General features: G+C 34.1%; 5 protein-coding genes across 7 annotated transcripts; all 5 read right to left on the minus strand.

Annotated features, from left to right (window-relative positions):
• Positions 1-4,319: 4,319 nt before the first annotated feature.
• Positions 4,320-23,798, minus strand: LOC123526426 (uncharacterized). The gene is made up of 15 exons (XM_053544628.1): positions 23,663-23,798; positions 22,618-22,833; positions 20,063-20,490; positions 19,607-19,805; positions 18,756-18,836; positions 18,204-18,293; positions 16,009-16,113; positions 14,925-15,524; positions 12,204-12,428; positions 11,367-11,890; positions 10,992-11,190; positions 10,302-10,382; positions 9,779-9,868; positions 9,372-9,476; positions 4,320-8,572 (listed from the first exon to the last, which is right to left on the minus strand). Exons 2-15 carry the CDS (start codon positions 22,780-22,782, stop codon positions 8,072-8,074), a joined length of 3,393 nt encoding a protein of 1,130 aa, XP_053400603.1. The 5' UTR covers positions 22,783-22,833; positions 23,663-23,798; the 3' UTR covers positions 4,320-8,071.
• Positions 23,799-29,927: 6,129 nt separating this feature from the next.
• On the minus strand, positions 29,928-38,831 carry LOC123558453 (golgin subfamily A member 6-like protein 22). 2 transcript variants are annotated; one of them, XM_053543711.1, is made up of 9 exons: positions 38,624-38,831; positions 37,885-37,976; positions 37,256-37,493; positions 35,495-36,387; positions 34,681-34,879; positions 34,054-34,134; positions 32,905-32,994; positions 31,443-31,547; positions 29,928-31,128 (listed from the first exon to the last, which is right to left on the minus strand). In XM_053543711.1, the coding sequence occupies exons 3-9, from the start codon at positions 37,418-37,420 to the stop codon at positions 30,394-30,396; spliced, it is 2,268 nt and encodes a 755-aa protein (XP_053399686.1). In that variant the 5' UTR covers positions 37,421-37,493; positions 37,885-37,976; positions 38,624-38,831; the 3' UTR covers positions 29,928-30,393. The 2 variants fall into 2 exon arrangements, with proteins under 2 accessions (XP_053399686.1, XP_053399687.1); XM_053543712.1 differs by lacking the exon at positions 37,885-37,976.
• A 5,289-nt stretch (positions 38,832-44,120) lies between these two features.
• Positions 44,121-49,305, minus strand: LOC128557088 (uncharacterized). The gene is made up of 2 exons (XM_053543728.1): positions 49,177-49,305; positions 44,121-46,770 (listed from the first exon to the last, which is right to left on the minus strand). The coding sequence occupies exons 1-2, from the start codon at positions 49,228-49,230 to the stop codon at positions 46,114-46,116; spliced, it is 711 nt and encodes a 236-aa protein (XP_053399703.1). The 5' UTR covers positions 49,231-49,305; the 3' UTR covers positions 44,121-46,113.
• Positions 49,306-51,551: 2,246 nt separating this feature from the next.
• LOC123557361 (mitotic spindle assembly checkpoint protein MAD1-like) lies at positions 51,552-56,768 on the minus strand. Its single transcript, XM_053543730.1, has 3 exons — positions 56,292-56,768; positions 52,949-53,129; positions 51,552-52,049 (listed from the first exon to the last, which is right to left on the minus strand). Exons 1-3 carry the CDS (start codon positions 56,300-56,302, stop codon positions 51,552-51,554), a joined length of 690 nt encoding a protein of 229 aa, XP_053399705.1. The 5' UTR covers positions 56,303-56,768.
• A 4,047-nt stretch (positions 56,769-60,815) lies between these two features.
• LOC123557362 (uncharacterized) lies at positions 60,816-69,326 on the minus strand. 2 transcript variants are annotated; one of them, XM_045348797.2, is made up of 7 exons: positions 68,657-69,314; positions 68,330-68,425; positions 67,444-67,539; positions 65,060-65,267; positions 64,425-64,502; positions 64,079-64,165; positions 60,816-63,741 (listed from the first exon to the last, which is right to left on the minus strand). In XM_045348797.2, the coding sequence occupies exons 1-7, from the start codon at positions 68,773-68,775 to the stop codon at positions 63,400-63,402; spliced, it is 1,026 nt and encodes a 341-aa protein (XP_045204732.2). In that variant the 5' UTR covers positions 68,776-69,314; the 3' UTR covers positions 60,816-63,399. The 2 variants fall into 2 exon arrangements, with proteins under 2 accessions (XP_045204732.2, XP_045204733.2); XM_045348798.2 differs by lacking the exon at positions 64,425-64,502 and having other exon boundaries at positions 68,657-69,326.
• Positions 69,327-72,089: the final 2,763 nt, after the last annotated feature.

Raw genomic sequence — 72,089 nt, forward strand, 5'->3', positions numbered from 1 at the left:
ACTTTCATTTCACCAAGCAACTTCTAGTGTATATCGTAGATTAAAGCGGCATGCCTCCAGATCGTTCGACAACAAAAAATAAATAATTTTTTTAGATATCTGGAAATAAATGCTATATAACTTAAGAAGGCTTAAAAACTTAATTACTGACAAACTTTGTGTTACGGAAACACATGAGAATTCGCTGTTTTTACTACTTTTTACGATGAAAATCGAAAAGCGTTTGTCACGCTTTTACTCTAGGTAAACTGTCTCGATTATAAATATCTATATTTGGAAGTCATTATTCACTACTTCAGCTATAGCGCTATTGGTTACGACGACAGGAAAATGTCTTTTTTTGCCGCGGCGGTCCGGGGTTCGATTCCCGGCGCGGTCATTTTTTTCTTGATTTGGAACTTTTAAAATACTTTAGAAACAAAAATTCATATTCTAATGTTCATAATATGACCAAACTTCAATTTGAAAGAAAGATTATTTTTAGCCAAATCTGGAGGCATCTGCTTTAAAATCAGCCGCAGACTTTCCTGTTTACAATCAAGCATAAATAATGTATTAATTCTAACTTAAACTACTATGAATAAACTTTTAAAAGCGACGACAATATATGTTTTTGATGTGAGTAGACAAATCTGTACATTAACCACTATGAACCCGTTTGAACCTGTTAGCCATTCAGCAAGCCGCGCACGAGAACAGAAGAACGTCTGGCAAATGCTTTAATGCCACAGTGTGAAGACAATAAACTTGCAAGTGCGTATCTGTTAATAAAAAAGAACAGAAATTAGGTTGGATTCCCTGTTTATGTAAAATGTAGCAGATACAAAAGCAATACTTATGTCTGTTTATAAATATTGTGTATAAATTACAAGAACTTTAAATATAAAAGTAAAAAATACCAGCAGCAACTACGCAATATCCCAATCGAACTCTGACAACTGTAAAGACACACACACAGATATTCTTTTGTCTCGTGTTTGATTGTGTAAGCGTTAATCATACATTTCATAATTCTGAAGATTCTACACGCCATGTTACTGCCTTACACCAGGGTCATATTCTTAATGGTAGAAGAAAAGCCCGGCCGAGTTATATATACCTAGTATATATATGTCAGCCACTTATTAGGATTTTTTTTCTAACATGTTTAGAAATAAAATATTTAAATTAAACTTGTTTTTGCCACGCATTAATACAGAGTAGGCCTATTAAATTTGTTACGAACTGTTTGAACGTATAAATACTTGATAACCTTTTATCTTTCGTAGGGTCCATGAATTAAGCAACAGAAATTAAATCCTCGTTCGTACCACCGTATCGAATAATAGATCGAGCTACATTACTAAATATATGTTTACTCAATTCTTACTCTGCACCTGAAATTTAATGTCAAATGCAATTCTTGAATATAAATATTGAAAATATCAAGGGTACTTACGACCTATCTCCAAGAAACGTCGTTTTCTATTCTATAGTTGTTTAAACTGGTTCGTCCCATGAATGTTTTCCTATAGATGTCAAGGATAAACCGTAACTACGTAAATAATAGTTCGCAAAATCAATTTACTTCATTTTCTTCACATTGGCGGATCCAGACTTTGCTTTAAAGGTTCGCGTTCATGTTAACCTTAATTGACGCGATCTAACATTGCTGAGCAATAACATTTGACACTATGACATCTTTTAAAAATAAAAAGTAACCTGACTTGAATGAAAACCTTTAATTTGACCCCTGTCAGAAACTGTAAGTATAAGTAATTCACGCTGCTTTAATGTTATATATAGTATATAATAATAAACGATTGATAGTTAATACCTCAACGATATCTACAGATTCTTAGGCCGAGAGTTCGATCCGTAGGTGAGCCGTTTGTTCTCTTTGAAGGTTTAATAGAAGATGCTGTGTCTGAAATCAATTGTTCCCCATCCCTTATTCATTTGGTGCAGTTTGCATTTACTTACGGAGAACAGCTAGATTACTACTGGAACAAAGTCCAGGAACACAAATAATGTTAAATGTCCGCCATAACATAATCTAAATACTGTTGAATAAACGAGCTTCACTATACATATCTGTACAGTTGATATGTTATGGTACATGTAAAACACATTACTTGTAGGTAATTTATCTCGAGCATTTGAGTTGTTATTCGAGCGCACGACATAATATCTCGATTTCTCAAAAATATAAGGCGAGCGCTCGAGATAACATGTCAAACGCTCGAGATATTAAACCGAGCGCTCGAAATAAGATGTCGATCCATGAGAGGGGATGTCGTGCGTTCATAGTAATAAATCTTTTGCTCATGATAAGATGACGTGTGCTTGAAATAAAAAGACGTGCTCTTGAAATAACAGGTCGAGATAATTAAATCTTAAAAATATAAATGTTTGTCTAAAGCTACCAACGTTCAAAAGCCGAGTGCATTGTCTTGTGACAGCCTGCTCGTTGTCTTTTCCGACACAAGTTTAACGTTTAACAATCCCTTAACACATTCTCAATGTATTTGTGCAGACATGATTCGTGTGGACAATAGAAGAATGTCATCTGTTCCTCTACCATGGCACCTATATTATCTCGGTGAATGGGTATGAAATTTACGGAAGGTACATATATATGATGCGTAAACTTCACAATAATATTTAATGTTTGAAAGTAATGGACAGTTGAAGGTTGTTAAATTCATCAAAGATGTTCATGCAGTCCAATCAATAATTATAATTCATGCCATTTTATGACATGTTGAAGTATAACTAACTTGTACCGTGAACTCTGACTCCAGAAATCCAGTGACACAGCTGGCGAAACTCACAATATAACATTAAAAGGATAAAATAAATATAATTACACCTCAAAAATTTAACTCAAAATAAAAAGATTCGCCGGAGTACTGAACCCCATTCGTCTGTATAACAAGCCGCAACGCTATGACTATGCCATCCTAAATACATGTAGTTATAAGTGATTCTTGTCTGAATAAGGCAAAACAAATTTTGCTGATTTCCCTAATTGGTAGATGAGTCTACGAAGTTAACTCTCAAACGTCAAAATCAAACTAGAGCCGAAACTTTATCCTAAAAGTTCTGAAATCTAATTATGCAACTATATTTTACTTGTGTGTGAAGTGGGGTAGGGGCGGTGGGTGCTGTGTATCCCTCTTCTTTGATCTGCTAGTGTTTGTCACTTGGATTTGACAGGATAGTCATAGTGTTACACGTTGATCGATATTTAAATCGCGCGTCTATAAACGTTTTGTTTACAAATATATGATCATAGACGGTACACAATAACTTGCATGCTTTTATCCCTTTTATGTCATATTCCGATAGCAGTAAAGGCATATTTGTGATAAAATAATTTTGCCATTTTTGTACATAATTTCAGTGCTATGACCCTTTAGGCATGGTTTGTTTATCAATAAAATCAAATTATCGCGTTCACCATTGTATCTAATGTGACCAGCTAAACTTTCATTGTTTTAATCGCATCAAGCAAATAGGAAACGCTGACTTGTATATGTCCTGTTAAAAGCGTATTTTTGACCCGGGCATTATTTGATCGCGGGCGGGCACCTCGGTAGAACCACCGATCTTCCATAAACCAGCTTGATGGCCTCCTCAAATGAATTCTTCGCCGAAAGTGAGGCTCGAACCCGCATCGGCGAGAAGCAAGTGACGGTACCTGCTTTAATCTGATGTAAGATGCACAATGAGGTAGGGGTTGGTAATTTCAAATATCTATATATTAAGTAGAAAAGTTCTGGTTCTGACATTTTCCTGACTGATATATATGATAATAAGCTTCAACTGAAATAAAAGTTTTTGACATAACACTTTAGTTTATCTAGAAAGAATCGTTCAAAATAGAAAGAACTGAAAACAACAAAAATCACAAGTTTCTAAAGCTTTTTTTCTACATACATCTCTTGCATGGTAACCCAAACGTTTTTTCTTTCCATTTTAAAGCATAATTATGTGTCATTAAACCAGCAAAATATATTCAAAATCTTAATCGCAGATTTCTTTTAGATTTAAATGAGTTTTTCCTTTGAAAAAAAAATCAGTTGAGTTATTTTAATGCCAACATGTAAAAATGAATGGCATTTATGCTTTTGTAATACTGATATTGTTGCGCTATGGCCGATGTAAGTTTTTAGGGAAACTCCAAGTGGTTTGAAGATTATGTCGAATCAGTAGAAAGCAAGTGGTTAATACTGGCATTACGATCTGGCTGATGTAAACCTTCGGGGAAACTTTTATACCCCAATAACTATGTTGAACATACAGGGAGTAACTAAGCTATTCAACTACAAAAATCATCAGTTAAACTATGGTTTATTTGAATAGGAATTTCCATATAATAGTTAATGATCAGCAACGAGCATCATTCAAAAATAGAACAATAAGTCTGTACACTTTTCACAGTATACAAGAATAATGTGGTTGATAAGGTACTTTTACCTAATCAGGACTTTTGTCAATTAAAAATAACTATTAAATCCAGCTTCCAGTGAATTTTGAAAACTTGTCAGTAAGCTTCGTATACACAAAAAGCAACAGTTAAATGTAGATCTAATAAAAAAATTGTTGATATATTCTGTTATAAGTTTAAAATGTTTATTAAAATATTAGAAAACAGCAGCTATAAAAATTCACTTAGACAATTTTTGTATAAAATTTGTTCAAGGTTAATTTAAACAATACTTCTGAATTATTAAGTATAGCAGCAGCTCAAGGTGAGAGATTTAAGATTGTGAACCCTGAAAATATTAATACCTTCCAGACTTCGCAAAATAATTGTGGAAGTGTACCCTCAAATATCTGAGGATATGTGAACATTGCTTATTACATATTTTGCTTGTAAAACGAACAAAATACTGAAACATAATGCAGTAATTTATATAATGACACGCATCTGCTAGAAATGTAAACAATAAAATTATTTGACAGCATTTCAATTTGACGAATCGCATACTGCAATGAACCTAAAGGTCAATTTGCCAGTAGATTATGGCAAGTATTTGATTAATTATTAAGCATGCCGCTTTTTTAGGATCACATAGGTTTTTACCATCGTCACGTGATTTGCTTTAATAGAGGCAGGGATGAAACGTGTGAAGTAGTTCAATGTACCCTGAATTGTTACAATATCAACGTGTATTCACACTAACATGTAAGACTTAAAATCCCTATATCAATAAGTGGGAAATTATGTTTTTATAAAGTACCCCACCCCTCACTTTTCCCAATTTGTTTTGACTTCAAAAATGCCTAAACAGTGGTGAAGAAAATGCCCTTAAAGCGAGTCCGCTGACCTGTGCTTTTGTTGCTCTTATATATCTTAGAAACTTACGTTCTACAAGCTTACAAAGCATAAAAACATCTTTATTGTAGAATCAAAGCCTTGAGATGTCTGGTGGTTGCGGGTTTTGCTAGATTTATTTTCATTTTAAATGCCAATCTATGAATATACATGTATAAGAAACAAATACTAATGTGCCTCATATCTAAGATAAACTCTGTCTGACCTTACATGAACAGCTGGCTGGAAGTCAACCATGGGCTGGAATACCTAATCACTGACAGATCTTATATAATCTAAATGGCCAATGTGAATGGATAGAGGATGAATAAGAACTGCTTGATCATTGATAATTCATCCGCATTGTTCATGAATGGGACTACTTTGTGTAGCACATGAACATCCTTTGGATGTGATTTGGAATCAAATAAAGATGCTACATGATTGTCAGAAATACACTTAACTTTGGTAGCGGGATAAAATCCGCAACCAAAAATTTCAATCATCCTTAAAAAATGTCATGTTTTATACAAGCAATGAACGAATCTGACAAGGAAATGGATATATGGATTTAAAAGGATCAGCAACATTATAATAACATATTTCAAATGAAGTTATTTTTTCACACATACAAGTTGCTAAGAATTCTAAAATGATGAATGTACGAAAACTAGGTCTTGTTGCTATTAGCTATTTCGCATGTCCAGCTAAAATTAAGACAAGAACGTCTCTCTTATTTCCAACGCAATCAATGAAGATCGACGTTAAACAGTAAGAGCTCTGTGTGAGGACTTGGACATGAGCTATAGGACTGTTTTAAGAGTATTAAAATTAAGTTAAACATGAGGCGTGTTCGTGCCTGGTGGGTATCACGTTTGCTGAAGGACGAGGAAATAGCCAGACTATAAATCTAATACAGAAACATAATTATAACTTTTAATATTTCCTTTCCTATACACGATTTTATAGCTACAGTGACATTGCTTTTAGATCAGCCCACGTAGATCATTACGTATTGGTTTTTATTTAGCATTTTAGAAGATTCTCACAACGCACATAGGTTGTATTAACTAAACAATATTATATGTTTATAATAACAAGGTATCAAGTGGTATATTTCGTTATGTCGCGTTGGCGTGTTCGCAGTTTATGTAGCACATTTCGTTGTGTCGTCCTGGCGCACGCCCCTACACGGCATAGCAAAATATTGAAAGATTTGTGTGTCGTTTTGGCGCGCGTGCCAGTGCCACAAAATGAAACTAACAAGGTGTCAACGCAACAAGGAATTCGTTTTACAGTGTTGGCGCGCGCGCCAAAACAAACTGAAATGTTTCGTTGTTTCGCGTTGGCATGCCATAAACAAAGGTTTCATTTAAGCGTGTTGACACGCGCCATTTCAAAGGTTTCAGTTTTTGCGTGTTTTCTTTCAACCGATACCGACAGTACAATGCCTGATCTCTACTAGTACCTAAACAAAGCGGAAAGACATTCACTAGAACTAGAAAATTGGATAAATTGTCATAAAATGTAAACTTTTAGAAATGTATATGTTGTGATCGATTCATTGTTGTCACACCATTTGACTATATATTTAAAGAGAATATAGTGGTTTCTCTAGCGGGAAGTTTTAAAAACATTATCAGAAAAATACCACGTTATACGCTCAATCCTAGAAAAATACCAAAATAACGCATTCGCGTAGGTTGAGATTAGTCATTTTAGAAAGAAAAACGAAGACATAGGAATAATTCTGCATAGTTCAGTCTTATATTAACAAACTATGATTTGTTATTACATAAGACCTTATATAAAAAAAGTCGGTCAATAGATTTCAAAGGGACAGTTCATGGTAAAATGTGGGTTGTCTATTTCCAGATGATTTCACTTGATATTTATACTTTATCAATACTCCTCATCCCATGATACACTACATAAGTCAATTTAATAACTCCCATGGAATGGATTCCACAATTTCTGTATGCAGCTACAATAGCCTATGGTTTATGGGAATCCATAAGGACGCTATAATGATTTGAAATAGAAAGGAAAGAACTCTACGAAACTGGACAAATAAACTAATTATAAATTATCCATCTTGGTCAATGAATGGGATGATCTATTAGTGTTACGGTTCTCAAATAATAAAACTTCGAACAATTTTGCAATGAAATACAGCTTATTGAACATTATTTGTTACACTGCTTGTTGGTGACAGGATACGGGATATACGCTGTCGAGGAAATCCATATCAGGCGAGAGCTTTACTTACACGCTATTATCTAATATTTTGTAAATTAACAAAGCGGCAGCCATTTTTTTTTTTAAATCAAAATTCATATCTGAAATGTACTAGCAGGATATGGAATATATCCTGTCTCCACGTGACGTCTATTGACCAATAGAAATGCAAGAATCTTGTAGGAGGCAAGATAAATACGTATATTTGTAAAGTGTTCAAATATAGGTTGAACACCTTTCGTATATCAGCGTTTTTCTTACGTTAAGGTATAGGTATATAAGAGATGTAGAGGAGTACATGCCATTTAGTGATACTGCAACAGTTAACAGCAATACATGTCAACAACTTTCAGGAAATAAGAGCAATTATTTAAAATTTACACAAATTTCTTATTTGCGGCTACAAATATATCACAAAATTTGCGATGAAATATTGTATACAGAGATGATGATATCAGCCTCGGTTTTCTGAACAGGAAATTAATGATATTCTACGCATTAACGTAATAAAGAAACAAAGAAACAGCAACTTTAATGGTATGATTTGTTTCCAATCACACGAGTCCTCTCATAGGTCTGCTGGCCTATACCGTTTCTAAAGCTTTCCCATCCGTGGACATTTACATAGTTGTAGTAAGGATTTACCTGATCAAAACCGAGTGGTATTTTGTTTGTTTGTCCGTCGCGTCTATATGTTCTCGTTGTTGCTATAGCATACTCACTCCAATCTGGTGATTCATTACTCGCTTCCGGAAATCTTTGCCGGCCACTTTTCGAATGGCTAGAGATTTTGTTATATTTGCCTCTGCCTTCGATACTGGAACCTCTATACCTATCACCACCAGCGGATTTCTTCCGATAGCCTTGAGCCACACCTTTCGCCAAAACAGGGCCATCCTTGTGTAAAAGCAAAGTTGGCCATACTACATAATCTACGTGTGTCCCGCTGCTAGTGTAGGGCTTATATAAATCAGTGTTAAATCCTGATCCTCTGGTAACTACTGGAGCGAAAACAATAGGTGGGTCTTGGATCTGTAAGTAATATATCACCATTAATTTAATTCCAAACAAAGTTAAGCTTCCGGTTAAATGACAATTTTAACATTTTAACATTGATTAATCATGAATGAAAAACATAAACGGTAATCAACGGTTGACGCGCGGACCAGTAAGAGAACATTATAATGATATAGTGATGACGCAATATGCCATATGACGTCCGTTTCATTACTACTCGAATAAATGGCGTTCAGCATAATTTATACTTATCATTATATTTTATTGAACATGATAGAATGAAAATATAATAGGCCTTCTTGGTTCAATTTTAGCGCTTCTGAAATCTGAACCATGGTATAACAAATGATTAACCACGCGAAGACATTGATTTTTTCCTAAGTGAATATATTATGACAAACGTAAATGTATAAATGAGTTGTCAGAATATGCTTTATGTCAAATTTAAGCACCATGAATAACGCTAGATGATTATTAATTACGATGAAATAACATATGTACATAAACATTCTAAATATATTCTTACTATAACTATATAATAGAATTCCGCTTAAGCGTGAGGGGTTTTGCATATTCTATTTACTTTCTTTAATAGACTGGATAAAATCGTGTTTGCAATTAATTTACTTGGTTGCATTCTATGCTTTCAAAGGATCTTCTTACAGATTTTATTAAATGTTTATCATATTGGCCGTTCAAAAATGTTGCCTGCTAAAGTGTTTCCAAATGAACATTGTACGTTCAAAAATAAAATGAATTGGTAACAATGTTTCAGTAAAATTTCTTTCCAACATTGAAAAGTTCAAGTACTAACCACCATAAGCCAGCATATTTCAATACATTCTTTTGTAAATGAACCGATATCCAAAGCTGTTCTTAATGTTGGATCTTCGGATTGTCTAAGATGTGATAAATATATCTGAAAATGGATACATTCAGACATGAAAAAAGTGCGAGTAAAGCACAGTTAGACATAACACATGTTACAGAAATTAATATTAACATGGTGTATGGATTTACACTTTTAATTGATTTAAATCATCAAATAAATCATGTTTAATTAACATAATGCGGTATATTTGAAAATGACCAGAAACAATTATCGAACGGTCATTATATTTCATACATAGATAAAGAATTAATGTTTTCATGCTACAATTTTTCTATAAACTATGTAAATATACGCTAATTAATTTAGATCATCGTCGTCTGATTCAATACCTTATACAAATTCCGAACAGCAAACGAAGACATCGATTTTCTGCAATCTTTTACAGGTTTAGGCACATCACTGGATACAACTTTATGTTCCTGAAAAAATAGATGCAACCTTTAAACAAATATAAAGTGACGGAAACGATGTTAAGAAAACAAGCAGTATCTATGGACAGCCAGTTATTTCAATTACAATATGTCATTTCATGTCAAGTACTTTCATTTGAACTTTGATATCTTGTTTAATGCATAGATGTCCAAAGAATTTTTCGTTAACAGGAAAAGTTTTGATTAACAATAACAAATGTATCACGAAAACTAATTTTAATTGTCAGATCAAAAGGTTTATTATCATGTCAAAATAAAAGTGTAAAAAAGAGTCAGTCTAATCAAAATTTGTTTAAAAGATTCGTCCTTCTAAAGTTCTTCAAAACTAGTTCTTCATAGAGTTGAAGACAAACAACTGATACAGACAAAGCCTAGGATAATATATGTTTATGAACGCTTAATGAGACAATAACAGTCGTACATGATTCTCTGAAAATTTTAGCACACGCTGTAAAACATCCATTTGCTCACGTTCCTTTCTGTTGCAGAATGTCATGGCATCCTATAAGTCAAAGAAAGAAAAATCATCAGCCTGAACATAATCAATGTATTAAACAATGTATAATTATATGAAAAATGTACGGTTTGTAATAAACCAAACAGAAGAGGATATAGAAAAGTGTATACATAAATGTTGTCTACATGCACTGTTACAATAATATAACAAAAATTGTATACATAAATGTTGTCTACAAGCACTGTTACAATAATATAACAAAAATTGTATACATAAATGTTGTCTACAAGCACTGTTACAATAATATAACAAAAATTGTATACATAAATGTTGTCTACAAGCACTGTTACAATAATATAACAAAAATTGTATACATAAATGTTGTCTACATGCACTGTTACAATAATATAACAAAATTTGTATACATAAATGTTGTCTACATGCACTGTTACAATAATATAACAAAAATTGTATACATAAATGTTGTCTACAAGCACTGTTACAATAATATAACAAAATTTGTATACATAAATGTTGTCTACATGCACTGTTACAATAATATAACAAAAATTGTATACATAAATGTTGTCTCAATCACTTACGCATACCCAAGGTTGTTTGCATATGAGGTATTTTGGTAATAACACAATTTACCTGCAAAATCTTTAAAAGAGTCCCGATTGTATCTTCCTCCGTATGAAAGTATCTGTCAATGAAGTCAAATGCATCAGTCCACTGATTGTCATACAATTCAGTATATCTCTCGGCAAGCTTTGTAGGACGATTTTTGTCGCTAAGGTCAGCAATGTTTGGATTGTTATCAGTCAGCCGGTCTCCCATTGCTTTACTGAGCCTTCAAAATGTAAAAGAGTTGAAAAGATATTTGCACTGTTTTAATATACATTTTCATGTAATATGATAATTAGCATCATTTAAAAATAAATCAGTGATATACATGTATTTTGAAAATAAATCGTAGAAAATAACCTAGTGTCTCTAAAAAGATAAATAATTCATTTAATTATTTACCTTGTTTTTGTTTCCTCTAGTTCACGCTCCGTTTCATCTAACTTTGTTAAAGTCTGTTGCAAATGATATCTCAAGCTAGATAATTCTTCCCCTATTTCTGCCATATTCATCTTCGTCTCAGTTCTTTCTCTTGGTTTAGTTGTTTTAGCGTATAACATTTCTTTCAATTCCTTAATTGTCAGGTCACGTCGGTCTAGCTCATTCTCAAAGTGCTGGATTTTCCTTTTTTGTGAAGCGATGATTTTATTACTCGCTATCTCACATTCTTTAACTTTCCTTGCATTTTCATTTCTCTGACGTTCGAAGTCTTGCCTAAGTTGGTTAAGCTCTTCTTCAGCTTGTTCTAGTTCTTGTACGTTGGGCGGTAGCCACTTTCGGTGATTGCGAAGCCTCTGCATTTCGTTTCTTATATCATCTCTTTCTCTACGATAGCGAATTCGATTTGAATCCGTTTGTTCAAGAAGTTTCCGAAGAGAGTCATTTTCATGCTCTAATTTTCTCAAGCGTTGTTTGATTTTCACGACCTTTTAATGTACAAGATATTTTAAAGCCTCTGATTCAAACACTCTGATCACATTTAATGCAACGGTCCAACAGCTCAACAGCTATTCAATAATATAAATCATAAATCTGTAATGAAGCTTCCTTGTCGTAATGTACAGTAAAATCTGATATACTTAAATGATTATTATACATGTGCTATCTGAAATGTTCTCTTCTGCAGAAGTGAAACGAATGCATATTGGATGTGTTTACGTTTACATGCATTGTATGTTACAATCATTTCTGCAATGATAAAGTAATGATTCTAAATGGAAGCAATTATTTAATACTTACATGGGACTTTTCTTTAATGCAATCTTCCCTTACTTTAGATGACAGTGAATCTAGGTCTTTGAAGTACCTTTTCAAAGGTTTTGTGTTAAGTATGTAGTCCAGAAGAGATACAACCGACATTGATAAATCATACATCTCAAATCTATCATCATCATTTTCAGTTCTGATATCTTCCATTGTCCATGAATAACTTTGCATGTGCAGGAGTTTATAACAGGTTAGATACTACATGATGAGCACTACTCATGGGAATCATATTACATGACATGTTGACCTTTTCGAAAGGAGACGTCTGGATATTAACACCATATTTGCAAGTTCTGTATGTTTGTGATATACTTTGAATTCATTGATATTGGCTGCCATATTCTCTTAAATACAAGCGATGTAATTTCATTCATATATTTACTAGTTCTAATAAAATGTTAAAGAATATTTCGACGTATATTACAAGTCATGTGTTTACAATAAAATATTGATAGTTATCGTTGTATTAAATCTAACTTTTATCAGGGAAAAATCAATGCGTTTATTTGCGCGTTGCACTATAATTCATTCATGATGGGATTTTTGAAAAAAAATCTAATATAATAATTTATCATGCATGATTAATGTCAAACGCATATTGTGTCCTTAAAAGCTTATAAATTATACAGAAATACACGAAACACTTATCTAAAAGAAGAGAAATGAATGATTTATATGCTTATATTTGAAGTAATATATCATATATTGCAGTGTATAGGAGTAAATGCAGTACTTACATGTTTCGCATATTGTCTCACATAAAATATGTCATTTATAACTCAATTGCATTTTTATGATTTGTCTTTTGTATTTGTTTACTTTGCAAGCATTCAGTATTTAACTAAATATCGATTAAGTGATTTACTTCCTTTCCTAAATTGTTATCTATTCAACGATTACCTTTGGAGCGTTTCGTTGCACCATTGATTTTGTTGAATATATGAAATTCAATTGTATAAACGTATATTGACAAGCACGCACGAGTAGTACCCCTTATTTTCTAATATTTGTAAACATATAATAAATACCTTAGGCGGATTGAATTGTAGTACACATCTTAAATGTAATTTCAATTGCAGGGAAATAGTTTATAATAATTCCACTGTTTATCTGTAAATCTTGCCAGCTGCAGTACCAATGATGCCTAAAGTTGTACAGAAAGGTTTAGTTATTCTAAAATACAGTTTTGTCTTGTATGGATCAACTTTCATCTACATAAAATTGAATTCTATATATTTGCATAATTTTTCAGCAGGGTAGGTTGAAAGCTCACCTAATACAATGCAGTGAACATGATACGATACTAAACTTATTTTAAACAAGTTGTTTTTAATGGAAGTATATAGGAAAATCTCATTTAATTCGCAAAAGAGAACTATATCACTGACTGTCTTCAAATAAATAAATTATCTATGTGCTAGCTTCAACACTGTTTAGTATAATGTTCTGACTGACGCTTTCAGGCGTTAGAATAAGTTGGAAATACGTTATTTTTACGGTGCCTGAATGTTATGACAGTCTAAACATATTTCAATTTATAATATATTCTTTGCTAATGTCGATTTTCCTAAATCCCAACAAACATTCCATAGCAACCAGTATAATAGTATTCAGTTTTTATTTAGAACATCAATTGTAGGCTTGTAACTCAAACAAGCAATATAATAGCTGACGATGTCCCTTATATATACTGAAATATGCCAGACATAAATGGCCCGCAAGTCCGCTTATCGCAATAGGGAGAGAGCTCGCTCATCTACATGTTTTGATTGTAGGGTTGTGAGTGCGATCCCCAGGCGAGGTGTTTGTTCTCCGTGATGATTTAATGAAAGACATTGTGTCTTAGTTTATTTTCTTCTCTACCTCTGATTCATATTAAGCAGAGAACAGTTACGTGGTGAGAATACGTTAGTACTGGTACAGAATCTACGAACACCGGTAGGAACACTGGTAAGGCTAATAACAATACTGTTGAAAAAAGGCACTAAACCAAAGCTAACAAAATATCAAAATGAAATAAAATTGTATGGGTTCCATGATTGCAAAGGACTAGAAATAACACAAACACGAAAGTCAGTTCTGCTTATGTATCATAATTTGATTGAATGGTTTATACACAAAAGTAGCGATTTACTCCCTAATAACTTTTTGTTTGTACATGCTACTTAACATATAACGGTCTGCTAACAACGAATGAGTAATAAAATATAACAAAAACACAAAAGGTGAAACAACGTCTTTATAGCACACCCAGTAGCATCGCAGAGCTGGTGAATAAGACACAAAGGTAGGACTTTCGGGTCTAATAATTTTATTCTTAAACAATGCATGGTATTTATGCAAATTATCGTCAGTCACGCACTTTAGAGTATTTCAAATCAAAATTGTTAGCTTTTTACTAAGTAAAAGGGAAAATGTATTATAAAACCGAGCTTAAGCTTAATGTTTTAATAACGAATGTCTATTATAATCTTAAAAAATATGAATATCAAATTAGAATTAAATATCGCTATTTTGACTTCATTCTAGACTTGGTACAGTTATATTTATTTTATATCAGGCATGTTTTATTAAATGATGCCAAAACTGATTTCATCATTACATATTTTAATTATTCATATTGTGAAAACGGATTGATTACAGCTGAACTGAAAGATCATCCTCATTTCACTTTAGGTGTAAATTGTTTCATATAATACCAAGTTCTTTCAGGTACTTTAGGCATATGTCATAATCTTGTCCTAAAAGTCGTCTGGCTTCTTCTGGACCAAACATTTCTCTCCATCTTAAAAACATATCAACGTCATTCTCTGATGGTTTGGGATTGGAAGGAGGGGTATAGCCATTATGGCTTAGATTTTTTGGTTTAAAGGTTGCACGTGATTGCCTGGCAACGGGAGTATTTCTGTGACTTTTATCTGCTTTTCTGGTACTTGATTCATTATTCTCTAGACCTTCATCGGACGTACGACCGTTGGCTCGACCATTCCTTATAACAGTATTAGTTTTCAGTTTCATATCCTTTTTTGTATCCGTATCATTTTCTGGAGTCGTTTCATAGCTCTGATTTTTCTTTCTGCTTTTAGCAGGCACTGATCTTGACCGTCTTGTTACTTCCGTGTATCCTTGCGCTACCCCTTTGCACAAAATTGGTCCGTCCATATGAAGATTAAGTGCTGGCCACACAACAAAATCCACTTTGTTTCCGGTTCTAGTGTAGGCTTTATACATATCAGTACTAAAGGTGTCTCCATGATCAACGTTTTGGCCAAAGACAATTGGTGGATCTTGCACCTATAATCATAACTATATGGTAGTATTTTGATGATAAAATATAACGAAATGTTAGAAATAGTGGGAAATAAGTTAATTAATTAGTTACATAAATTTTGTCGAAGAACTGCGCTAAATCCAAAACAAATAAACAATCAGAGGGCGATCATGTTATTACTTCAGTTCAAAGATTGCCAGGTTTACTGCTAGTTTACGATACACTAGTTAAAGGGAAATAACTTTTATTCGTTCATTTTTTAAATTGTAAGTAGACAGTGTTATTAAAATAGGATAAAAACACGAAAAGTTTAATCTTACATTCGGAAAATGAGAGATCAACACATATGAAATGTGAATGTCAAACTTTGAAAATAAGTTTTGATAGTCTATGTATTTTCAACTGGTTAAAACGATCTTTTCCATTATCACAAGGATAAAGGGTTTTATCTGTATCACTATAAATATTTTGCAGAGTTATGATAACTGAATATTTTCTTTTACTTACAGCCATTAACCAGCACATATTAAAACAAGCTGCCACAAATTCGGGCACCCGTCCTGCTCGTCTTGCTGTCGAGGATTTTGAACTCAGAAGTTCTTTATTGTATTTCTGAAAAACAACCGACAAATACATTTTCTATGTCTCGCACAGTATGATAAAGCATTTTTGCATTTATTTTAATGCAATGTACATGTCGCCAGCTGTATACGTTTATTGAAAGAAGCAAATAGTATAATAGACAACAGCCTTGTGTTTTGATTCGCATATAAATTTTAAAACTATACATATACTTCACATACACGAGATGGTCGCGTCAACGTTTGTAGTTATCGAAACGAGAAGTATCAAACAAAAACTGTCAGAGGACAAGGCTTGACTCTCTAAAATACTTGACAATAAAACATCTAAAATAACTGAAATATCACTACAAGTGATTTATGCCCAAACAGAACTGATATGTCAGAACAATACCATTATACCTGTTTTCGTATTATATTCGTACAAAATAGTTGCACAAAAAAATTCTGATCATGGATAAGTGGCTATTCAGGCTTTTCAAATGTTATTTTAAAATTTACCACTGCTTTATAGACCATATATTTTAAGTTCTCTTCAATAAAATTGATATCATAATCCTAAATTAAAAGCACGTGAACAATTCAGGAAAAGGGTAGAAGTTTATAATCAATTATGCTGCTCATGTTTTTCACTGACTTGTTTGAAATCTAGCATTGTATCAATTTACACTAACTTTCTATCAGAGGATTGCAATACTGTTGTTTGAACTTTTGACAATGTGAAACATTTAGAACAAAAAGGAATATGATTATGAAAATAGACAAAATAGAATTATGGTTCTTTTCAATTTTACTTTGCCTCCTTGTTATATCGAGTTATATTCAATTCCCTTCAGTGAGGCCAAACACTTTTTCTAAGATGTTCCAAATGAAGAAAAATACAAAAAGGGAGATACTACATGTACAATGTATCATCACGGTTTCAAGTTATATCAAAGTCCGTTCAACGGATTTAAGATAATTTTCCTAAATGTTAATAAAAAATAATGAAAAGATAGACAATCAGTTATAAATAGCAGACCGAATTTTTGAATTTGTTATATGAACTTGATGGTACTAGAGGTTAATGTAAAGTTCAAATGCAATACCTTCATTGGTTTCAGAGATATTCATGGCCAACAAAAAGAGACGCCAACATATTCTTAGTCCAAAAGCGGAATAATCATGTAACTCGATGTGTAAACTTGAATAGTAGTAACCCAAAGGATTCGTATGAAGTTTAAATCAATGCGTGCATAGATTACAAAATACAGAAAGGAATGTCGTTCCAGGTACAATCAAGGAAAACAGCATTGAATGAACAAGACAGGATTTTAGAGCAAACAGGGATGTAATTTTGTAAAAGGAAGTGTCATGAAGCCTGGTGTGTCTCATGATCCTTAAAGCCTGTTTTAAATTTCAACATGGTATCTCTGTCGGTCCCAGAGGTATTAAAATACAAAAATGGTGATGTAGGACATTTTTGAAGTGTGAAAAAGGGAATAATTTTTTTGAAACAAATTGTCAGAGTTATCAATCCTGTTACGTAAATTTTGCCTTGTGACCCTTAAAACTTGTGCATAACTCTATGAAAAAGCAAAACCTCTGGCCTGTGCATTGCATGTCAAATCATTGCAATGAGCAAGTGCATGAAGTTCCAACCTGCTTCCACCAGTAGTAACTAAGACAACATCATAAATATAAAAAAATAACTAAACATTGCTAAGTCGGAAAAGGGTCATAACTGTATAAATATGCACAATAAAGAGATGGAACCTATGCATTGCTTGTCAGATCATCACAATGAACAGGTGGGTCAAGTTTCAATCCATTCCGATCTGTAATTACTAAGACAAAAGCCTACATATAAAAAATTACCAAGCATTGCTTATTCGAAAAGTGGGATTAGTGTAAAAATGCAAAATGAAGTTACGGAACCTGTGCATTGCATGTCAGATTTTCAGAGTGAAGTTCAAATCGATCAATGCTGGTTACAAGATACAAGCTTATAAACCCTAATCAAGTCAGGACGCCGGGCAGATGCCGACGTCGGAGCCGATGAATATATGAGTACAATAGCTCCCGTTCTTCTTCGAATAGTTGAACTAAACCTTCAACTAGAGTTGTAATAAGAAAATATACCTGATATAAGTTTTTGCCGGAAGTCTCTGCAGTAATTTTCCTGCATTCCTTTAACTGCTTCCGCACATTGGTCGGCACTTTTTTGCCAGGCTGAAGTAAAGAACATTGGCATATTATCGTATAACTATAAACAAGTCATTTCAAATGTTATCAAAATTATTATTATTAAAGTTAATGTTAATCGTTACATATTTGTTTTAGGTTTAACGCAGTTTTTCAACAGTATTTCAGTTATGTAACGGCGGGCAGTTAACCTTACCAGTGTTCTTGGATTCTGTACCAGTACAAAGCTGTTCTTCGCAAGTAACTGCCAACTTCCCCAAATGAATTAGTGGTGGAGGACGAATGATTTCAGACGCTCTGTCTTTTATCAAGTCGTCACCGAGAACATGCGCCCCACCCGGGGATCGAGCTCACGACACCGAGATCCATAGATCGGTGCTCCGGACTGGCTTTCGTTAGCTAAATGCGACTATTCATGATATGTATTAAATATACAGGGGCAGGCATGAACCTGTCGGATAACTCACTTAATGAAATCTTTAAGCTTACCGATGATGTATTTTGAATGATTGCATTTTGTATTTGATGCATCTGATACTCCGCCTCTCTTTCACAGAAGTCTCTCGTTCCCTAAAAGATTAAAACATCAAAGTTTAAAGTCTGAATCTTTGACTATACAACACCAAATTTAATTTTTGCTTTTACATTGTGAAATATAGAACTTTGCAGCTAATGTTGACACAGCAAACTTTCATCTACAGTCATATTCAGCTAAACATGCTACAGACAAAATTATGACAAACTGAACATTTTACTTTTCTGAAGTCGCAGTTTCAGACTTTAAACCTTGGTTAATGCGAGCCCAGATGTATGTATTATTGTAATTTCAATCAAAATAAAAGGTGCATGCGAATATCATATCTGAAAAGATAACTATAAATCTCTTTATCAGTAGCTCTCTCTGGATATTGTATACGTATTTTACCCTATGCCATCAATTGTTGAAGAGTTGACATTTTATAATTACTTACTTATCATAAACTAAACATTATTAACCATTAGCCTGCTAAGTTTCTCAAATGGACTGGTCCATTATTCAATTTGGGCAATACAATAATATTCCAAGGGGCGTTCACTGAAAATTTATGGACTGAATAGCGGACAGTGCAGACCATGATCAGCCTGCACGGATCTTGGTCTACACTGGTCGCAAAGGCAGAATCACTTGCCGCCAGCAGGCTAAAGGTTAAACACCATCATAATGTGTCTAACGCAAACGACTGCAGTAAACTGACAAATTACGCTTTATACTTGGCATTGACTTATCATTTACATTCAGTATAAGTATTTGCCTATATGTCTTATTTCTTCATTTTAAATTATAATGTGCTTATACATACCATCAAAATGTGGATTAATATGGATGTCGTTCTTTCTTCATTTTGATAGATTTCATCAAGAGTTTCAAAGGCATCTGTCCATTCGTTGTCGTAGATTTCTTGATAACGTTCGGCAAGTTTTGTAGGTCTGTTTTTATCACTAAGATCAGCGATGTTTGGGTTGTTGTCAGTAAGCTTGTCACCCATTGATTTACTCAGTCTATAATAAGAATACTAGAATGATTGTATTAGTATAAACTACATGACAACAAACACAGAGTACAGCATTTGATATTGGTATGTACTGAATAGTGTTTTAGCTACAAAAACCAATCATAAAATCTTCTAAGACCCATTTAGTTTCTTTTATCAAAGTGCAGTTTGTGTACACATGCTGTTACAATAAGCTTGAATACAGTATTGGTTACAATACATTTTACTTTAAGATATTATTAACTATAAAATAAACCAAGTGACCTTGACTTTGTTTCCTCTAGTTCAGCTTTTGTGTTCTTCAGTTCTTCTCTTATCTTGTTAAACTGACGTTCCAAATTGCCATACGATTCTAATTCGTTCTTTAAACAGGCATCATGTCTCTCCCGTTTCGCAAGTTCAGCTTTTATACTTCTAGTTTCGTTCTCTGCCATTTGTACCTTTTGTTTTAGACAGTCTATTGTTTGTTGTGAATCATGCAAGTCTGTCTTCAATTTCTTTTCTATTTCTACTTTCGATCTTTCTTCGTGGTTCAAACGGTTTTCAAGTTTTACTATCTTTGCTTGAAGATATCTTGAACCTACATCATTTTGATGTTTTTCTTTCTGTACAAGCTTTTTCTCCAGCTCTTCGTTTTGCTTTTGTATTTCTTCCAGTTTTTTTCTCAATCTTTCTTCTTCATCTGTTTCTTTCTGAAAATTTATCAAATATACCGTCCAGACATATCTTTTTTTATAATGTCCCATTTCAAAAAGTCAGCGTCACGTAATTTTATATTTACCAACACGTGAGACCATTTGTATTTAGGGGATTAGAGAATAGAAAAAAATAGTTCAATCAAGATGTCGAGTAGAGGTATCCGTCAATTAACAACAAATTCAAGCATCAACTTTTAATCGATAATAAGATATTGATTTAGGAACGGTTATAAGCTATCCCGTGAATATTATCTTTAAGGATATCGCACTAAAAATTTGTATTTAAGATTAATGTGCGTTTTCGGAACTATATATGAAACGGGCGTGTTTATATTAGAAGTTGTAATTAAAATTTAATGCTTTCCCTTGTGTATACTTGACGCTTTTTATATGTCTGCATTTTCATGAAAAGGTTTATATCTATTTAGCCAAAGTCATGTGTCTCCAACATATTAAATGTAAGATATGAAGGTAGTTTTAATTGTCTCTTTACTGTTCATTTTCATCATTACACAACTGTTCTATTGTTCTCTGCGGGTTAATAACCAAAATGAATACCTACATACCATACCTGCGCACGTGCACAGGTATCATACCATACCTGCGCTCGTGCATAGGTATTATAACATACCTGAGCACGTGAAAGAATGTTAGATGGGTTCAAACTGTAATATTTATTTAATGCCATGTTATTGTCCCTAGGTATTGACCTGACACTCAAGAATATTCCGTATATTTTCCGTAAATTAATTCTCGGTGTCTGAAGTTAAATAGCGATATAAATATTGTGTATATATTTCTTTATAATTTTCACAATGTCACATGTGCAAGGAGCTGTGCCGACAAAACGTTCAGCTGCTGAACTGCATTTTTTGTCCAACTCCTGCGTACTGACCATTTCCCCCCAAATTTTATCGGTAGAAATATTGCCATACTTATCTGATCAAACCTTATGGTCTATAAACGTTATGAAAATATTGAATAATACATATTTAATTAAAAGTATCTTAGATAAAAAGACAAAGTATTTCTCACCAGCGTTTCCTGAAAATGAATACTAGATCTCCAAGAAAAAACAATCAGATTTCGTGAAATATGTTACACAGATATTGTAAGAGTAAAAGTAACATCAATAACAACATTAATTAAAAAAATGGTCTGAGGTGACTTTGAACTCGTGGTATCGTGCGTGGCAGTCAGACAGCTACCACTATGCCACCGTGCCACTGGTTAATTATATTGGTTATTTCAGGATACAAATATTTCGTAAAATAATGGAAACCCCCGAAAATACTGGTGAAGAAAAATGAGTGCCAGGTCAATACTTACGGAAAATAGACAATACCTGCGTCAAGTAGAATTTACACAATCATGTATACTTCTTTTCTAAATATTGTATATTTTGACCTTTGAATTACGATCGTCATGTTTTCATCTACAAGATACATTCACGGCTCAGTACTTAACAGGGAGGAGTAGAAGAAGAAGATAATCATTTTAATTATTGTTGTTAGATGATGATGATGATGATGATGATGACAACGACCACGACCACGACGAAACCGTAAATGCAGAGTCCGAAACTAAGTTGATCATGAAAAATGTTTTATAAATATGCAGCCGAAGTGTGAAGTTGTGCATTAAAAGATAAAAAAAAAGCTCCCAACAAACAATAAATGCATTTACATTGGCGAATTAGCAGAACTTTCATCAATTTTTTTTTTTATATCATTTTACATATTTCAATTTACCTGCTGAAGTTAAAGTAATTCCCAAAATAATTTATTTTCTGACTGGGAGAAGGAAAGATCTAGACTTAATGAATGAATAAATAAATAAAAACTAACAAATTAAAATGACGTTGTGTAAGTCGATTACTTACCTCTTAGATCGGTGTTCATGAAATGAAAATACCCGCGCTCGTGCGGTAACACCTCGAGCGCTACGCGTTCTCGGTGTCACGATTCGCACGAGCGCGGGTATTTTCATTTCATAACAACCTCCTACTCGGTTAGTAACATACACATACTATTTCTGTATTTAAATATTATAGTATATAATCAACTATAATTTCTCACTCAAGATTTCAAGATGTTTATGTTTATAATACATGATACTTACTGTCAGTAGGTTCTCATTAAGTTCCAGCTGTGCGTCTTGAACCAGAGCCGGAACTTCAGTCAGTAATAACTGCAATAGTTCTCTCATATGAGGATATTGGTGATTTTTTACGATTTCAAAATCCTCATCAGAAGGGGATGGGTCGGTCGTAAACTTAGCTGCCATAATGTTGCCACGACTGGTTGAATCAATTCATCTAAATCATCATCAGTAGTGCTGAAGACATAAAAAATTTGTTTCGGTTTTGTAAGATGAAGTAGCTTTTTTAGTTTAAAGATTAAAGCTGGAGTTTCAGTTGATACATGCGCTTGAAAGTTTTACTTTTCTGTGGTGCTGAGTTGTCTCTCATACATGTACATAGCGGAGACAATGTAGAAAGGAAGGAGATAAAAGAAACAACATCCATTCTTTGAAGACCTTAAATTTCAGTTTAAATCACTACGTGTGTAAAGTGACAACAGTAAATCTATTATTACAAACTAACGTAAGACTTGTTATCTTGAAACATATTATACAGATGCAGGCGATAAGGTAAGCGTGCGATTAAGTTCGGTGCTGTTATAATACTGAAGTTAGGCATACATTGTATACAGTGTTTATCTACATTCTGGTATACATGCAAGAATAACACTTTAAAGTAATAGTGACGTTCCTTCGATACACTTTTACTTAAATGATATAATTATTAACTGGATTGTTTCCCTTGCACCTTTAAACTACGTAGCAAAGTGCTCATTATTCGTCTTGGTCATTATTATTATAATATTTACTGATAATTGTACATATGAAACACAAAGTGACATTTAATTTACACTTTCTCCGGTTTTTAATAAGTCAATAATATTGCAATATTTCGGTTTTTGGCTCAATAATTTGAATTAAATCACAACGCTTAATATCTGTAAACAGATATTCAAATCGACCGTTATTTCGATATAAAGTTTTATATTTAACGTCAATATCTATATGTAGGTCAACAGTTAAATAAATAAGGTAGTAGATCTGATTAAGTGTTATAACAAAATGATCAAAACAAATATCTTACCTGATTGCTTCAAAATATTCAAATAGTATTCGCAGCTCAGTTTACTTCCGTATTTTCAAATTTTCAAATGGATATAATGCGCACACTTGACTGACTTCTATTTATAGACACATGTAATAAAGCTACACTGTTGTAAACGAGATGATTAAATCGTCGGAAAGTACAAAATGTAACGACTTCATTGAATAGAGAACGGACAGTCCTTAACTATCATCGTAACTGTTATATTTTTATCAGACTAGTGAATCTGAAAAACTGTAATTTATTATCAAATACACAATATATTACATGTGCACATGTAATTTTAACGACCCTCTGCGCGATCTTCACTGAAAGAGATCGTATTATTCACTAGTTTTCAATGAAAGGGGAAAAGAGAATGGTGTTCCCTTAAACTTATACTGTGTCCAATAGAAACAAACAATAACAACTTTATCATTTATTATTTGGTAAGTAGCACTTGGGTGATCAATGTGAAATTAAAGAACGGGCTGTAAAGCAGATAAAAAAAATTGGCAGCTAAACTTCAAATTGATATTCAGAATCAAAACAAAATTTATGTATATACTCAAAAAATGTTGATGAACTATTTATATATTACATAAACCAAGTGATAAGGAAACTGCCAATCTTTTTTTCAAATTATCTTTTATATAATCGACTTTCACATTTTCACTAGCCCAACGGCCGTGTCTTTTAAACATTCTGTCTTTAATACCAGAATTGGCTGCGGCCGTAGCCCCGCCAGATCTCAAAGAATGTAAACTATACTTAGCTTCATCAACCGCATGCGGTTTCAAAGCATTCAAAAACAGTTTACGTAAGTTTGTCAAAGAAGTTGGTTTACAAGTATTTCTCACTTTATAACCAGTCTTAGTTTTAGATAAGTTACAAAACAAAAAATCGTCTTTCTGAAGACCTGTCCATGAAATATATTTAAAAAGATTTTCACAAGGGCAAAGCACAGTTCCTGTCTTTGCAATCATTACCCAGTGTTCATCCCTATACTTACCAGTTTTGCTTTTCTCAATATAAATTGCCATGTAAGATTGCTCGAACTCTATATCACATATTTTTAAATTTAATAGCTCTGCACTGCGTAAAATACCTGCATACGCTAAAATAATAGGAGAAATAATCCTCTGAATTTTTTATATTTTTCTCTTGATACAAAGATTTGTAAATAGACAAAATAATGTCAACAGTAATCTGGTCTTTCTTATTAGTAGGCTTTCCTAAAATTCTTCTTACAGCTTCTAATATATTGACAATGACTTTCGAATCTGTAGGTGAAACTAACCCATTAACTTCGTGAAACCATTTTATGCCATAATAACTTGTTACAACAGGAGCAGGCGTATTCGCAGACTGAATCAAAGATGACAGATAAATAGCCACCGGTAAAACTTTAGCGGGCAAGATGTCCCCTCTCCCTAAGGAATTACGAAGACCCCAATTTTCCCAACGTCTGAAAGCTAGTTCATACTTTTTACACGTGTTTTCTGCTCTGGATCTCTTCAGCAACTCCGGGAGTAAGTCCACCTGGCCCACCAAAACCGATGGCAGTTCAACAATTTCATCTCTATGAATCTGGAAAAATAAATTTGTAAGAAAATATTTTAATGAATATATCATTCTCTAAGGTTTCTTAGTTGAAAGTATTGGATCTAATATCTTAAATTTGTAGTTAAATATTTTGCATATTTGACAAATTTGCATACATACAAAATAAGCTTACAGTATTCCAATACTGTACACTCGTATTATACACATATAATCTCATACGTACTGGCTCAAGCGAGCACTTTATCCGGGAAAGCTCCCTTATTACAGGCGAAGCCGCCAAACCCCAAACAACCGTTTTTTTTTTTACCGCTGTTCTATAAATATATACAAGCATAAACATTTCTTTCCGATGTAAACATAAAAAAACTTGGACAAGGGAAACAACTTAATAATGATTATTCTTCAGTCCATACAGAGTACTGTCCCTTAAAACTTCATTTGTAAAGCAAGCATTCGGAATCTTAAATCTGAATTCCCGAACATTCCTTTGCCGTTTTTGCATTTAACATAATACTTTGCCTCGGTAGGCAAATCTATCCAGTCAAACACATTCGGGATGAAGGATCCGTTTTGAAACAATAACGGCCAAAATGGGATGATCAAAATGCCTTGTGCTTTATCAACAAGCATCTTTTTTAAAACCCTGTTCACTAGATAGACTGGAGGAACAAACAGGTCGAATTCTGACGACCAGGAAACAGTAAAAGCGTCTACACCTAAAGACGCGGGATTCCAGCACTTGGAATAAAATCTTGGTAATTTTGCGTTGTGTTCTGACGCAAACCAATCAATGCTTAAAGCGCCAAATTTATTCTGTATGATAGATAATATAGCGGAAGAAATACCCCAGTCATCATAATCTATTATCTTAGAAAGATAATCAGCTTTTTCATTTTGCGAACGGGGAATCCATTCCACTTCCAAACTGATAGCATGCTGCATGCAAAGTTGAAAAATTCTAAACGCTAAATCTTGAAGATCTTTTTTCATAGAGCCTTTAGAGACTACGGAAACTACGCCCTGGTTGTCAGAAAACCACTTGACGCGTTGATTCATTAGATTCATTAGCACGTGCACTAAAGATTTGAGAACAGAAAAAACTACTGACAGTTCCCTCCAAGTGGAGGATTTAAGACTCTCATCTAAAGACCACATCCCATGTGAAATGCCATTTACTATACTAACCTCGTAACCAGCATAGCCCGAGGTGCTAGCATCGCTATACACTACCCTAGAACACATGTGTGACTGATATATATCTTTAACATTAACAATTTCTAAATGCCTTTCCCAAAATTTAATTTGTTCGACACTTTCTACAGACAATGATATATATGAATCCCAAGTTCGACCCTGTAAAATATCAGCACTCAAATATTTTGTTATTATTTGAGTCACGTGACCAATGACAATAGACATTGAGATGATTTGTCCTACGAAACTGGCTATTTTTTTTAACAGTAACACGTCTGTGTGTTTTTAAGTCTTGCAAAATTTGCGAGGCTGTTGCCTTAGCCTTTTCTATTCTCTGTACTGAAATACTAATTTTGCCTTCTTTAGAATTAAAAATAGCACCCAAGAGTTGCAAATTCTGTCCTGGTTTCCATATACATTTAGTAGCATTTGGAACAAAACCTGAAAGCAACAGATCTTCTTTGACCTGTGAGCTTAATTGTTCTGTATTGTGGTAATTACTTGCACACCCGAACCCATCATATAAAAACATAAGAATGTATTTACTTTCAGCCCTCCATTCAGCGACCAACGATCTTGTTACCTTTGTAAATATGTAACATGCACTTGATAAACCAACTGGTAGAACAAGAAATTTGAAATACTGAATTACAATATTCTTATCTGTCCATGAAAAACCCAGAAATTTAGTGTGAGGTTCAGAAATTTCTATGAAATGATACGCACTTGTAATATCAAATTTAAACATATAAAAATCTTTTTCTAAATAAGATAAAGCTATGCGTAAATCTTCAAATTTCACAAATTGTTTCCATAAGTGCTTGTTAACTTCACGTAAATCTAATCTCATTTTCCCATTATTTTGTATTGATACGGTCAAAGGATTAACTATCCAGGGATATTGAATCAAAGATCTGTCGATAAGGTCCTGAATTGCTGAACTAACAAATTCTGGCTGCAATAATGCTGAACGATTGTTTTTATTGATTGAGCGAGGTGGCGTAGCATAAAATGGAATTTTATAGCCAAATTTTATAACATCTAAAACAAATTCTGACGCACCTATACCACACCAAAATTGTACATTTTTTCTCAACCTACCCCTTACAATAATATTTTTCAGTCCCTGTTCGTACTCACAAAAATCATGTGTGAAGTTACTAAAGTCATAATCATACTCATCTTTGAATGTAAAGCTACTTTCTGGCTGCTGACTGGTTCCCGGCTGGACGGGTGGTGAACGGACAGTCCCGACGGAAATGGTTGAAGCTTCCATAGGCGAAGCATGGACCTGGGGCGGCTGTACCCAGTGAACTGTGGACCATAACTGTAGGCTCCGAAAGAGGGTCGAAAAGAAGTTCCCCTGCCGAAATCGGGTAAAATTGGTGTTGTAGGAAGTTCCTGGCCCCTTGTGAAAGGTCGAGCAGGAGCAATAAAATCCACCTGAGGGAATTTAGTAGTCGCAGACCGTTTAATATTCGAAGCAGACTGGCCGTTTTTCTTTCTTTTAAGGTTTCGATGGAGGCCTTGAGAAACAAAAATCAAACAACACCAAATCATAGAAAGAAAGAGTTGTTTGACATGAAAATTGAACAGCATGTAAAACATGTATATTACTTTACGAAACAAGTGTCAGTATACTGATATAAACATTGAATTCCGGAAAAGGGCTGCCTAAAGGGGCTCCACTTCCGGACAGTTAAACGCGTTTAAAAACTCACCATTTTCAAAGAACTGTTACACATGTGTGTTTTGATGCATTTGCAATAGCGTGCGAGTGGTGAAATTTCACGTAACAAGGTGGAACATAGTTTTCAGCAATTGTTTACATTTTTTTCTTTACAAATGGCATTCTTTTTCAAAGGGAGACAACTTTTTCTCAATGATTACTTAAAATAATCGGAAAAAGTTGTTTCCCTTTGAAAATGAATGTCATTTGTACTTAAAATAATCGGGAACAGTTGTCTCCCTTTGAAAATGAATGCTATTTGTAAATAAATAAAGATAAACAATTGCTGAAAACTGTGTTCCACCTTGTTATGCGAAATTTCACCACTCGCACGCTATTGCAAATGCATCAAAACGAACATGTGTAACTGTTCTTTGAAAATGGTGAGTTTTTAAAGGCGTTTAACTGTCCGGAAGTGGAGCCCCTTTAGGCAGCCCTTTTCCGGAATTCAATATTTATATCAGTATACTGACACTTGTTTCGTAAATTAATATACATGTTTTACATGCTGTTCAATTTTCATGTCAAACAACTCTTTCTTTCTATGATTTGGTGTTGTTTGATTTTTGTTTCTCAAGGCCTCCATCGAAACCTTAAGAGCACGATTTTCGGCTTTGCTGATTTTCGCCTCATCTTCTTCGTCACTGGCAATAGGATTACTTTCGTATAATTTTACTGTGTCCCAGCCGGCCGAACTCGAATGAGTTTATTGCGTTTCTCCAACTTGTTTAATACTTCTGTCAAAACTTCAGAGGCGTAGTCAATTTTTCCGTGTCCAATTGCCCACTGAACCTGTTTCACTGACTCATCAATGTTGTTATTAAACTCGTACTGAATCTTGTTGCCTTGAAATTTCCAAACAATGTTTTTCTCAGTTTTCAATTTATTCACTTCACTGACAACAGTTCTAGAACTACCTTGTAATTCCTCTTTCAGATCTAGAAAGTCCCTTCTTTGTGTTCTCAGTTCATCCAAAACAAGTTTCATTTGATCACTAACAGAAATGTTTTGTGAATTTAAAGATGGCGACGAAGAACTGTCGCGTTGTAAATTATCATCCATTTCAATACACACCGGAATGAAATATTGATAAAGTCCCGTCGATCGCCCAAAGCTGAATGACAATTAAAATACCTTACATTTAACACGAAATCTTCGTGCACAATCACCGCCTACTGGACACACTATTCGACTAATGAAAAATAATTTTCTTCTAATTCACATTCGTTCAACCGCAGAAAATTATATTTATATATTCAAACAGGACTTATCAGATTCTGTTTTTAATGAAAGTCAACTACTAAAAAATTATTAGAAATCGTGCAAACTAATTTTCGTGGGTTTCGTCGTTGCGTATCGTTGCGTATCGTTGCGTCTAACCATGAAATTTCATTTCCATAAATTCAATTGATTTCACAGTATTAAGGCGTTTTGGATTTTTTTTTTGTATTACGTGGGACTTTCGGAAATTATTTTTATGTCAAAAAAGAATACAAATAAGGGGGTTGTGCTTTTAGAGCATAAATAAGCTGATTTCTAACATCACTGACCTTGTTTAAAGCATAAAAAGTGCAATTTCGCAACTTCATGTTAAAAAGATGGAAACAAATTGCTCCAAGGCCATAAAATTTTAGGGTAGGTAGGGATACGCAAAACAAAACGTTTTAGGCCCGCCTAAGCAACAGAACACACAATCAATATGTTTTACACAAAAAATACGAATAAAATATTCTAATAATTACACATAAAGCAATTTACAATTTGTTAAATCGTTTAATATTTTTGACGTTCATAGCGAAAAGAGAATTAATGAATAAGGGTATCAATGATGGTGTTACTATCATTTCTTTTGCTTTAAAATGATGTTGTTCTTATGCAAAATAATTGTAATGATGTTTGGGGTCTGGGAAATAAAGAATACTGTAATGTCAATAATACAAATGATTCTTTTGGTCGTTTCGCAAACATCTCATGTATGCAGCATGACCTAGGACATCCCTAGCACCAGTATGATCATGGCGGTCAATATATTGGAAATATAGTCTCATTTCATCTGGGGTTGGATCTCTCTCATATCCATATGATGGTTTCCAAACATTTGTTGTACCTCTCGATTTAGTTTTTATTATTGATTGTGAGTACGCCTGACTCTCCTCTTCTGCAATCTTTGCTCGGTGGTAACTCTCCCTATTTGCATATTCATTGCGATATATTTCTGCAGAGTCTTTCTCATAAAGTGACGTCATATGAAATTACCCTTATCACTGTAGTTTCCTCCATCCTTTGAGGTAAACTCAACTCTTTTGCTTAAGTCTTTTATATCCCGTCTGACGAAATCATCCCTGTCGCTTACAGATGTTTCTTCATGTAGAATGAAATCATCTATGTTGCCTTGCCCTCTGCTGTCTTTATCACCAAACCTCATGTCATGCCTGGAGACGACATTTCCTCTATCATGAAAGCTCATTTCATCTTCTGGGACAAATTTAACTTTATTACGAAATTTATCCTGATCCCTGGAGATGAAATCTCTCTCACCATTCCTCATTTCTTTTCCGGTAACAAAATCATCTATGTCATCAAAACCGTGTTCATTCTTTGAACTGTGATCGTAGCTGTCTCTAATAAGTGTTTTATTCCTCGAGACGAAATCATCTCTATCGTCATATTTCAGTTCATCTCTTCGAAAGTAATGATCTCTGTCGCGATAATCATGTTCATCCTTAATCTTCTGATCAACATCTTTCGGTGTGTTTGTGTTCCTGCTTCTCAAATCATGTTTGTGTTTAGTTTTGGGCTGGTCATCACCTTCAGCAACACCCATTGCCAAAACAGGACCATCTTCATGCAAGAGCAACGCTGGAAAAACTGTAAATGTTATATATCGCCCAGTCGTCTTGTAAGATTTATATATATCTAAATCAAGAACATCACCTTTCTCTGCTATAGGATGGAATACGACCGGTGGATCCTGAATCTGAATGGAAATAAAGCTGGATAAAATTTCGTACACATTGTTAAAACGGCATGCTATTCTCAGTTTAACATTCTTTAAAGTTATCACATATACAAAGTCCCTGCAAATAACTAAAACTATCAAAACTTATTTACTAATTTGTAGCTGACTGAAAGTCTTATGTCATTTTACGACTAGAGGTTCTATGATTTTCAGTAAGTCTTTTAATGTACAGGATTGCAAATTTCTGCGATGATCTTATTTTAAATTTATCTCGTAGAACCACTATCCAAATATAAAAAATAACCTTTAAGTCGTAACGAATGTATACTTACTACCAATAGCCAGAGGAGCTCAAAACTCTCCTTCACAAAATCCTCAACGTCCATAAGATATTGAAGTGCTCGACTGGATTTCTTTTGTAAACTTAATGGATATAACTGAAATATAATGAAACCTGACAGAGAACTAGTCTAAAACATCCATTTAAATCAGATATTGACAATTGTTTAGAAAAAGTAAGTCTATGTGTTGTGCCAAGTTGGAGTCGATTTTAATAAGGCCATGGGGTTTGAACATCTATATAAACTTATACATTAATAAGTGCAGCTACCTGTACATTGTTCACTATAATTCGTAACGTTCTTTCACCTTGCTTGTAAACATTAAAAACGTTCCTTTTAAAAGTTTCAAGTACATTTAATAAACCTCACATAAAATGAGACTATAAGAATTATGCCTCGGACAATTTTATTAAATAAAAGGTGATAATGCTAAACGTGAGCAAAATTGAATTATTGGTATTGTACACTGCACTTTCATATATAAACCTCTGTCACAGTGTGAAGATTTAATAAAGATCCTTTAATAGTTTTGGAGCTATCTTCCGGGCAGAAGTTGTTTTTAATAAATCAAGAAAAGGGAGATAACTAAAACAGTAAGCAACAAATATAGTTTTTGTATACTGCACTTCCTCGCAATATCATCTGTCATTGTTTGAAGTCTTAGTAATATCAGATTAATAGATTTTGAGTTATGGTCCTGGTTTAAGTATAATTATGAGTTATTGAAAATGGATGTAATTTTAAAAGTAAGCAAGACAGTGTTATGATCTTTATACACTGCAATGCACTTTCTTTCATAAGACTCTGTCAATATCTGATGTTCAAACGATATCCTTTCAATAGGCCAGGAGTTACGCAGACACAAGTGTTATGACTAAATAAAAAAGCGCTATAATTCAAACCGTGAATGACAGACAGACGAACGGACTCGCGGAGACCATTACCATATCCGCTTCGCCTTTCGCGGGGCATAAAAAGCCAGCATTTCGTGCTTTGTTCAATCCATTAAACTAAATCGCAACGAACAAGTAAATGTCTAATTAATTTTATCTCCTCGAAGTCAGATCCTCATGAAAGAGCCATTTTGAACAAACAACAAAATTGCACGTCCACGAAATTATTTTTTTTTCACAGTATTTTATCATCATGTGAAAATTGGGTTTAATCAGTCCGAGACAATGTTGGAAAATACATTCTTTTTAACAATAAAAGAAGACCCTAGTTGTCTTCGGATGTAATTTGAAGCACATAGAGTATTCGGTAGAACCACAGACGTTCGTGACCACCTGGATGCCTTGCTCTATTGACAATCCGAGTAGGGCCGGTTCGTACCCACAAGAAGTCAACGATATTAACAACTAAGCAATGAAGCCTTCACAATCTCCGAGCGTAAGACAGATGCAAAGACAATTACAAAATCTAAACGAAAAACAAGCTGACCAAAACTATTTACCCCGTAAAGATATTCTTTCGCTAAACAGGAGAGTTCTCTCATACATTCCTTCAAATGCTTGGTTATCTTGTCTGTGACATTTCCGTCTTCCTATTAGACAGAGTATTTCATTTATAATAATTTGATTTAGGATCAATGTATATATAATATTTATGTTTCTTAATTATGTCTTATTGCAAAAGAAATGTTTTAATATACCGTACATAATACAATGTTAGGACCATTCTTTAAAAACAATCAGGACATACTCAGAATTTCAGATTTTAAAATATGGACAAAAAAAAATGTTAAACAAAACATAGACTTTCTTTTTCAATTATTACGACAAGTATCATTGAATGTAAAATAATTTACAACTTGAGCTGCTTTTGAGAAAAGCGAATGTCTCCCACACCTGTCTAATTATCTGAATAGTTATGTATCTGGGTTAACCATACACCAACACATGTATCACTGGCATTTGTGCACAGAGAAATTTTCAGTAATTCAAGGGCCATAATTCTAAAGTGCCTGAGCCGATTACGCTAGTTTTATGAAACTTGGCTGAGGACTTATTGGCAAACCCATTTTGTTCAAGTTTGGTAAAGATCGGATGAGTAATGTTCGACTTACTGTGCGACAAGTGTGTACAGAGCGATTTTTGGTAATTCATGGCCATAGTTCTAAAGCGCCTGGACCGATTTGGCTAGTTATCGAACTTGGTCGAGGACGTATCAGCAAACACATTTTGTTCAAGTTTGGTGAAGATCGGATGAGAATTCTTTGATTTACAGTGCGACAAGTGTGTACAGAGCGGTTTTTAGTAATTCAAGGGCCATAATTCTGAAGTGTCTGGGCCGATTTGGCTAGTTATCGAACTTGGCCGAGGACGTATCAGCAAACACATTTTGTTCAAGTCTGGTGAAGATCGGATTTAAATGTCCGACTTAGAGCGCAGGCAAAACTTATGACAGTCAGACAGACAGACAGACAGACACACACACACACACACGGACACACACAGACATGAGTAAATCAATATGTCTCCCACACCGACATAATAAGACATATTGTGGCCCAGTTATCATTTTAAGTTAACTTTACATGCAACAATGTTTTGATGTGGATCATTTATAAGAATGTACAAAGGCATGCACATTGATATCTTACTTGATCAGCTGAAAATGTCAGTACTCTGTAAAGATCATCGATTTGTTCTTGGGCTTTGCTTTTGCAGAAGTTCATTATATCCTGACAATTAGAATGAAAATTGGTGTTGTGTTAACTTACAACGCAGTAGCTAGACAATGTTAAATACAATATTTCATGACAGTGTCATTTAAATGCTAATCTAAAAAATTTATCAAAAAATTAAGAAAGGTAACAGTGTAAGTACCGTATCTCCTAAAAACAAGTTGAAGATTTGAACATGCAAAACATTAGAATAAATCAGAAAATAAATGATACAAAATATTGAAAAATAATCCGAATCGATCCGGTTATAGATTTATAGGCTTATTCATTAAATTGTCACATTTATTTATATATTTGCAAAAGTTGTTTTTCAATAAATCAAGTATCATCATTGAAATGTAAGCAATTTAATTAGTATATATGCACCTTGAAGTGCGCGAATAGGCATATATTTAAACGATAAAGTAAAGTCGGTGTTATTTAAAAAATTTCTTCATTTTTTAAATAAATAAAAGTATATACTTCTTTAAAATTCGAAACGTTTAGTAATCTTATGTTTATGTTACCTGAAGTATTTTATACATGTTATTTTTATTGACTAACCTCAAGTATCTCTAAAAGAGCCTCGATCGTTTCTTCCTCGCTGTCAAAATGTTGTCTAATATTTTCAAAAGCACCGGACCACTGAGTTTTATACAGCTCTTCATATTTTACCCCCAAGTCTTTCGGTAAAATTGTATCGCTAGGATCTGTGGTATCTGTTCTAACATCGTTTATCTTGTCTTTCTCTTTGCTTTTCTTTCTGAAACAAAATAAATATACATTATATTCTGAAGTCTGTAATTAAATCTAATCTTGTTATCATCAGCCATTAGTGTATAGTCGCTAAGGTAAATAAAAAGTCATACTTTATAATCAAGTGATCAGATTTTCAAAGAGTCATTCATCAAGAACCGAAATTGACGTTCTATATATGTTTGTTTGTTTGTTTGTTTTGGGTTTAACGCCGTTTTACAACAGTATTTCAGTCATGTAACGGCGGGCAGTTAGCCTAACCAGTGTTCCTGGATTCTGTACCAGTACAAACCTGTTCTCCGCAAGTAACTGTCAACTTCCCCACATGAATTATCAGAGGTGGAGGACGAATGATACCAGATACAATGTCTTTTATCAAATCGTCACGGAGAACATACGTCCCGCTCGGGGATCGAACACGCGACCCCTCGATCCGTAGACCAACGCTCTCCCTACTGAGCTATGCGGGCGGGCTGTTCTATATATGAGCTATTTGAGTCTATACATATTAATGTAGTTACTGCCATTTGAAAATAAAAAAGTTCGGTTACATCCAAACAAAATGAAGATGTTTCCCTTGAAAGTTTTAAAGAATATGATAATGCATTTTCGAGATACACACATTGTTTCTAAGTCATCAAAGTTCGTCTCAGGTTCTTCAGATACAAACTCAGACTCGGGTTTGCCAGTATTGTCATCATGTAGCTGTGTTGTACTGTCTTCGAACCTTTCTGTTATTTCTTTTCCATCTATATCATCATATTTTCTGTTTTCAATGACATTCTCATGGGTAATAATTTTGACGTCTCGCTTCTCTATGACTTCCTCATTCTGCTCGGATTTATTTTTCTGTTTTTCTTCTGTATCTTGATTAGTTTCCTCAAATTTCGGTCCATCATTGTTGTCATCACTAAAGTGTTTATTACCCTCTTCGAAACTTTCATTAAGGTCACTTTTTCCTATGTAACCATATTTGTTCGTGTCTGAAATACCCTTAAGCTTATTTCTTTTGATCTTCCCGTCTCGTCTTTCTAGGACGTCTTCATTCTGCTCAAATTCATTATTGTCTTGTTTATCTTCACCATGATTTGTTTCTTCAGATTCCTTTTGTTTGCTTTCCAATATACGTTTATCTTGTTCATGTGCATTTTTCTGCAGTTCCAACTCTTTCGTAAGTTGTTGTACTTCCTGTTCAGCAGACACAATTTTCTGTTTTTGTTCATTGATGATTTCGTCATATCTATTTTCCATCTCTGTCTGCTTGTTTTTCCACTCTCTATCATTGCGATCGTACCTATTTTTCTGCATTTCAATTTCTCGTTTGAGTTGTTGTACGTCTTCTTCGTAGGATATCATCTGTTTTCTTTCCTGAATGAGTTTTGCGATATCTTGTCTTAAATTGTTTCTTTCATTTCGATAACGTCTACAGTTAGACTCTGACTCCGAAAGTCGTGTTTGAAGAACCGAGATCTTTTTCTTTGATTCATCCAGTTCATTTTTAGTGTTGACCGCAATCTACACAAAGAGAATATTATTCGGTATAGTTACTTATACGATGGAAAAAAATAAACTTTAATGGGTTTGATTCTCTCTAAGGTATTCCGTTCAAAAAGAATACCATGAATATAGGTATTTGTTTTCCTGTATAACATATTGCTCAAGATTATAATGGTTATATAAAGTTTTACACTTCCATACAGTTTTACGCTTCCAATAATGAAATTTATAAAAATTAGAAGCCCGCCTACTAAGCTTTATAGTGAAACCGCTTTATTCCCACACAAGAAGATTGTGCTCTCAATGCCGATTTGATATCAGACACTGTATCTAAAATCATTCGTGTTTCACATCTGATTTATGAGGAAAATTCGACAGTTACTTGCAGAGAGCAGGTAATGACAGGTACAGAATCCAGGAACACAAGTTTGATTAACTGAAATACTGTTTATAAACAACCTTAAACACAAAACAAATATTAAGAAATTTAAAATTTAAAATTGATTCTCTTTTTTACACGACAAGACGATGTGTCATTTGCAAAGGCTTTGCCTGGATCTGTAATAAGACGTCACCTGCCTGCCCTGGACATCAAAATAAAAGTGTAATCAAAAAGAATAAATCAGTATTTTATAACAATGTAAGGTTTGAACCCAAGACCTTCGGCTTGTGAAACCAGTCACTAACCGCTGAATTGCAGAGACTCTCTTAAATTCGATTACACTATTCAAAAGCTCACCAGTCTGTTAAAAGCGTTAAATTCAATTTTGCTTTGTGGGTTCTTTAACTGACAGCTTTCAATTAATGAGCAGTTACTATAACTATAGAGCTATTGTACTTCCATGATTCACGGATTTTTGAATATCTTAAAGGTAAAATATCTTACACGTTTGTCTTCTTTGTAGCTGTCGACTATTTTTAAAGTATCTTGAAGTTCGTTATTCATTGTCGTTAACTTCATTCTTAAATTCTCAGATACATCGGCCGAATCTGCTTGAGGCTCCTTTGCTTTTTCTTCAAGGCCGTCTTTAGCGCCTTCAGAATCTGCCATCTTGTGATATGTACCTTTTTGTTTCCTAATCAAAATATCAAACAGCAATGTTTCGCATATTCCGCTTTTCGGTCTAAAAGGAAAAAAATTAACTCATTAACAAAAAATAAGTCTTCATACAAAATTTCAGATTTAAAAAATGATATAAATACCAAAGGTATCATTTCCTTTCTAGGTAACTATGTATTTGCTATCTCAAAGCAGATTTAAAGCGGCAGGATGAACAAACGGCAGGATGAACAATGATCTCCATTATGCATTAACTGTGCTAGCATTGATATCTTTAGCGAGGTACGCCAACTGTGACTTTAAATAAATTTTAATATCCATTAAGTTAATCTGTGCTGCCGTTACATATTTATTATGAATGCTTACTTGACGTGTACCCTGATGACTTTATTGATCAATCTGTCAGGTCAAATATTAAAAATTGCAATGTATATTTTTAGATTCAGTAGTCTTACTCTGTCCATACGCATCAAGAGCCAATGTTATGTATACAATTTAGTTCAGCTGAAGCGCAAAATCGTTCAAATGGGTTTCCACATGAATTTACCTGAAAGATTACGAAATGGAAATGAGTTTCTCTCCAACAAATCCACTTACGTAAGTGGGTGAAGTTGGCGCGGAGCTCGTATGTCGTATATTGGCAAACAAAATTCTAAGAATATTTAGAATTGGTTGTCTTGACTTGTACTACGTGGCTCAACCAAAAACGTACGTTTAAAATTGGTTGACCTGGCTTGTAGAACGTGAATCAACCATCCAATATACATTAACATTTGGCTGACTTTAATCGTAGATTCACGATCTATGACCAAGGTTAACCAATTGTCGATGTGTTTAAGATGGTTGAGCTATGATCTACGATCCAAGTGAACCAAATTTCAACGTATATTAGATGGTTGATCTGCGATTCTACAAGTCAGCTCAACCTATTCTGAACGCATTTTAGAGGTATATTAAATGGTTGATCTACGATCCAAGTGAACAAATTGTCAGGGTATAATTGCTGGTTGACCTACGATCTACTTGTCAGGTCGACACTTGTTGATCTTAAACATAAGCTACGCACTAACTTCACACACCTCTGTTATACATGTTTCTGTTTATGTATAGACTTAATAAAATTATTTTGTTTTACGTTTACATTTATAATAGAATACATTCCAAATAATAATAATAAGAAGAAGAAAAACTTACCTTTCTGCACTTATGTTACAAACAATGAGTCCTAGCTCGGGTAGTTACACAATTGTATATATTTTAAAAATGTTTTGCACGTTAAATTATCAATAAAGATTAATCGTTACACAAATCTATAAGCACAAGTTAAAATATTGTACAACCTTGATATTTGAACAATAACAAAGATAGAAATCATTTAAATTAGCGATCTTCGTGCCCTGAACAAATAAAGTCTATACATTATACATAAAGAAACGAGTGTACATTATTAATACGAATGCATTGGAACATACAGAGTTTCAAATCGCCGGTTCATGTTATGTGGGGCACTGTTTCTTTATAGGTTATAGTTATAGGTTTTCTTACGATATTAGCGCTAACGCATGAAGAAATAAATCTCGTACCCAGTCCCGTCAACCCGTTTTATCGGGAAAATAGTATCGATTTGACGGTTAATGGTGATTACCAAAATTATCTTCAACAGCTACAAAATAATGATTATATACTTATGTAGTATAAATACATTCCACATGTTTACTCTGTATTATATAATGTTACATTATGTATTTAAGTGATTTATAAATCAAACTTTTAAGTTTGTAAACCAAAAACTGTATTTTGATTTGGATTTAAATACGTTTTCAAATATATAATTAATGTTTAGTGATTAAAATGTAAGCTTCAGCTCCGTTCATGTTCTACAGTCACGCTTTAATTTGTATATAAAACTTTTTTATGTTAAAGTTATAGATCTTTTAGAAACTAAGATTTGCCGTATCTTAACGCAGTAACTTTTATTAGTACAATATACAGATCAATGAGATAATAAATTGAAAATTCTAATCGCTTAATTTGAATATTTAGACAAATGTAACTATAAATTATAATACACATAAAGGCCATTCCACATTATATACCGAACCGGAACCACCGATGCTGTTTTTGTTGTTGTTTTGTTTTCGTTTGGCAATCGGCTCGGGCTTTCACATATGCGCGGAATTGTGATTCGAATCTTCTGGCGAAATATCTGCAGTGGCATAGCGGCATAAATAGAAACTCGTGTGAAATTACTTTAATATGGTTGTTAATGATATGTTACTGTTTGAATATTAATTATACAAAGGCGCCGAAGTCGACGGCAGAGAATGAAATGGGTATATGGAAAATTGGACATTTAGAACCTATAAAAAGATCCTGGACAAGTTTTGACTGATTCTTTGCATTGGCGAAGGAAATATCAATTAACAATATCAATTAACTTAGTGGAAAAAACGTCACCCTTTTACCTTTTCGGACATAATTTGGTAACCCGACGAAAATAAATGTTCCATTACCACATAATATTTCTATAGTGCTTGTTTGTTTCGTACAAAACTATCTGTTTGATTGTTTTATAAAACTAGGAATAAAGGTACGAATGCAATATCATTTATTTTGCTTTATCTTTAAAAACAAATTATCTACGTTTAGCCTGATAGATATTGTATAAATTTACACAGTTAACGCTTATAAGGTATTATAACATGTACATCCGACAGGAAATAAGGGTTACCATTAAAAAAGTGAAATCAGCAGTGAGTATGATGTATGAGATCCACGAAAGAATAAAAACGAACTACACAAGTAACTTTTTTTATTTTGATCTGTCTAGTACTACACAATATGGTAAAATATTCAACATTCAGATTTTTAATATAATCATGTAAACAGTAATGGCTTAAACGTTAAATATCTTACAATGAAATTATCCAAATGCAAAATTTACAATGTATTATTGTTATGCAAACATTTTAATCGTCCGATTTATTGTTGACATAAAGGCTTTGCTTCATGAACTACATTTTTACCCTTTACAGTATTTTCTAGTCTGAATAGTCTTTTAAATGTAGTTTTTTCTTCTGTAAATTGAAGCAGAGTTATTGCTGTTCAAAGCAGTCCAGGAAGTTTTTCTTACAATGTAGAATTTGTCGTGCGTGCGACAAACGGAGAACAAGCACGGATACATTATACCTAAACATGCCTTGTAGAACAGAAAAACAAGGCATGAAGAGTTACGGAGAGTGTAAATAACTAAAAAGTGCTAAAATATGCCACAGTATGACAAAAGAGAGTACCTTAAGTGGATATATGCAGCACTGGTACGACTGCATGACAAAGTAACCATAGCTCCGGCTACATATACAAACAAAACCTATATACATCAGCAGATCATGATGTTAGTAAACATGGAGGTAATGTTAAAAGCATATTAAACTCCTACTGTATAGCTACAGAAAGACCTTTTCGTAAAATGAAAGCATTATAAATAAATTTACTAAGCTTCATTAAAACTGAACGTTGAGTGTTATGCATTAGTTGAGTAAATTTGTATACACTAGGTCGACGATAATAATATGGCTTGATATACAATATCCTAATAGTGTCATATACTGGACATTTAATAATAAAATGGTACTCATCTTCTATATCGCCGCTATTACACAATTAACAATATCTCTGGTTACGATCAACCCTGTTAGCGCCATAACGGCCAGTTTCAATTCTTAATTGATGCGATGAAAGGCGAAGACGAGAAAATGCAATTCTAAGTTTATGCGATGAGAAATTTAAATAGTTTTCAAATCCAAATGTGGTTTTAAACAACTTATATGGACATAAGCATCTGCTATTGTTAATACCATTGTAACAATTTTGTACAAAGTTTTCAATCACTCTATTCTTAAATACAATATGGAACGTAATAAGATCCGCAATATCTGGATTAATCCATACATACGAAAACCCGTAACTATCAAATAATTGTTTAACGTTAAATGCCCAATTCGTTCTACCCATTTCAATACCACTTACTAAAGAATAATATAAACTTTGTATAAAAATATTTTCAGACTTAACAATCTTCAACCAGTATTTTATAATACGTACATATCTGTTTTCATATAATGGGTATCTGCCTAATTCGCTTTAAATGCCATAATTACAAGTAGATGTCTTAACTTGAAACAATTTACAAAATTTCATATGATTTTTTTCAATTAGTTTTGATTTACCAAAGCCCCATATCTCACTGGCATAACATAATGTTGACGTAACAAATGAATCACTGTATGCAAACAACCACTATATAGACACCTTACAAAACACCTTAAGTCTGCACTTAAGGTCTGTGTGTTGTGTTCCAGCTAATTGTAAAGACCTGAGCATATATGTTTGAAGTGTTTGCCAACTTTCACACTTATGTATGTATCATCTTAACTACCATGGACCTCTTCCAAAGTTGCACACTCTCGAGCCTGATTAAGGTCTGAAACTGAGATTAGCGATATAGGGCCGTAATGGCCATAATGGCCCTCATGCATTTGATTTGCAAGTCGGATAGGTACAATATAGCTAGATCAAAGCAATGGACTGTTTTATTGAAGAGATAAAAATAACAACAATAATTGCCTTTATGCATTTAGAAAAGTAATACTAATGACAAGTTCAGCACCGTACAAAGTAAAAACTGATAATTTGTGACATATTCAGATGTTTCTCATGTTTTATCTTAAACTCCTAGTAATCAAAATAACTGGTAGACAAATGTTTGACACATACTGTTAATGTGCGCGTTTATAAACATATTTCTGAATACCGGTAAAACAATTAACAGAATAAATTAAAATATACATAGGTACATTCATTAATATATCAAAATTAAAATTTGATCATGTTAAGTATGATGTTTTGTTACGAGATAAAAGTCTAGATATGACATAAATGTAGAAGATAAGAGAAAGAAAGTGAAAAGCAGGAGAAAATATTAAATGAAATGGTCAGTAAGCATGTAAATCATGCATTAAGCTCTCCCTAAAGTATGTTGATATTGTGCAACTTAAAAAGTCAACCAATCTCTTTCAGTATAGGCGGATGGCCCGTCGACCATCGTCCATCATCCTGCGTCCAATGTCAACAATTTACTTAAACATCTTCTCTTAACCTTCTGGTAAGAATTACACCAAGCTTGATCTGCAGCAACTTGGCAAGATCCCCTCCCAAGTGTGTTCAAATTGATGCACTTAGCCCCTTTTTGGGTCCGCCAGAGCTTAAAACAGAAAAAAACTTTTAAATAACTACTTTTCGTGACTCACATGATGGATCTACTTAAAAAATGATTCATAGATTTACTATAACGTCTCCTCTTTTTGGTCAATGGGGGCACCCTTTTTGGGGCTATTAGAGCTAAAAAAATACCCTTAAATGACTTCTTCTCATGAACTTCTTGTTGGATTTTCGTCAAACTTGGTCTGTAGCATCATTTTAAGGTATTCTTTCAAATATGTTCAAATCAGGGCACTTGGTATCTATTAAAGGCCGTTAGAGTTAAAAATAAAAAAAACCCCTTAAACAACTTCTTCTCATGAACCGCACGATTGATCTTCATCAAACTTGATTGCTGCATAATTTTCAGGTTATCTCCCGAATTTCTTCAAAATGGGGGCACTTGACCCGTTTAAGGGCCACTGCAGCTAAAAATAAAAAAAAGGTACTCTCTCAGATTTGTTCACATAGGGGCACTTGGTCCCTTTTGGGACCTCTGAAGCTTCAAATAGAAAAAAAACCTTTAAATGACTTCTCAAAAACTGCTTGATGGATCTTCGTCAACTTAGTTTGTAGCATCGTTTTAAATTATACCTTCATTTTGTTTTCAAATATTGGCAATTGGGGACCTTCTATGGGCCGCTAGAGCTAAAAATAGAAACACGTTTTATATTTCATGTTATGCACTATTGTACGGTTCTCTCTCAAAAATATTCAAATGGGGGCACTTGGTGGCTTTAGGGGCCACTAGAGCTAAAAAAATCCTTTAAAGGCAAAGAAAATCTCCTATATAAGTGACCCCCCCCAAATACCAGACTTTTTAATCCCCAATATACAAGATCCTGTCTGGTCCAGTCTGATAAGGGTCCATAAAACCCCTGTAGACTTGACATGTAGCCTAATTATTGTCAGAGAATCATAAATTTTATTGCCTACAGATAAATTGGTTATTTCCTGTGTTTTGCATTTTATTAATTGAAATGCTGTTGTTTTTTTTAGTGTTTTCTCAGCATGTACACAAAATCATTTTAATTGATAAGATACTAATTTTGATTGCTCAGTCATGTTGAGTAATGTCCTGGCCAATTAAATTATAACTCTTATAGCAAAGCATTTCTCACTATAAAATAATTATTCAAAACTTAATAAGAGAAATTACAAGTTTGTTTATTCAATGATTATGATCTTTTTATCAAAAGTAACAAAATAAAAACGAAAATAAAAGATAATTGCTGGATTTTATTAGAAATTAAAGAAGCGTTCAGTTGCATTTTTAATAGATAAAGAAGGTATATAGACAGAAGGATGTTATATATTAAAATGCTTAATTCTTCTTGTGTTGTCTAAATAATGTTAACTTTCTTTAATGTATAATAAAATCCAGCAATAAAGATATATCATTGTTCAAAACACACAATAATTTATTACTTCTAAAAGCTATGTGCCTGAATGCATTTTTTTTTATATTTTTGATAACAGCAATAATGAGATGTAATTGTTAAAAAACTTACTTTATTGAAAATATGATAAAACACTGTTGTATCTTATCACTTTGTTTATTTAGCCCTAATTCAATCAAGCTTTCTAAACTCGTTATAAAGGTGAGAACTGATTTGCTATAAAGGTGAGAAATATCACCTGCAATTTATGTACTGCACAGTAGCTATACAGTAGCTTATTATGATAAACAGAAGCAAGTCTACCAATAGTCCTGACTTGTGTATTGGCCCTTATCGCCAATACGCAGACCTTATCATCTCCATAGGCCACATACCAGGCATACCAGAATCAGTGTCTTTAAAGAACTCAATCATGGCATGTAGAATCATTTTACGGTCTTTCCTAAAATATGGTCAAATAGGGGCATGTTTTGTATGGTAAACAAACATATTACCATTAGTTCGCACTAATTTATTTTAGCTCGATTGTGATAAACGCTTCAAGCTTATTTGAACTATTCTCGACTATTCTTCCTGAAAACCCTGCGACACACAGTTTGAGCGGCCGACACCTTAACCACTGGACCACATCTCCCCTTAATACCATTCATATGTTTCATATGTATATCCAAGGTTAAACTGTCACGGTCAAGTCGGCAACGTAGGGTTACAATGGTCCGCTTATTTTGAAAATTGGCCTGCAGTTTTATAGTAAAAATTTCTATATAGGATTACTCCGAAAACTAATCTATCCCCTAGCGGCCATGTTAACGAAACAGAATAATTAAAAGGAATTTGGTAAAAGTTCACTTAAGCATTATTTTTGTGACATTATCGGTGAATTCTTATGAGAAAATGTTAGGGGTTTGGTCTTTTGTTTGCCATGGCAACGAGAATTCTGCATAGATGATCTAGACTTGAAGGAATCAAAAATTGGGCCACCCAAGGGACATTCCTATGGTTCATTTTTCGAAATTGGCTCTGTGGTTTAGGAGGAGAATGATGTTCTTTAAAGAAATCGTTCACAACAGACGGATGGACTACAGACTGATGAAAGACAAACATTCAATTATCGTAAAAGCGCGCCATGAGCAATTCGTGCTAAAATCCAGAAACTTATTTCTTTCATATAAAATACTAAAATGTTTATGTATTTCAACTTGTCTGATTTGAGACAAATAAACAGGGTACATGCTCAATGTCAAGGTTAACCGTTTGGATCCTGAAATTTGTTGTGTTTGAGCCTTTGTTTCCAGTCCTTCCATATTATTTCTAGAAACTTTGAAGGATATTGAATATTCCACTGTTCAAGACGGTATGCAGAGCATTCTTCTCAACAGTTCAATCCAAGTCTTCTAACCTTCTTGAAGGATTTACCGTCATCAAACTTAATCATGCAAACATTTTACCTGAAGCAGTAAGTACAACCCTCTGTGATAAGTATTATAATAAAATCAACAAGAATTTGTTTTGTTTATCAATAAAAAAAAGCATGTCTCCCCTATATTTTAATCCCTTTTCAAATTACTTGCTACAAGAGATGACCATATCGAGAAATATGCAGAACGCAATATGGTCACGGTTAAAATCAATGTCACGCAGGAAGATCAAAGACTAAGCATTATACTAAACAGTTTCTGCCTGTCATTATTCGGAGCAACACGGAACATAGTCAGGGTCAAAACATTAGGTTAGTTCATTTATTTGTATATAATAATGTGCGGGAGCAGACAAAAATTCTAAACGCGATTTTCTTTTAACAAAAATATATCTGGAATGCTGACAAATGTTGTACATTGTCCGCTTCTGTAATTGTAATTCAGAGATGAGAGTATAACTTGTACGTATATCTAAAATGTAAAATTATACACATTCGGTTACAGTTTTTTATATAACCATATAAAGCTGACAAAACTTGTTTTGCGCTTCAGCTAGATGTTATATTGATCTTGATAAGGCAGATCGATTCAAGGTCCAGGCAGTGCCTCATTTCAATTTAGTACTATACATGTGTCTTTTATGTTCATTTTGCATACACCTAAAGTATACTTTACTGCCGAGCACATCTTTAGCCTTACTGTACTCGCGACGGTCAAAATAATAAAAGTAAGTGCGCATCTCGTCTGGCGTAGGATGTCTTTCATACTCCTTGTAAGGTTTCCAAATTAACTTTGTTCCTGAACTGCTCAGCTTTGTTAGCGCTGGTTGCTCGAACCTTTTTTCTCCTTCACTCTTTGCACGTTGATGTCGCTCTTTTCCCATTTCTGCAGATATTTTTCTTTCAAAGGACTGTCCTTTATACTCTTTATACAGCGGACCATTTGAATAATCTACATTTCTTGATGTACCTGCAAAATGGCCAATTGTGTAGGTATGCTTATCAAATTTCCATTCTGTATGCGGTAAGTGAGTTTCAAAATTTAGCTTATCAACATAGTCAATGGCCAATTTGTCCTTGTCTTGGTTTCCGCGCTCACCTTGGGCAACACCTTTGGCCAAAACTGGTCCATCTTTATGCAAAAGCATGGCTGGCCATACAATAAACTTGACATACTTCCCATTCTTCGTGTACGGTTTATACAATTCCGTATTTAGTAGTTCGCCCTTACTCCTGGAAGCGAAAACAAGCGGCGGATCTTGAATCTGCAACAAATAGATAAATTACTGTTGTTGACTAAAGGAAAAAAGCACTCAGTCTTCGTTAAGTATTTTCTTTCCGGAATTTAACAAAACTCATATCAATTTGGTATAAACACAAATATTTTGATATCTAAATAAACAGACACAAAAGCGAATAATAGCTTATTATATATTAGACTGCTTTCGCATGATATCTGTTTCGGTTACACGATATTATGTTTATATTTTTTATCATTCTCTTTGCTTACGCAAGTACGTCCGTCAGATGAACATATCATTTGTGTTATGATGTACCTGCTGAGTCATACCAGTATTTTTGTTCGTTCTATGTATAAAAATTTGATATAATATTGAGGTTTTGCATATCACAGACAGATAAAGTGTACTGTATCTGTTTGAGACAAACATTATCAACATTGTAGGAGTATATTAAACAGTACTTCCTATATTTACAATCGTATACTAGTATTGTGCAGAGAAAACATTTTGGTAACGTTCACTCTTTTATTACGTTAAATAATCCTGATCTAGCTAGTCCAGATATTGAGAAATATCACCATCTTCATAATAAATTATAAGGAACTGGTGCTGCTACAGTTTGACGTGCCGCTTACTTTACTGCCTGTCACAACAGTATTGGGTTGCACTTTGATGGATAAACGCACTGTTCAGGAACATGAATGATAAGATGCAAAACGACATTGGTGCCTATAAAATGTGAAAGTTCATTTGGAATATACACTTCAATCCATGGTTAATCAATGGTTAATAAGTGATGCTGCAGACAGGAAATATGACGGACAGATTTAACCTTTGAGCTCCATTTGTGACCTTGACCTTTGACCAACAGACCCGGTTGATGTGCATATTCTTCTATCGCCACCAACCTACATGACAAGTTTGAAGTAAATACCTTGCATGGTTATTTAGTTATGCTCCGGACACAAAATATGATTGACAGTTTTGACCTTTTAGCTCAGTTTGTGACCTTGTCCTTTGACCTACTGAACCCGTTTAAGCACTCTGCATATTGTCTCATCACCATCTACCTATATGCCAAGTTTAAGTCAATACCTTTAATGGTTATAAAGTTATGCTCCGGACACGACTTATGACGGAAGGACAGACGCACACGCCATCCAAAACGAGCGTATAAAAGGGTCTAATCGAACAATATCTGAGGACCCGCGGTCGAAGAGTTCCATTATCATCCTTGCAGCTTCGACTCGTCACCATAGTATTCGTCCATTGTTTTGACTCATCTGCGCATGTGTAACTGGAACGCGATACTACGATGATGAAAGGTCGAAAGTACGATGGTGAACGATCGAAACTACGATGCTGAAAAGTCGAAATAACGAAACAACGATGATCAAAAGATTGTGGAAAGTCGAAAGTACTAATGAAGTATATAGATAAGTTCGACTTTTCACCATGATCGTAGTTTCGTTATTTCGACTTTTCAACATCATGGTTTCGTTATATAGTAGCAAAAAATCAAACAAAAGTCCCTATCGACTTTACTGGCTGAAGTTTTAGTATAAAATGACACTTTGAAAAATGAGTCGCATCAAATTCTACATTGTAGAAAATATTTTTATTACAACGTGGAGAACAACTTAAATGCGGTTAATCAGATTTTGGTCAACTAATGGATTTGTTCAAAACTTAAGCACCTGGTCATTTACACCTATTTGTGTTCAACGTGTTCTTAACACACGTCTGAAGTTCGCTGGAAATATTTTTGTTAGAGATTATTTTCTTATCCCGGTTGCCAAACCAAGATAGTGTTATTTTAGCATAAGTATGAATTAAATAAACATATTTTGCCTATAGAGTAAAATGAACATAAGCACTATTGTATTAAAGTTGTCAAAGACTTGCATTGACAAGTATGTATTTTGTCTAAATTAATTAGAAATGCAAGTTTATGAAATTATTATTACCTCCCTTTATCTATCTCGGTTGCGCAACCAAGATAGATTTAATATAGATGAATATCAAAGCTACTCGCTGCTTTTAAACGTTTTTTTTTTCAAGATTGTTAAAATATCCCAATAATTATCAAATGCAAATGCAAAACTAGAAATTATATTGAAATCAGAAGAAATAGACCACTGTTTTAAATACTTTTATATAGAAGAGAGTTAATTACAAACATTCATGAAAGGTAATAAAATATACATTTCCAATAGGGATCTAACTCTATGTAATTGGTCTTTATGTTCCTAAAATAAATCTCTAATATAGAATAATATTATATGAAAACTGACAAATGTCATGAAATGTTACTCAAATGTAACTGACAATATTTAACGTAAATGTGACATCGGTTTATTTATGCAGCACTTTTCTAGTCTTATAATTAGTACTAGCTACAAGTTCAGAACTGTATGAATTGTTTCTTACCACCATAAGCCAGCAGATCTCAAAACACTCTTTTACAAATTTCTGGATTTCCATACCATGTCTGAGTTCTCGAGTGTTTGAAGTTCCAAGTCTTGAAAGATACGACTAGAAAGAATTTTTAAAAAAAGACAAGATGAATCAACATTGTCTTCCCATGCGAGCATGTGAATCATCTAAAAGTGCTCTAAGCTGTTGGCAAGTTTTACATACATTACACGGTTTATTTCAAGCTTAAACCGCTTGCTCCTCCATCATATTCCAATACTTTCTTAGTTATCGATATCGGGAGAAACTATTCTTACCCACTCGGCAAAATAGATTCAGTTTTTTATCATTTTTATTTTTGTTATTTTGGATATTCCAAATTCCGATTGATTAATTTCCTGTGCTAACATATTATCGACGAGTTCATATGCTTACTCTGCAGAAACACGTGACAACTTCGTAGTGTTGCCACTAATTTAAAAGTATATATAGATACCCACATGTGCAAATGCTTTAGAAAAAGAATACTTGATTATGCGATGGCGTAATCATGAGATGATTATTTTGTTCACACAGTTGAATCATATTTGACCAGTGACCCAGTAGTAACACATGTACACTTGACCGTACGGGATTTGAATCCTGGTCCAGTGGTAATTGCTCTCGAGTACTCTCGAGTGTGTTCTTTGCAAGAAAGAGGGCATCTCGTGCATCAGTGTTATATACCAGGCACTTAAAAAAACCCAGACTATTCGCAAACAGCTAGACTAAAGTAGCCACAATTACCTGTGTCTAAACGACTTTTCTCTGTGTGTTTTACCTTTTTATTCATGTTTCCGTACTTGATAAAATATATTTCACATTGAATGGGAAACAAGAAATGTATTTATAAAAGACAAACGGCGTAGAGGTAATAATGTTTGGCGCATGAAAAATTCAGAATTAAACAACAGGATGTATAGACAGAAAATATTTCGATATGCATACACAAACACATTATACATTGCAAATATTTCAACTTAGCAGCAAATTTAAATGATCAATAGGTATCCTTTCAGTAATAGGTCAAAATGATTTGACGTCCTGTGCTGATTTTGAAATCATTTCGTGCTGGGTTCACTGACTCTACATTCTTCTGTAAGCGAGGTACGCAACGAGGGTTGCGGTGATAAAGTACTAAACACTTTAAGATAATAATAGATCATTTTAATTTTGGGTGACAAAACTACTAAAATATCATCGATGTAAAATATTGCCTTCTGATGTTCAATATTATTTAAGACATCTTCTATGTCCGTGTCCCGAACACCACAGATTTTAGGTCAAAGTCCATATTATACAGCTAACGCCGAAATTTTGAATGAATTTTACTTATAAACTAAACGTTAAAAGCATTTGCAAGATTTGCAACGTCCATAAACGCATAGCCGTTAGATCATAAGGTTTGCACGTGTCTGTTTTACTAAGTGGAAAAAATAAAAGGTTATTTAAATACATGGTGAAATTGGACTGATGCTGAACTGAAAACAGGAGGGTCATGATGACCCTGGATCGCTCACCTGAGTAATATGAGCTACATGTTTTAAATGTCAAAATGATGCTTAAATATTTCACTGAAAATAAGTTTTAAGATTGGTGTGCTAAACTGTACATGTCATAACAATTTCAAGGCTGTATCTTAAAAAACAAGAAAGTAGGTCAGTAGGTCAAGGTCACAGTCAAGTGATCCCTAATCGCTTGGGGTCATCAGGTACTTATAACTGAACAGTCAAGGCTGTATCTTAAAAAAAGAGAAAGAAAGTACATAGGTCAGTAGGTCATATTCATGGTCACTGAAAGTCAGTTTTAAGATCGGTGTGCTAAACTGTACAAATTTCAAGGCTGTATCTTAAAAAACAAGAAAGTAGGTCAGTAAGCCATTGACAGTGTTGATGTGCTAAACATCGAAAATCGAATTTTGCAAAGACATCATTTTATTTATTTTACGACCACTACCCATATTCCGAATAGACCGTAGAATAGATAAAAAATTATCACGATAGCACTATCTGATTTTGCGGAAATTTTCATATGTTTTTTTCCAACACGTTATTCTACATATATGAGAAAGATATTGACAAAGATTTCGAGAGGGCGTTAAAAGATTCGTAATATTCATCGTAAATCTCATTTATGAAAAGCTTGAAGTTCTCTGGATCTATAGATATAGTCTAAGAAGAAATATCTTTTAGTGGTTTCACTTTCCTACACGGAAGAAAATTTTCGTATTAAATAATAACTTTCAGCATGAAAAATACATGAAAGCTAAATTATCTTAAAATTTAATTATAAAGTTTCAACATAAATATCAGCCGCAATTTAAATGTTTGGTTACTATCTCTACATTATTCTTACCTTGTTTTAGTATCATCAAGTTCTTTCTCGGTCTCTTTCAATTTAGTTTTAGCCCAGTGGAGCTTATCGTTTGTATCATTCAGTTGCTTTTGACTGTCTTCTAATTTCTTTCGAAGTACACTTATGTCGCTGAAACCAAATTTACTGTCTTCTATCTTCTCCTTGAGTCTTACAACATCTGCCTCTCTATGTCTTAAATCTCTTTGAGCCTGATCAATTTGCAACTTTTGAGCCTTTATAATAGCGTCATTAGTTTCTTCTAAGTCCTTAAGCTTCTTTTCCCACTCTTTGTGGTCCCGATCATATTTATGCCTCTGCTCTGCTAGCTCCCGCTTTAATTGTTGCACTTCTCGATCTCCCGATGCCCTTTGTCTCAACTCATCTCTTTCTTTCCGATATCGTTCACATTTTTTTTCAGAATCCAAGATTTTCGTTTCAAGTTCGGACAGTTTTCGTGTGGACGCTTCCACTTCCTTATGACACCGCACTGTAACCTTCAAATAGTTAAAAAGATACAAATTGGTGCTAATGGCTATTTGAACATACAGTCGACTACATTTGTTCAATTAATTTCATACTTTAAGGTTTTTGTTTTGCTTTAAAATATGACTTTTCTGTAGGAATTCGTGATGTAAAACCAAGTATCTGGATAACCAGGAATCTGCAGACGGAAGGTGGAAATGTAAGTCATATCACGTACGTACAAGTACCTACATCGGCTGAGAAAACTCAGTGTTTTTCGAACTAGTTTAGGAATATATTTTATTTCTGTTGTGGGTTTTGCACCGTTTTTCAACTGTATTTCATTTATGCAACGGCAGGCAGTTAACCTAACTAGTATTCCTGGATTAGACAAGGCCCAAGAACATTGTTCTCAGGTCAAAACTTCACATCACCTCCTAATCGGGAGGACCGCGAACAATACGAAAACTAAACGGCGGAATGAGAAAGTGAGGACGATTCGTGCATGATTTGCAGGGCAAGAAAAACTCATTTCCTGATCCTTTTAGTACTGAGAGCAAACATATGATAAATTTATGATCAAATAAAATATTATTTGAATGAAGAAATTACACTAATTTTGTAGAAATGTTGGTTTACCCCCGTCGATAATGTAAACAAGCGCCGTAAATAAGGCTGTAAAACTCCACTTTCGGTTCCCGGTGTTAGAGCGTTTTACTCGAGCTAAGTGATCCGACTCGACTCAATTCAGTCCGGGAATAAACGCACAAGGACGCCCAATGTGATATTAATAAGGTTATATGATATTGTAAATTGTATTTGGTTGTCGTTGTTGTTCAGAAGGCCGCATTTGGTTTGAGCTGTGTCTGTGTGAAATAAAACTATACTTAACGAAAACGAGTATGCATAATGTTCAAAATAATGACGGTACCTTTTCAGTTTCTTGAACGACTGCATGAACCTGGCTTGTAATTTCTTCGACATATTTGGCCAAAGGATTTGTTTGGCTTGTTACATATCCCAAAAGCTTTTGTGCAGTTGGTAGTTGTGATCTTTCTTCAGTCTGTTCGTCACGTCTGTGTTCATTTCCGCCACCCGCGGTTTCGCATGATCTGTCAATAGAAAATTTGAATTTATTGGCATCTGCATATAAATAATACAGATAGTAGAATTATGTGGAACTTACAAAGTTATCTGGTTTTCGTAGTAGGCAATTTTATCAACCATATAATAAAAACTAAATTACGTACTCCTTTATTCTTAATGTAGTACCATGGAACTGCATGTCATGTGTATTGTTTGAAATTGCCCTAGCTGGCTCTTTAACTACATGTAAGACCATAATCATAGTATTGTTACAAGAAGATTATCTATGGTTATGCATACACGTCGCGCTTTACAGGTTGTCTCCTTATTAGTCTTCAACGAAAAGCAGGCAGACTTACTAAATAAAAAGTAAACAAAACCTTTATTCTCAAAGTTTAATGAACAGGTGTATACATTTGTTAATGTAGTCATGATGGTAATAAAAAATACCCGGACATCATCTTAAAAAGCAGTAGGTTTATTTAGGTAGCGTCCTCAAACTTTTATGTTGGCATATAGACGCTACAGGGTGTCGGTCACACGAAGAAATAGTTTCGGACGAGCCTTGATAACGGATTTGTAAGCAAAGTGTCGATTTCTGTGTTATTTGCCGTCATTTAAAACGAAAATAGGTTAGAACTTCACATACTAATACGTCTGTTCACTATAGTGTTCTTCGGTCTCAAATAAAAACTGCCATTGAAAAGATTATATAAGTAGCAAAGTACATCTAATGCCATTTCTCTAACATGTCACGGTTTTCACGATGATCTTTCTTCTGGACATTTTCTTTATTGAAAATTCGTCTGTGGTGGTAGGGATAACGCATGTTTTTTTTTTTCAAATTATAACACCTGCAAAATCCCTAGGGACTAGTTTGTGCCCGAGCCCGGTAAGGTGGATGAGGTAACAACATATTCCGAGGGATTCTGCAGATTTTGTCAAATGTTCATTAACAAATGAGCCGTGCCATGGGAAAACCAACATAGTGGCTTTGCGACCAGCATGGATCCAGACCAGCCTGCGCATCCGCGCAGTCTGGTCAGGATCCATGCTGTTCGCTTTTAAAGCCTACTGCAATTAGAGAAACCGTTAGCGAACAGCATGGATCCTGACCAGACTGCGCGCATCCATGCTGGTCGCAAAGCCACTATGTTGGTTTTCCCATGGCACGGCTCAAATATTTGTCATAAAATGACATTACATGGAATAATGTGTTGTTATTCCGCTTGCAGTACTCACTGCATGCATCTGTATCGCGTGCATTTATATACATGGCCCTTAAATCGCCAGCGAAATTAAGAACCATAAACAGATGAAAACGCCCGTTAGTTAGTATATCAAATTATCGAACGAATGCAGACGTTTTTACATACAAATATCAAATACATTTAAAAAATGCATAAACACCAGCAAGTTATATATAGTGAAAGTACATGTTTCTAGGTCAAAAGGGATTATTTAGACTGGCTACCAATTTCATTAAATCAACATGCAGACTCTTCTGAAGTGAACTGAAAAAATAATATCATAACAAGTCAATGCGTTATTTATAAGTAATTCGGTCACATATAAGTATCGCACAGTATTATGACGCTTTTATTGATTGCAGTATATAAATAATCTCGTTTAATACAAAGAGATCAATAGTTGGAATGGAAGGACATGCAATCATTTTATAGTGATAGTTTTAACTGTTCGAATGTTACATCCATCCATTTTTTACATACTTTGTGTAAGCTTGTTTTTCTCCATTTTCATACCAATCGGCAGTAATTTCAAATCAGTCAATAATGGAATTATGACAGAGCAATGCTATTTTAAGTGAAGTATAAGACTGTCATAAAATATATAAAAGTAACGCTTTGTGCTTTAAAATCATCACGGGAGAGCTTCGAAAACATTACATCGTATTAGGCGAAGAGTATTTAAACATAATTACGTGTTAAAATAATATACTTTTCAGTTGGTTAAAACCAGATATTAACTAACTCGAGTTGTTTTCGATCAACCTTGATGACATACAGTTTTGAAAAAAAAGTTCATTGGACCAGGAATCGAACCCATGATGTAAAAGTACGAAACGGATACTGTTACAGCTTAAACAACCTTGCATAGGAAACGTTGTGTATTGACTTAGTTTAATGTTCTGTTGTTTAGTTTGTTTACATTTCAAAACGTCATAATACTTTGCGATACCTATATTTACTAGTAAGATTTGATAATGTGGCAGTTGAGTCCAGGGGTGTTCAAAGATAATCCGTCACATATCTATTGTAAAGCAATTATTGGATTTACCTGTATTGGAAAATAAACATTGTCGATTGTATTGAGGTCAACTGCCACATTATCAAAGTTTATTAGTAGTGGGTCTATTTTTATAAGCATTTTGACGATGCCCGTGTTGAGATTGTGCAATGCCACCTGCGACATGTCTACGGGCTACGGGCTGGCGATTTTTTTTTTCAAATTTGTATAACTTTTCGCTAAAGAAAATCGTAAAGGCTTTTGTACCACATCGATAAAAAATATATTGAAATAAAGGCCAAAAAATGAAGATTACTTCACGAGGTTATAAAATTTTGTTAAATAACGATAAAAATACGTGTTTAATGTTTGAAATATATTTTCCTATATAAATCTATAGTAAAACTGTTTATCGATAAACGTTATCGGTTCCGCGATCCGTGTATATTCAAGGGAGACTACTTTTGCCGAAACTACTGGTCAATGTATTGGAATGTTGGCCATGATACGAAAATCGCGATGCCGTTCACGGTTCAGTACTTTTTTCATTTAGTCGATGCCATTTTATCACTTTTTATTGATCTACAATTATAGGTTACAGATATGCAAAATGTGCAAATGTTGGAATCCAAGTCTTTTGACACACATGATTTTGGTATGAGGTTAGTGGTTAACGTCAAATAAGTTAGTTGCGTGAACGCATGACATTTGTACGACCGAGCTACCCAGTCATTTAATATTTTGTACGATAAATTAATACGGATCTGTAAATAATCTGATCTACCTAATATATATAGCAAGATTTTTTTGAATATATATCACAGTCTGATAATAAAAATATCACATTCTTATTCTCATATTGTTAGAAACCGTTGTGTCATAATATATAAATATAAAATTGTTAACTGTATTTGATAAAGGTATAAAAATGTTTAACCAACCTGCTTGACATTATTTTCTTTGTCTTCCGTGGTATATTTATTTATCTATTCCATGTTTAATGTGAAACGAACGGAAACTTGTAAACAATACCCCAAACGAACTTCCCATAAAGGTTCGTTTATTAAGCGGCAAATATATCCGCCAAAATAAGACAAGTTATAGCGTATCTTATATAGTTTAAATGTTTAAAAATCACCAGGTAACGTTGACCTTGCTATCATGCATAACGAAAACAAATACGCTGTTATCTCCCAAGTTATTCATGGAAAATGATTTACTTCCTTGTTCTGAATTTTACACCGTTTGATGTCACTTTATCTCATTTGTTTTATTTAAAACATCAAATACAAGTCTTATTTATATATCTTTATAGAATATCACTTACACGTATTTTTCATGAACGTTCTATCATAAATTAACGAAAACAAAGTTGAATATAGTGAAATACAATTCGATGTTCGTCTGCTACCTTATAATTTGCTCTTGTCCGCATTATAAACATCTACTTGCAGTTTCGAGGTGCAAAACGCCCATAATTGAAGAATGAAACCGTTTTATTTCACGCAAAATGTATCTAATCAGTGTAGAAGTGTGATTAAAGTGGCAGGGGCCAGTTTCGCATTTGGCCCGGGGGTACGTTTCTTAAATAAAATAGACATATGGACTTTACAGGCATATATATTCAATTGGTTATTTATGATGTTTATCGAACTAAGGATTCCTGCGTACGAGTGATTATTGTGTAAAATAAATATGTGCATGTATCGATTTTCCTAGCTCCATGTAGACGGCCGGGTCTAAAACTTTACCTGAGGTAACGGAAGTCAGACGAATTGGAAAACGGTCCTCCATCCATCCAGCTTCAGCTCAAATTTGCGGAAAAAGTAAACGGTTATGAGATACTTTTCTTCCCACCATTATTTTCGTCATGCTTTAAAAATATGCATGTGTTTTAGGTCAGTCATTTGCAGATAATACGGTACAGGTCGCGCAAGGAGTGCATTTTGGGCCATTTTTGTCTAAAAATTTAGTGTCCTGAAACCTGCGTTTTACTCGTTTTTATCACAGAAGCAACAGAATCGGCAGACTGAAAATGTCACATAATGAAGTGCTATGTGTATGCGAGACATTCGCTCAACAATTGCCTTGAATTTGTCGAAATTGGATTTTTTATGATTTTTTTCGCACTGGTATCAGCGCAGATTTGTGGAGTTTTCAAATTAACTGTCCCTTGCCCCCTAAAGCACGCGTTCTACACGAAATTGCGCACTGTATGGGAAAAAAATAGGATCTAACCACCAAGGCACATTGACCTTATCTGTAAATGTAGGGGTACATGTACTTTTGAATTGTAATTTTACAATAGCCTTTGTCATTGTTGAAATACGTTGTTGCGCTGCAATGTATAGTAGTCGCAACTTGACCGCGATGGTTGACCTTATGCTGATTATTTATATCGATTATTTCATTATAGAAATCAAGGGTGCTGAGTGTAGCCGCGTATATTCATATGGAATTAGTTTGTATACAGTGCAATATCAAAGTATACATACTTACATTTGATCAGTTAAAATTTTCCAGTACACTGATTTATATTTACACAAATTTATATTTCTTTTCCCTCGTGCAGCTCGTGTTTTACGTACACTCCTTTTCAATAATTATGTATTTTAATTTAAAGGTCAACCATCGGGGTCAAGTTGCGTCTACTATAGCAAAATCTTTTTTTATTTAGTAACTGTAATTGTTACCAGTTGCGCGGTATTTCCGATAATGTTCGTAGATTTTCGTAGAAGAAGATTTACTTCCTTGTTTCGGAAAAAAAAAATTGGCAATTAGTTCAAACAAAGAATTTTAGTTTCATGCTATAGGTAATCGATACGATTTACCACACCGTGTATTATAATTGGTATTAAGCAGGGGCGGATCCAGCATTTGGTGTTAGAGGGGGCGTAAAATATTTGTGGTAGGGTAACTATAGGGGGTCGGGGGGCATGCTCCCCCCGGAAAAGTTTGAAAAATATGGATCCATCAGGTGCCTTCTGAGCGTTCTGAGGTAATTTATTTGGCATTGAAAAAGGACAGGTTTTGTGACAAAATCAACACAAATTACATGCTAAATATCATAATTGCATGTTTTATGACTTGTCAGACTTATTCTTGAGTAAGTATCTAGGAATTTCTTAGCCCGGTTTCTGAGGATTTTATTGGGAGTTGTTAACCGGGGTCATTTAACATAGAAATGGCATTATAGGAGCTCATGCAAACTTTGTTAAATTTTCAGTGTGCGAGCGAGAAAAAATATGCCATGTTTTAACCCAGAACATAAGACAAATTCCCTATGCAAGCGTAGCGAGAAAAATGCATATATTATACTTTTACACCAGAACAGAAAACAAGTTACGCATTTGAGCATAGCGAGCCAGAAAAAAAAATTGCACATTTTTTACCCAGAACAAAAGGAAAATTGTATACGCAAGCGTAGCGAGCGAGAAAAAATATTTTTCAGCCAGAATAAAAGACAAATACGTAGGCGAGCGTAGCGAGCGAGAAAAAAATGCATATTTTGCACCTTTTCATATAGAACAAAAGGCAAAATACCTATGCTCTGGCGATTTTGGGGTGGGGGGGTGGGGGTGGGGGCGCCGTGTCCGCTAGTGTTAAGTATTGAATTGTAAACTTGAACCATACATATGATAGTTGAACTTTAATTGATACGTTCACATATCACGTACTAACTGTAGTATAGTATATATTATTAAATCGTTAAGTAATTTTTTGATGATTAAATCGTCGTTAATGTGCAAGTATTGAAAACTTTAATGTGTTCCCCTTTTTTGACCACCATTTCCACTGTCATTGAATTTTGTTTGCATGATTTTCAATATTCCCATTTTGTATAGAAAGGAAAAAATGCTTTTATTTTCCTATAAACAAGATTGGCTTAATATTATCAAGGACGACCATTTCTGCGATATTGCACACTCTGGCGTCATTCACAAAAATCATGAGCAATATTGCCTTTAATAATTGGACACAAACTTTTCAAAGAGAATGTTAAATCATAGCTAAAGCTAAGCGTCTCTTCAAAGAAGTCGTCATTTATGATGACGCGTAAGCTATTTGGGCATAGAAAGTACCATTTTCGGCTCGAGATAAGGGGCCTGTCTTATCAAGATACATACGAGAATTTTTCTCGTAGCTCTCTCATAACGTTCTCGTAAATCTGACAGGTGTCGTACAAAAATTATCGTAAGTTTCTACATAAGGTAGCAGTGTACACTTAGATTCGATGCGCATCTGCTGTTGATAGTGGAGCTTCCTATGAAATTGACGCTGAATTCCAACCAGTCGTTGCTGAGAAACTCTCCGGACAAGAATTGAGGGACACACGGACAGATGGTCAGGCGGACGAAGCATCTACTATATGCTTCCCTATCGGAGCCATATGGTAGAAGGGGTCATAAAATTATCATTTCTTCATTTTTTGTGCTATTGAAATACTTACACATTATATTTGCTTGCAATCATCATGCCTTTAATACTTCCGACAAATTGATGTATTTGGTCGATCAAATATTCGTTCATTTCTTGCATAGTTTTTTTCGGACCTTTTTTTCTTGAAATATGGCCGCCATTTTGAATTTTCAAGTGGCTAATTGGCTTTATGAAAAAAGTAGGCTGAGACGAGTACTCGTGCCAAATTTCATGCTTGCATCACCAAATGCACTATTGTTTCAGTAATCTGCCCAGCTAATACTTCTACTCCTACTACTAATAGATATTAAAAAAGTGAATAACCCGATATGTTGAAGAGTGTACCTCTCCGGACTAGCTAGATCTTTTTATCAACTACTGCAGTAAGGAGAAAGTCATGAACATTTGTTTGCTTCCTGAGGTTTATATTAATTTTTCTCTCTTCTACACTAATGCATGTACATGAATGTGCCTTCTACATTATACAAAATAATATAATATTCGGGGTCCAATAACTATCATACACTTACGGCTACCGAAAATACAACACTTTAGTTTGTTTTCTTTCAAGTTACTGTTCAATGGAATCAAGGATTGATGTCGTTAGAGTCATTAAATGTAAAGCACTTGGTCATAAAATCAATCCTATCTGATACCACTTTCTGAAAAAAAATTACAATATCTCTTGCCTCTGTGAGATGAGCCTAGAGAGAAAATGTTTTTCTGAAAAAAATATCGGTGTCAGTATGAAGAAATTAATATTATTACAGATCATTTGATCTCAACAGACTTTGTAAGTCTATGATTGATATTCCGATATATTTTCAGTAAAAAATAACTATTAATATCTATAACGGAATTCAGCCAATTTCAAAATGCTAAAAACCAATCTTGAATTAACCGGCCTTGAAATTAGATTTCAATAGGACATTTGACTATAAGTTTTCCAAAAACCGGTATCTGTATTGATATGTGTTTGATTAACAGTGCAAGAATGTATAGACTTTTATGACTGAAACTGATAAAGGTCGTTAGAGAACAAGATGTATGATTTCGATTTATTGTAAATCCATTATAATGTAAGTTATATACTACTGGCAGAATGCCAAAGAGCTTTGTTAATGTAAGTATATAGTGCAAAAAATAAATAAAGTTTACCTCTCAAGAGCACTGTTTTGTTTTGAATGTCCACAACAAAATTTTCACAACATTTTTTTGAGTTTCTGGTGAAAAGCTATAAAATTATCAAACTATGAAAATAAGGCCAACATAAACACCCGCACCAAGAAACGATGAATTTATTGACATTTTCTTCTAATTCTATCAATGCTTTTTTTATCTTTAACTCTAATAATGTCCAAAATTAAATGAAAGTAACATTTAGACACACTTTCATTTCATCAGTGGTTAATAAATGATTATCAACGGCATCCGTCGTATACCTGGCCCTAGTTTAAGTTCGGGTCGCATGCTCTCTTAATCAGTCAAATGTTTTGTGAGATTTGAATTAAAGCTGTATAGTAGTATTTTCACCTGTTTGTAAGACAAATGTAATGACAAATTTGATTAGAAACAAGCAGTTCAAATATAAAACATAAGAAGCATAAATATCCAATGTAAGTAGTAGTAAATACATGACTAGATTAAACACATTCCGGGTTATTTCAGTTACACTACTATTAGCAACTCTGAGAAGAAAATAACAAAATATGTTACATACAGACATACCTTTAAAAACTATATGCATACCGGTACTGTAACAAGACCTTATTCGCTCAATGTTGATTATGTCTGATATGATTAGTTCATATCAGATGGTCATAAATTTAAACTAGAAATGTGTCCATGGGACACAGATGCCCCACTACATGACAAAGGACACACATTTTTTCCTAGGTCAGGGGCCATAACTCGTACAATACTGAATGAATCCGGACGCGAAACCCCAGGTGCACAATCGCAAATGCTGACCAACATTCCTTTAAACTTAGGTGACTCTAGGTCAAATACTTTTAGAGCTATGCGACGCACAACATTAAAATAACCAATTTTTAACTAAGTTAGGGGCCATAACTCCTACAAGACTGAATGAATCCGGACGCGAAACCCCAGGTGCACAACTGCACACGCTGACCAACATTCCTGTAAACTTTGGTGACTCTAGGTCAAATACTTTTGGAGCTAATTGCGACACAACATTAAAATGACCAATTTTTAACTAAGTCAGGGGCCATAACTCCTACATGACTGAAGAATCCAGATGCGAAACCCTAGGTGCACAACTGCACATGCTGACCAACAATCCTGTAAACTTTGGTAACTCTAGGTCAAATACTTTTGGAGCTACGTGTGACACAACATTAAAATGATCATTTTTTTACTAAGTCAGGGGCCATAACTACTACACAACTGAATGAATCCAGACGCAAAACCCCAGGTGCACAACTACACATGCTGACCAACATTCCTGTAAAGTTTTGTGACTCTAGGTCAAATACTTTTGGAGCTGGGCGCGACACAACATTAAAATGACAAATTTTTACAGTCAGGGGCCATAACTCCTACACGACTGAATGAATCCGGACGCGAAACCCCAGGTGCACAACTACACATGCTGACCAACATTCCTGTAAAGTTTTGTGACTCTGTGTCAAATACTTTTGGAGCTACGCGCGACACAACATTATCGGAAGGACGGACGGACCAACAAGGGCAAATCTATATGCCCCCCCCCCCCCACACACACAAAAAAAGTGGGGGCATAAAAATGCAATTTGATAGAGTATCGTCAAAGGCTATAAAGAAACGTCTTTTGAAAAACACAATAACTGTTTTAGCTTTTGCATAATAACCTTATCAGTGACCTCTATGATATATCGATATGAAAATATTCGATCACTTTTCACAATGGACATTTACGGGAAGATCCCACATTTGAAGACATTTTCGCGAACAAAAAAAATAAAAGACAATGTAGATATTTTCCTAATTGTAAGTTTACTTATTTTCAGTTATATGGCATAAACTGTGTAGAACCTTATGCTTTATTTCATATTTCGCCAAATATCAATTTGAGTCCTTACATTAATTGTATGTAATCGTTTTTAATTAATTTACATCCAAACCAGTCTATTGTCAAAAGAAAACTTATGAAAGACAGAAGTGCTGACTTTTAACACTATATACACTTGATGCTACTAACAAGCTATCTTTATAATAGCTACCAGACATTATTTTAGGTCTTCGAGCAAATGACAGTTCTTCGTCACTTCCGGCTAATCAGATGTGCAGAACTGACTTAAATGATGCTGTATAATGATGCGTTTGGACAAAATGCTTATAAAATATAAAAAAAACAGTGAATATACCATATCTACTTATCAGATTTTCAGAGTAGATATGTGAACATATTATATATTGCATATTTAGACCTTTCCTTCTAAATCCCAATGTTCACTATGCTTTCTCCCTCATACAGTTATAATACAAGCCAACTCTAAAAGTCAGCATGTGTATTTGACTATATGTTTATCCTGTTTCGATATTGATATGCGTCCACATGTTCTGATGGATACCATCAGTATGCATACTGGTGTACGCTTTGCGATTCGTAAATTGCCTACAAGAGTTTCAAAAATGTGTATCAGTGGTATCTGTTCCTGGATCAGTATTTGCATCAAAATCAGGATCACTCTTCTTTCCCTGCGCAATACCTTTGCTCAGTAGATTTCCTCCTTCATGTAGATATAATACAGGCCAAACTATGTAATCGATGGCTGTTCCAGACTGGGTATAATGTTTGTATCTATCTGTATCTAGTCCTGCATCATGCCGCTGCGTCTCGACATCTATATACACGGGAGGATCCTGAATGGCCATAAGCCAACACAATGTTATGCATTTGTCAATGTAATTTGTGATGAAACATGAATCTTTCTCTGTGATTATGCCTTGTAACGAAGGTTTTACCTCCTGAAGTATACATGTACGCATACTTAAACAGTGATACATATAGATATTTTGCAAAATATAGAACAATGCCAGGTCAAGTCGAGAAGAATGGATTAATGTATTACATTTCTAACACAATATTATATATTTTGCCATTAACAAAATGTACCCACTAGATATAAGATGATTCACATAGTACTGCTTACTAAATATATTTCTAAATTTATTTGTTGAAATGTTGTTAGTGTGTTAGATATTGTTCTTACACATATTTTCACTCTTTATAAATGATATAATACAGTACAATACAAAATGTAATAAGAAGTAAAATAAAATTGAAATATCAAACCATTCCTACCTCACTAACTTTATTGATCGTATAGCTGTAATTCTTTTTTCTGTCGTCTTTCAATGCCTTCAGAACTACTTTTGAAGGAACTTCAACCTGCAAAAGATAAACGAAAATACTCTACTAACAAGAAAAAAGTTCAATTATTATGTAACATGTTCTTAAATTATAAATCGTGCTACCTTTGTACAAGCTTGCCATTGTATCTTCTTTTCGTGATACGGTAAAGGGGGGCAACTTATCTAAGCGTTGCAGTAATTATCATATCAGCGATTTACTCCTTTAAAATAATGTTTATATATTACGAAAAATTTGTCAGTAGGACAAATTTATAACGTATAGTCATAGAATTTACCCCGTTAAAAGATGAGAGCACTTTTGTCAATTCCTGCAGACTTTCCTTTGACTTTTTATAACATGCTGAATAGATTGTCTGTAAAGACATAATGGTGATACAGTTAACAGGGTTACAATATTAAAAACTATGAAATAATCAGACATATCAAACTTACATTTGCACATTTGAACTTCTCTTGTATCTGGTCTGTCTGCTTTGATACTCCGAACAAGTATATCAGCATATTTTAATTTTGCTTCTTTAGAGACAGTAGCTCAAATTTTAAATAATGAATAAAAAGCTAATGGTGATCGTTTATATATAGGTCTAATAATATAAATTCAGATCAAGCATGTAAGCTGATGTTTAGATATAATGTTATGTTAACCATATGACACATCATATAAAATCTGTCTTATATAAAATTTAAAAAAGATCAACAAGTTTTTAACCATACAGTTAGTTCATTGTTCCGTATAACTGGTATCACATAGGTGCATATATAAATACCTGGTAGGATTATTATTCTTGTCATTGTTTGCTCTCTAGTACTATATCTAAACAAAAACAATGCTGTAAAATTCAGTAGTTAATGTTTTATCAATAATTTGGGTGGTCTAGAAAAATTTAAAACTATTTCACATAACACTTACCGTCAGTACATCAAGCAGGAGCTTGCATGCCTCTCCTTCCGGTTTGTTTCCTTTCTCTGTTTTCGTAAGTGCACCAATTGCATCGGTCCACTCATTATCATGTAACTCTGAAAATTGCTCTGATAACTTTGTTGGACGGTTCATGTCGCTCAGATCTGCTATGTTTGGATTGTCGTCAGTAAGTTTGGCGCTTGCTGTTGCACTTAATCTGTTTAAATAAAGATATCTATGTTTACGTGTTATTTTAATTGCCTGATAACTATACTTATTTGGTTATCACTTTGACATAATGGGTTTTAACAGATAATTTGTGGGAAGATGGATTAGAGTATCATTCTAATGTTTCAAACCGTTTTTAGAGATTACAATGCGCTTAAAAAGGTAAGTGTGGATTTTCAGGAAGCACAGAGCATAGCAACATAACCAAAGCCATACATCGCAAAGTAGGTCCGTCACAAATAGAAACCGTGGTTGAAAGATATAGTAGAAGGGTTGCTTTAAAACCCAACAAGTACATTTTCATTATATGCAAGATACAGGAATATGGATAGAATACAGGAAAGTTGGTAGTGTTAATGGAATGAAAAATTACAAAAGGAAAGCCAGGCTCTTAAAACGTAACCTTCATAGACCATAAACCACAGCAGTGTAAGCATGATTGCACACAAAATACACGCAAACGCACACACGCGCGCGCAAACACACATACATACATGTATACATACACAAGCACGCGCGAGCACTATAACAAAAAAAAAGAAAAACATTTACAGATAAGTTGGACAAAACGAACAAACAAAATAAACATAGTGGGCATCACTGAAGGACGGCCGGTGGCAAAAACACCAGGTGGGAGCATGTATGGTTGGTACAGTAACTTTACCTCAATAGAAGTAAGAAGGAGAAGGGGTGTAAAAAGAGGGGGCTGGTCGGGGTAATATGGTAAGTAATTCCACCAACATACAAAATAATATAATACGAAATTGACAATAAACTAAATCAACTTGGAAAGAGGGGCACCGCCTTGGAACGGTCAGTAACCTATATAACGGAAACGGCGGGGGAGACGGGGGTGGGGGTTTAAAAAGCGTTTGGGGCAAGCGACCTCGCACTTACCCTAATGTTTACACGTTAAAAAAGATTTGCAAGTCAACAACTGATATTTTTGGACTCTGTTTGAAGCCAAGGTATGTCATAGCAGTATATTTGTTTATTCATGAATTATTTACCATGTATATGCAGGCTTGTTTTGTCTGTTTAGTCAGTGAATTAGAAATCTAAAAGCATAAAAAGCTTCCTTCTCCGGTCATCGTTAGATGAACAGTTGTCTGTTCAAGAAGAGCATGTGGGTTCGACCCTCACTCGGGGCGTAGAGGTTTTCATGTGAGGAAGCCATCCAACTGGCTTACAGAAGGTCGGTTGTTCTACCCAGGTGCACGCCCGTGATGAAATAATGCACAAAGGGGCACCACCATCAAAGCTTGAAAGTCGCCATATGACCTGTAATTGTGTCGGTGCGACGTTAAACCCATCAAAAACAAAAAAAAAATATTCTTAAAATTGACAGAAACCGGTAGATTCAATGATGAATGTCTGTGGAGTCATTATACGGCACATACGTTAATGATTGTTCAATTCTAAATACTCTGCCTTGAGTTTCTATAACTAGGCTTTACATATAAAGTGAAGTAATTCATATAAAACCGCTGTAAAACTTAGTAAATGAAACTTCCGTCTTTTGAAATACCAGGAGAAAGTCAGTTTCATAAAACAGTTCATTATATATGTATATTGTGTCTAGATATTTTAACATGTTTATTTTCTGAAATTTGTGAAAAATGTTGAAGATGAATTAATTGATATGATTCATATTCGAAGCGATCGATATTTAACGTAGCTATGAATGAACAAATACGAAACCCTAGGAATTACACACACGCGAAAAGCGAAAAGCAGGCAGGGAACGGAATACAATACCGCTCGGTCACCGATATATTGGTAACTGAAAATAATACATATATAATTATAACATGCTAAAACGCCTTAAAACTGTGGTACCGATTACATAATAACTATATTGGCTACTAATTTGGAGCATTTCCTGCGAATTGTTAGATTAGACGTGGTTGTTTCATGTTAAATATTTAATCAACACGTCAAGTTGTATTTTACTGGATGTTGAGTTTGTTGTTGCGACAACCGCTGGACGAATTTAGTATACAACACTGGATAGGATTGATTATTACTTAATAGAAGAAAGCAGAAAAAGAAACCGAAACTTTAACATACGAGTCACGGTAAAAATAACTCATGTTTGGTAAGAAATTATACATTGGTAAATTCAAACAAATGAAGTTAGTTTAAAACAAACAAACTCTACTCACCTTGTAAGAAGCTCATTATTTTTACTTTTAAGGCTGTCGATTTCCTTTTTAAGTTCGTTCATGTCTAAATCACGCTTGTCTATTTCTTTTTTATATCTACAATAGGAATTTGATACGAACGCTACATAGCATGCAATTCAATAATCTACAAATTTATACACATTTTAAAGAAATGAGTGTATATTATTTGATATAATATTCGTTACTGAAATATAAGTGACTCAAAATAATTCTGTAGGTCCTCCAGGATGTATTTTGGAAGAAATAATGTCGAAATGAGAAAAGAGGCAACTGTCATTGGCGTCGGACGCTTTTAAAGTTTGGGTTGCTAAGCTGGAGAAGGTTAACTTGCAATACTATCAAAATGTTACTAAAAACGAAATGTTCTTAAGTTTCTGACTGCAATTTACTACAATAATACTGCAATGTACTACCAGACTCAATATCATCTATAATGTATAGTTTTTTTTAGATAGTCTTATTTTACCCCCACCCCCACCCCCAGTCCCCATGAAAATGAAGTTTTTGGGCAAAAAAAAAGTCGGGAGGGTTGGTAAAGTATATTTGAAATATTAACCATTGAGCTAGAGGTCATGGACTCCAACAGGATTATTGTCTTGTTTTGATGAATGTTTGAGAAGAGATATACGAAAATCGATTGATACATTTAAAATTTATAAGAAAAGAAAAGTGACCCTTCTACAGGCCTGGTTCCTTCAAACAGTATATTGTCTTGTTATAGTGAATATATGTGTCTCTTAGTTCACACACGGATTGCAATTGGCTGACGCTGTGTATCTTTATGGTCAACATAGTTGTCCTTATATACATATGTGTTACTAAATCTAAAACGAGAAAGATTAAAGTAAAACCAATTGATTATTACCTTTCTTCTTGTTGTTTTAATCTCGATTGAAGATCTTGTAACTGCTGCTGAGTTAATATATCAGTATCACCCCTTCTAAGATCACACATTCCCTGCCTACAAATACAATACTGGTGAAACAAGGTCTCCATTAAACATATGTGTACTTATTGTAATATGCTATATTATTATATATATGCACATATATTTGAATTCAAACAAAGCTTAATTACATGAATAAACTGTTGCAAAAACACTTTTATTAATTATACTTTTAAAGCATTTTGTTGCTTTAACATCTGTCAAATAAATATTGTAATAAACTAAATAGAATAAAACAAGTTTTACTGTCTGGGCTCATTTGTCCCGTTGGTGTATTTCTTCGGCTGTTGGGTAATGGCTTGTCTTTCATCTTTATTACAACCTTGGGTTACGTCTCTGTATCTTCCGCAGATGAACAACAACATTCGCAATAGTTGTTTGACATATTTCACTAAAATCAATAACGTCTGAGTTGTAATTTGTCGAAGCAGCTTATGGTATATTATATGTAACCTTAATTAATTTTGATTGTAGATTGACGTCCATATGTGTAGATTTATTACATTCCGCTAAATAATCCGTTTAAAATAGACGACCCACAAGGCACACTGCGAATGTATTTCTTCATTAAATCGTTAGTCTAGTTTTGCTTTATCACCAGTGTCGTTTTATAGATTACATCCTCGATACAAGTAAACATATATTTTATCCGATATTTCTAAAATAATCCACTTTTAATGCTAAACAGTACGTGTCCTTAAAATTCATTTCCACGAAAAACATGTTAACCAGGAAGTATTTCATTTAAATACCCCATATAAGTCTGCATTGCGTCCCTTGTTATGTAAACATGTTACTTGATCAGGTAACCGTATCTCACCTAATAAATGTGTAGGTAGCAGGGTACACTTTTAGATTCGAAAATTTTTGGCACGGCCATGCTTACATGTAGCGAGTCGTTATATTGCACTTCCCTAATGAGCAGAGTCAGGGTGGCCATTTCATAAATTATGCGCATGTTTTGTGCTTTCAATTAATGACAAGATCAGGACTCACATACAAGATTACAGAAAGTTATCAAAACGAAAGTTTTACACCAGCAATTAAAAATAGCATGCCAAAATCATCAATTTTACACTTTTTGAACAGCCTACAATGATCCGGTTGCAGAAACAATTGTCCAGTTTTATGGCATTTCTCAATTTAATAGTCCCTACTGAACTACATGATATCAATAATGAAATAGAGGCCCATCCATCTCGTTTTTTTCACAAAACAGCAAAAATGTTCCTGAGTAACAATCAACAAGCATGGAACCCTTCTATGATTTTAATTTCCCGCACCAAGGTGACTCATCGATTCATACAAAGCTCAGAATTTTACATGTATCAGCTGTTTAAATTTTCTAAAGGATTTCCAATTATCTCTCACTTTAATTTACAGACATCCAAAATCACGAGGTTCTAATTATTACAAATATTGACGGGGGCCAAAATTCGAAGTGTAGATCTACCCTGCTTCCAAAATATAGTGTATAGAATATACGCACACTGGATAACCGGCTATCTTGACGCCCGCTGAACAAAAAACCCCGCTGGAAAAGTAACCCCGCTGTAAATAGGTAGGTAAAGTTTTTCATTTATTTTTATTGATACAGCCAATTCTTGAAAATCAACTTGACAGTTTTTTACGACATGGACATGGCTTACATTTACAAATTTTGGGCTGAAAACGATCGTTATCTTTCTATAAATTCCCTAACAATTTCTTCAGTCTGAAAAAATGAAGCAAAAATCCAAAGTTTTGCACAAATGTCTTTGTTCATGAACAATCTATGAAAACTTGTATCATCTTGTTTAACAGACATGTCCTTTCGGAGCAGCTGTGTAAAATTTCCGGGTTCTACGTTCTTTCTGAAAAAAAAAATATATTAGCCCTCTAAACAGGTATAGGTGAGAAAAAAATGACTGTCGAAAACGGCCGCTTGTGCTGACGCTGAACTCGACTGTTAACATTTATAGACTATCCATTAACTACGATGATTTTGAATACCTTTGTATGTAAAAAGTATTATTGGCAGTCGTTCCACGATAACGTGATGAATTAAAAACATGCACTTTAATTTCAAGAGACTTTGTAAAAACTGTAACACACTGGCTGAATTTTAATTTGTTGCCATGCGAAAGCAAACTATATAGCTTTCTTGTTGGGCTTACAGTCATACAGTCACATCGACACAATTCAGGACATATTGTGACTGATCCAGCTTTCGAAGGTGAAGGAAAACCCATTTAGGTGCCCTTCCGGGCTACTATTGAAAGTGTTTTCACCTTGGTATTTGTAAGTGCAAATCATTGCTCATGGTTGTCAGTCCTTTAAATACTAGTATTGTTTGAAGAATTCAGCATTTAATCTATGTCGTTAATGAATCTAGCAATATGCAGCTTTAATCAACATTTATTAGTGTATCGGAACTCTCTACTACTTGTTTATACGATTTATACGTCACAAGAGTTCTGTCCTTATTATGTGCAGTGCACGTATTTGCTCTTTCTGTTAACAAGATATTGTGATGTTATTTTGTTCAACGCTAGGGATTGTAGATCTACGTTGTTTCACACATATAATATCATTTAGTATAAAAAAAAATACATGTTTTACGCGTACATGGTATTATTGTATGCTACCACAATACACAGACTGTTAGTGTATTCAGGTATACAAAGATTCACGGATTCATGTGGCTCAGTTGTTAAGTGATACTAAGCTAGACTGTCAATGTGAAGGTCCGTAGTTCAAACCTTAGTAGCGGTTACTGGGATATCTTAGATGCTTCAAAGTGTCCCACACTCAATTAGAGGTCAAGGACGGGTTCCGCACACGAAGAAAGGATTCGTTTGTACTTGTGCTTTATAGTGAGCATAGAGAGCTTGGATATTGTACCCGAATCCCGTTCCACTAAATATGTCTCTGCAACTTATCTGCACCTGTCAGGATTTATAAGTATAATGATGATGGTTGTAAGGTTGTGAGTATAAATCTTGAGCCATCTTCAAATGGTTCCGGATATCAGCCTTCGTGTATTTTCGGTATCGTACACGCAGGTAAAATCGCTCGAGTCATGTAACATTTTTACTTGTAATTTTCTTGTTACTTGATGGATTTTAATAAAATAAACTTCAAATATTTCGCCCAAATTCCAGTTTATACGTTAGCTACACATATGGCCCGTGAAAAGCATTTGGGCGAATTGTATGAAAAAAAGTATAAATTAAGAATATCTGACGAACGCTTTGTGGCGTGGAAAGCGCCCATTTTCCTGTCATCGACGCTTGTCATTTCATTTCAATCTGTCCGGTAATAAGAAAATTAGAAGCAGAATTTTTACCTGAATCGAGTAAACACGATATCAAAAAGTCCTCTGGGTTGACCACCCTGATCAGGCTATCACACTTTCCTAAGAATTCTATAAATTCTTGTCAGGGGTATTCTCAACCTTACATCTATTGAATTGATTTCGAAATTAGAACTCATGTATAACGCGAACAACATACTAAACCCATAATATCATTGTCTAGCAACTTGTAACTCAGCTACTTAATACTGATTAAGAACATGAAAAGGCCATATAAAACAAGTGAAATTCCCATGCAATAAAAAGTCAGATATCAAATAAAACCTTCAAAAGGATTAGGTATGAAAATAAAGATTCTGCTATACAACACTATATTATAAACAT

Source organism: Mercenaria mercenaria, chromosome 5, assembly GCF_021730395.1.
Source record: "Mercenaria mercenaria strain notata chromosome 5, MADL_Memer_1, whole genome shotgun sequence".
Taxonomy (NCBI): Eukaryota; Metazoa; Mollusca; class Bivalvia; order Venerida; family Veneridae; genus Mercenaria; species Mercenaria mercenaria.

What these genes read in the sequence shown, in the direction of transcription:
- LOC123557361 (XM_053543730.1), bottom strand. An exon ending in TCGTTCAAGAAACTGAAAAG is followed by an intron (nt 52,050 to 52,948) that starts GTACCGTCATTA and finishes AACTATTTGAAG; the next exon opens with GTTACAGTGCGGTGTCATAA.
- LOC123558453 (XM_053543712.1), bottom strand. Translation starts at nt 37,420, where the DNA reads ATGGCAGATTCTGAAGGCGCTAAAGACGGCCTTGAAGAAAAAGCAAAG. An exon ending in TTTGATGACTTAGAAACAAT is followed by an intron (nt 34,880 to 35,494) that starts GTGTGTATCTCG and finishes ATTTTGTTTCAG; the next exon opens with AAAGAAAAGCAAAGAGAAAG. An exon ending in CTCTTTTAGAGATACTTGAG is followed by an intron (nt 34,135 to 34,680) that starts GTTAGTCAATAA and finishes TCTAATTGTCAG; the next exon opens with GATATAATGAACTTCTGCAA.
- LOC128557088 (XM_053543728.1), bottom strand. Translation starts at nt 49,230, where the DNA reads ATGGAAATCCAGAAATTTGTAAAAGAGTGTTTTGAGATCTGCTGGCTT. An exon ending in AGATCTGCTGGCTTATGGTG is followed by an intron (nt 46,771 to 49,176) that starts GTAAGAAACAAT and finishes TATTTGTTGCAG; the next exon opens with ATTCAAGATCCGCCGCTTGT.
- LOC123557362 (XM_045348797.2), bottom strand. Translation starts at nt 68,775, where the DNA reads ATGTTGTTGTTCATCTGCGGAAGATACAGAGACGTAACCCAAGGTTGT. An exon ending in GGGACAAATGAGCCCAGACA is followed by an intron (nt 68,426 to 68,656) that starts GTAAAACTTGTT and finishes TTGTATTTGTAG; the next exon opens with GCAGGGAATGTGTGATCTTA. An exon ending in AATAATGAGCTTCTTACAAG is followed by an intron (nt 65,268 to 67,443) that starts GTGAGTAGAGTT and finishes TTATTTAAACAG; the next exon opens with ATTAAGTGCAACAGCAAGCG.
- LOC123526426 (XM_053544628.1), bottom strand. Translation starts at nt 22,782, where the DNA reads ATGGCAGCTAAGTTTACGACCGACCCATCCCCTTCTGATGAGGATTTT. An exon ending in TATTAATCCACATTTTGATG is followed by an intron (nt 18,837 to 19,606) that starts GTATGTATAAGC and finishes TTAATCTTTTAG; the next exon opens with GGAACGAGAGACTTCTGTGA. An exon ending in CCGGCAAAAACTTATATCAG is followed by an intron (nt 16,114 to 18,203) that starts GTATATTTTCTT and finishes GTTGTTTTTCAG; the next exon opens with AAATACAATAAAGAACTTCT.